This window comes from Aegilops tauschii, chromosome 1 (assembly GCF_002575655.3).
Source record: "Aegilops tauschii subsp. strangulata cultivar AL8/78 chromosome 1, Aet v6.0, whole genome shotgun sequence".
Lineage (NCBI taxonomy): Eukaryota > Viridiplantae > Streptophyta > Magnoliopsida > Poales > Poaceae > Aegilops > Aegilops tauschii.
This window is the reverse complement of record NC_053035.3, coordinates 103,072,534-103,144,622: the sequence shown is the minus strand read 5'-3', so window position 1 is coordinate 103,144,622 and position 72,089 is coordinate 103,072,534. Positions and strand designations below refer to the sequence as shown.

At 46.3% G+C, this 72,089-nt stretch overlaps 1 protein-coding gene and 1 long non-coding RNA gene across 3 annotated transcripts; both read left to right on the top strand.

The window, feature by feature from the left end:
- Positions 1-39,682: 39,682 nt before the first annotated feature.
- Positions 39,683-40,241, top strand: LOC109744345 (putative E3 ubiquitin-protein ligase SINA-like 6). The gene is made up of 2 exons (XM_020303454.1): positions 39,683-39,754; positions 39,837-40,241. The coding sequence occupies exons 1-2, from the start codon at positions 39,683-39,685 to the stop codon at positions 40,239-40,241; spliced, it is 477 nt and encodes a 158-aa protein (XP_020159043.1).
- A 6,358-nt stretch (positions 40,242-46,599) lies between these two features.
- LOC141041831 (uncharacterized) lies at positions 46,600-58,746 on the top strand. Of its 2 annotated transcripts, XR_012203547.1 has the most exons (5): positions 46,600-46,901; positions 48,632-48,703; positions 49,956-55,395; positions 57,118-57,189; positions 58,440-58,746. It is a non-coding gene; the product is annotated as an uncharacterized lncRNA (long non-coding RNA). The 2 variants fall into 2 exon arrangements; XR_012203548.1 differs by lacking the exon at positions 57,118-57,189.
- The last annotated feature ends 13,343 nt before the right edge of the window (positions 58,747-72,089 follow it).

Here is a 72,089-nt window from a genome sequence, read left to right as displayed (position 1 = left end):
CATTTCTTGAAGTAACCCAACCTAAGCTCAGGAGTTCACAGGCCACAGAACAACTCCCTTTGGTACTCCGTTTCGAACATCTTGGACATAGCATAGACAGAGTCAACTTGCCACACTCAAATGCCAGCTCCTGACACCTCTTCACAGAAAATGAAACCTTCTCATTTGCACGTTTCTACATTTGCTTAGTGTTGGCTGCGACAGACACCTTGTCGGTATTGGCTATGTCCTTCACAATCTTCACCATTGGGCTCTTGCTCTTCTTCAATGGACTGGTCAAAGTGCTTGAAGTGCTTAATGACCTCTTGCCCCTCTGGCTCCTCTGGTTGCTTGTACTTGTAGGTGTTCCTTGAAACTCCTCTTCCTCTTCTGCCCCTGCATCTTCCTCTTGATTCTGACCATAATCATCTAAAAGGATCGATATAGTTGACTAGAGGGGGGTGAATAGGCAACTACCAATTTTTAGCTTTTCTTTACCAATTTAAACTTTGCATCAAAGTAGGTTGTCTAGATATGCAACTAGGTGAGCAACCTATATGATGCAACAATAACAAGCACACAAGCAAGCAAGGGATACAACACAATATAGGCTTGCACGAGTAAAGGTAAGAGATAACCAAGAGTGGAGCCGGTGGAGACGAGGATGTGTTAACGAAGTTACTTCCCTTTGAGAGGAAGTACGTCTCTGTTGGAGCGGTGTGGAGGCACAATGCTCCCCAAGAAGCCACTAGGGCCACCGTATTCTCCTCACGCCCTCACACAATACGAGATGCCGTGATTCCACTATTGGTGCCCTTGAAGGCGGCGACCGAACCTTTACAAACAAGGTTGGGGAAATCTCCACAACTTAATTGGAGGCTCCCAACGACACCATGAAACTTCACCACAATGGAATATGGCTCTGCGGTGACCTCAACCGTCTAGTGTGCTCAAACACCCAAGAGTAACAAGATCCGCAACGGATTAGTGGGGGAATCAAATTTCTCTTGGTGGAAGTGTATATTGGGGCTTCTCAACCAATCCCTAGAAAATCAACAAGTTTGATTGGCTAGGGAGAGAGATCGGGTGAAAATGGAGCTTACAGCAACAATGGAGCTTAGGGATGGAAGAGGTAGTCAACTCGGAGAAGAAGACTCCCCTTATATAGTGATAGGACAAATCCAGCCGTTATCCACTTACCTAGTCCGCGACATGCGGTACTACCGCACCAGACATGCGGTACTACCGCAAGGGTCTGCGGTACTACCGCGGGGCACTGCGGTACTACCGCTTGTGCGGTAGGAGCTAGACCAGCCCGGTTGCGTTGAAGCAGAGAACAGTAGAACCGCCGGAGCGGTACTACCGCTCGCCCTTGCGGTACTCCGCAAGGAAGGGTTTGTTTGGGCTGGGAAGGCATGTATGAATAAAAATACATCCGTGGCTACTTCCGCTGAGTTACGATCTGTGCAAAAATCTGACACTGTACTACCGCAACCAGGGGCGTACTACCGCGAGGGCGCGGCTGTAAAAAATTACATCCGCTCCTACTTCCGCTCGTGTTGTTGTGCCCGGCACGAGGCCATGGTACTACCGCGCTAGGGGAGCGGTACTACCGCAAGGGCCTGCGGTACTACCGCGTCCCTGGCCGGTACTACCGTGGGCCTTTGCAGTACTACTGCATGCCACAGCGCAGCAAACACTAGGAGTCCTTCATTTTGCAGAGACATGGATAAACAGTGGTGGCTCCAAAGAGGCAACGGAAAGGTGGTGCAAAAGGAACATATGTGTACATGATGATTCCACCCAAACCTTTCCAAAGCGGACCCCTCTTAATAGTACGGCTTTCCTACGACTCAAGTCCACCGAAAAGAAACGTAGAGAAACGCCGTCTTCGATATGTTCCGAGGGGCACCGAATCGTCTTGTGCCTAGACATGATATATCTGAAATGCTCACGGCACACGATTAGTCCGCAAAAGCATTGTCATCAATCACCAAAACCACATAGGGAGAAATATGCCCTTACAATCTCCCCCTTTTTGGTGGATTGATGACAATACAGGATTTTCTCATAATGTTATACAATGATCATGAGCAAACCCAACATCTATAAAATATAGACGGGCTCCCCCTAGATGTGTGCACTCTGTGGATATGCTTTGGACTGCACGGCACACATTCTAGGATCACCACTCCCCCTATATCTTAGAGACGTGGCAAACCTTGCTAAAAATAAAAATGATACTAAGCATAGAAGCAAGGTCAGATAAGTGAGCAAGAAGATAAGGGCACAATATAACATGAGCTCACAAAGTACTAAACATACTAGATAATAACATAAGTTAGAGTGCATATGTCTCACACCATATGATAGTAGACTCCTGGTAGCACACGAGCACAAACACAAACCAAAGCACGAAGGTTCAACGAAACGAAAGCACAAAGTCAACAAGACTCAACACGCAGATCCTACACTCTCTCCCCCTTTGGCATCGAGACACCAAAATGGCAGAGAGGGTACCTATGACACAGGTGGTAGCTCGCATTGCAGTGATCATCCATCAACCTCCTCATCGGTGTCGGCAGCGGGAATAAACTCCTCCTCGGACTCAGACCACTTGTAGCCCTGCTTCGCCATCCAGGTAGCCTCAGGAGTGATTTCCTTCTCTGACCCGCTCGAAACCAGCTCGCCAAAAGTCCTTAAGATCCTCTTGTCGCGCCGGCGACTCTCCTTCTGAGCAATGTGAGTCCTGTACTGTCCCTTAGCCTGCATGCAGAATAGAGTCTTCATCTTGTCCTTCAGCTTGTTAGCCCAAGATGGCTCAGCAGACGGAGAAGCGAATCCCTCAGCACGGTAAGCAGGCACCTCCTCCTCAGCCTCTGCCTCATCATCCTCCCTCTGTGCAGCCTCAGCCTCAGCCCTGGTAGTGGTATTGGCCCACTTGTTCTTCTGGCATAGCCGGATGGGCTCATGACGAACCCAGTTTGGAGCAAGAAACTCTTCCTGAGGAAATAGCTTCTCCCAAGTCTGCGAGATCAAGAGCTGCAGGTATGGTCCATAGATAGGCACTTTGTGATTGAGGACCGCAAACCGAAGTTCACACCACATGATGTGAGAAACATCAAGAATGCCAGGAACTTGGACACGGGCCTTCTCACAAAGAAGCATCATATCAACAAGATAAGCATGCACCTTGTCCTTGTCACCAATGCGTGGAAAGAGAGTGTTGCGGAAGATCCGGTACATGATGTCAAGGTAGGAGTTGAGCACCCATGACTTCTTGTTATTGGCCGACTTCTTCTCCACATAGTAGGGCTGAAGCTTGTTCTTGTTTGCGGACTCCGGGTTGCCATGAGGGCGGGCACCAACAGGCACAGACAGGCCCTCATCAAGAACGTTCAGCATGTCCATGAACTCCTTCCATGTAGCAGTCAACCTCTTCCCATTGGTCATCCAAGTCATGGTCCTTGCCTCATCCGTGTGGAAGTGGACAGAGGCGAAGAATTGAGCCACGATCTCGGGGTCAAAGTCCTTGTGGAACGAGATGAAATCTTCAATGCCAAACTGCTCCACTGCATCCAATGCCTCACCAAAGTATGCCCGGTCCTTCCTCGTATGATTCAAGTCAATCCAATGAACTGGAACACAGATGTTCTGCTTGGACTTAATCACATCGAGGTAGATGACATTCAGCTGCTTGGTCCAGAAAAGATCATTGCCTTGAACATTCTCACGAGGGTGCACATAGGGGTTGATCCTCCTCCGATGGATGAACTCAGAGAGAGGCATCTCATCCATGCTGGGCTCCTTGATCTTAGGAAGTTGTGGTCTTGGCGCAGCGTTGTGGGGCATTGGAGCCCTCCGAAGCCTCTTGGTTGCACAGACGCTTGGAGCTTGTGTCACGACTGGGATTCGAGCGCCTTGCACTCGAACTGGAGCCACCACCTATGACACACACACGAGAGAAACGAGAAGGATCAATGCAAAGACCACAGCCAAAGAAAACGAAACACATAGAAATAAGATTGGGTAGTTGCCACAAGGTAGTTTCGAAGTCAACGGTGGTACCGCACCACTGAGCGGAAGTACAAGTTTACTGTTGCTCTAGCCGCGGTAGTACCACGCTTGGATGGCACGGTAGTACCACTCCTAGAGCGGAAGTAAAATTTTACTTCCGCGCCCCGGGCGGTAGTACCGCTCCAGAGGAGCGGTAGTACCGCACAAGGCGGATGCGGCCAGAGCGGTAGTACCGTACGGGAGGTGCGGTAGTACCGCTCGGAACCAAATCCAGCACGAAGCGGATCTAGGCACATCCCCAACTTTGGATCGGTACTACGGCTGATCGAAAATAATGTGTGGCAACATACCAAATAGCATTGCTACCTCTTGAGCACTACGTTGGTTTTCCCTTGAAGAGGAAAGGGTGATGCAGCAAAGTAGCGTAAGTATTTCCCTCAGTTTTTGAGAACCAAGGTATCAATCCAGTAGGAGGCTACGCGCGAGTCCCTCGTACCTACACAAAGCAAATAACTCCTCGCAACCAACGTGATAAGGGGTTGTCAATTCCTTCACGGTCACTTACGAGAGTGAGATCTGATAGATATGATAGGATAATATTTTTGGTATTTTTGTGATAGAGATGCAAAGTAAAATAAAAGAAAAGTAAAAAGCAAAGGAAATAACTAAGTGTTGGAAGATTAATATGATGAAGATAGACCCGGGGGCCATAGGTTTCACTAGTGGCTTCTCTCAAGAGCATAAGTATTTTACGGTGGGTGAACGAATTACTGTTGAGCAATTGACAGAATTGAGCATAGTTATGAGAATATCTAGGTATGATCATGTATATAGGCATCACGTCCGAGACAAGTAGACCGACTCCTGCCTGCATCTACTACTATTACTCCACGACCGCTATCCAGCATGCATCTAGAGTATTAAGTTCATGAAAACAGAGTAACGCCTTCAGCAAGATGACATGATGTAGAGGGATAAATTCATGCAATATGATAAAAACCCCATCTTGTTATCCTCGATGGCAACAATACAATACGTGCCTTGCTGCCCCTACTGTCACTAGGAAAGGACACCGCAAGATTGAACCCAAAGCTAAGCACTTCTCCCATTGCAAGAAAGATCAATCTAGTAGGCCAAACCAAACTGATAATTCGAAGAGACTTGCAAAGATAACCAATCATACATAAAAGAATTCAGAGAAGATTCAAATATTGTTCATAGATAATCTTGATCATAAACCCACAATTCATCGGTCTCAACAAACACACCGCAAAAAGAAGATTACATCGAATAGATCTCCACGAGAGAGGGGGAGAACATTGTATTGAGATCCAAAAAGAGAGAAGAAGCCATCTAGCTACTAACTATGGACCCGAAGGTCTGAAGTAAACTACTCACACTTCATCGGAGAGGCTATGGTGTTGATGTGGAAGCCCTCCGTGATGGATGCCCCCTCCGGCGGAGCTCCGGAACAGGCCCCAAGATGGGATCTCGTGGGTACAGAAGGTTGTGGTGGTGGAATTAGGTTTTTGGCTCTGTATCTGATCGTTTGGGGGTACGTAGGTATATATAGGAGGAAGGAGTACGTCGGTGGAGCAACAGGGGGCCCACGAGAGTGGAGGGCGCGCCCCCTACCTCGTGGCGCACCCGGGGGGGTGGGCGCGCCCCCCTACCTTGTGGCCTCCTCCTTTATTTCTTGACGTAGGGTCCAAGTCTCCTGGATCATAATCTTCCTAAAAATCACGTTCCCGAAGGTTTCATTCCATTTGGACTCCGTTTGATATTCCTTTTCTGCGAAACTCTGAAATAGGCAAAAAACAGCAATTCTGGGCTGGGCCTCCGGTTAATAGGTTTTGTCCCAAAAATAATATAAAAGTGAATAATAAAGCCCAATAATGTCCAAAACAGTAGATAATATAGCATGGAGCAATAAAAAATTATAGATACGTTGGAGACGTATCAGGCATCCCCAAGCTTAATTCCTGCTCTTCCTCGAGTAGGTAAATGATAAAAACAGAATTTTTGATGCGGAGTGCTACTTGGCATAATGTCAATGTAATTCTTCTCAATTGTGCTATGAATATTCAGATCCGAAAGATTCAAGACAAAAGTTTAGTATTGACATAAAAATAATAATACTTCTAGCATACTAACAAAGCAATCATGTCTTCTCGAAATAACATGGCCAAAAGAAAGTTCTCCCTACAAAATCATATAGTCTAGCTATGCTCTATCTTCACCACACAAAGAATTTAAATCATGCACAACCCCGATGACAAGCCAAGCAATTGTTTCATACTTTTAGCATTTTCAAACTTTTTCAATCTTCACGCAATACATGAGCGTGAGCCATGGACATAGCACTATATGTGGAATAGAATGGTGGTTCTGGAGAAGACAAAAGGGAGAAGATAGTCTCACATCAACTAGGAGTATCAACGGGCTATGGAGATGCCCATCAATAGATATCAATGTGAGTGAGTAGGGATTGCCATGCAACGGATGCACTAGAGCTATAAGGATATGAAAGCTCAAAAAAAAGAAACTAAGTGGGTGTGCATCCAACCCGCTTGCTCACGAAGACCTAGGGCATTTTGAGGAAGCCCATCATTGGAATATACAAGACAGGTTCTATAATGAAAAATTCCCACTAGTATATGAAAGTGAAAAAATGAGAGACTATCTATAATGAATATCATGGTGCTACTTTGAAGCACAAGTGTGGTAAAAGGATAGTAACATTGTCCCTTCTCTCTTTTTCTCTCATTTTTTTAAGGGCCTTTTCTCTTCTTTTTTTATGGCCTCTTTTTTTCGTCCGGAGTCTCATCCCGACTTGTGGGGGAATCATAGTCTCCATCATCCTTTCCTCACTTGGGACAATGCTCTAAAAATGAAGATCATCACACTTTTATTTTCTTACAACTCAACAATTACAACTCGATACTTAGAACAAAATATGACTCTATATGAATGCCTCCGACGGTGTACCGGGATATGCAATGAATCAAGAGTGACATGTATGAAAGAATTATGAACGGTGGCTTTGCCACAAATACGATGTCAACTACATGATCATGCTAAGCAATATGACAATGATGGAGCGTGTCATAATAAACGGAACGGTGGAAAGTTGCATGGCAATATATCTCGGAATGGCTATGGAAATGTCATGATAGGTAGGTATGGTGGCTGTTTTGAGGAAGGTATATGGTGGGTGTATGATACCGGCGAAAAGTGCGCGGTATTAGAGAGGCTAGCAATGGTGGAAGGAAGAAGGGTGCGTATAATCCATGGACTCAACATTGGTCATAAAGAACTCATATACTTATTGCAAAAATCTACAAGTTATCAAAGCAAAGTATTACGCGCATGCTCCTAGGGGGATAGATTGGTAGGAAAACACCATCGCTCGTCCCCGACCGCCACTCATAAGGAAGACAATCAATAAACAAATTATGCTCCGACTTCATCACATAACGGTTCACCATACGTGCATGCTACGGGAATCACAAACTTTAAAACAAGTATTTCTCAAATTCACAACTACTCAACTAGCATGACTCTAATATCACCATCTTTATATCTCAAAACAATTATCAAGCATCAAACTTCTCATAGTATTCAACACACTCATAAGAAAGTTTTACAAATCTTGAATACCAAGCATATTAAGATTATTTAAGCAAATTACCATGCTATTTAAGACTCTCAAAATAATCTAAGTGAGGCATGAGAGACCAATAGTTTCTATAAAACAAATCCACCACCGTGCTCTAAAAGATATAAGTGAAGCACTAGAGCAAAACTATATAGCTCAAAAGATATAAGCGAAGCACATAGAGTATTATAATAAATTCCAAATCATGTATGGCTCTCTCAAAAGGTGTGTACAGAAAGGATGATTGTGGTAAACTAAAAAGCAAGGACTCAAATCATACAAGACGCTCCAAGCAAAACACATATCATGTGGTGAATAAAAATATAGCTCCAAGTAAAGTTACCGATGGAAGTAGACGAAAGAGGGGATGCCTTCCGGGGAATCCCCAAGCTTTGGCTTTATGGTGTCCTTAGATTATCTTGGGGGTTCCATCGGCATCCCCAAGCTTAGGCTCTTGCCACTCCTTGTTCCATAATCCATCAAAATCTTTCACCCAAAACTTGAAAACTTCACAACACAAAACTTAACAGAAAATCTCGTGAGCTCCGTTAGCGAAAGAAAACAAAAGACCACTTCAAGGTACTGTAATGAACTCATTCTTTATTTATATTGGTGTTAAACCTACTGTATTCCAACTTCTCTATGGTTTATAAACTATTTTACTAGCCATGGATTCATCAAAATAAGCAAACAACACACGAAAAACAGAATGTGTAAAAAACAGAACAGTCTGTAGTAATCTGTAACTAACGCAAACTTCTAGAACTCCAAAACATCAGCCAAAATAGGACGACCTAGAAAATTTGTTTATTGATCAGAAGCAATTGGAATCAGTATTTTATCATATTCTGGTGATTTTTAACAATTGTTTTCGTGAACAGAAAGTTTCTGGAAATTACAGCAAGATCAAATAACTATCACCAAGAAGATCCTATAGGTTTAACTTGGTACAAACACTAATTAAAACATAAAAATACATCTAACCAGAGGCTAGAACAAATATTTATTCCTAAACAGAAGAAAAAAGCAAAAAACTAAAAATAAAGTTGGGTTGCCTCCCAACAAGCACTATCGTTTAACGCCCCTAGCTAGGCATAAAAGCAAGGATAGATATTGGTATTGCCATAATAGTGGTATGGCAAGTCATGAAAACTTTTCTAATATTCTCTACGTTCAGCAGCAAGTTTTCTTTGAGGCAAGCAAAAATAATCAAAAGGGCTAAATTTAATGGGACAGAAGTCCCCAAGATCAATCTCGGGAGGTATGGGTTCCTCCCTAGGCCCTTTGTATTGCACAACCAATTCATCACTAAGAGCATTCTTTTGGCAAAAAGTCACAAGCCTTTGTTCAAGAGGAAAACCTAATCCATTATTTTGAATAGAAAAATCATCATTAAGCTCAGAAATTCTATCAACTAGAACATCGGCGGGAACCTTTTTCCTAAGATTTTCGTTATAAGCAATATGATCCAAAGATTGTAAACGCATCATGTCTTCTTGATTAAAAAGGATAGCTTCAATGGGAGGATGACTAGCATCTACCCTATAACGCGCAAAGATTTCTTTGGCCTCTTTTATTATGAATCTAAACTCATAAGCCAAAAAGATTGTCGCGGCACGCTTAACAGAAGAATGCTCAATATTAGAGAATTCTAGGAAAATTCTTTGTATGCAAGGATGCATGTGCATAAATTGCCTTTCAAGTTCAACTATAAGCATGGCAATAGCGTCCGCAAGACTACTAGTTCTATGGAGAATAAAACCGCCCATAGAAGGCAAAGCACCGGCACAAGTAAAGAAATCTTGAATAACTCCTTTTCCAATAATATTACCACTACCAATTCGAAATCTTTTTGTATGCAAGGTAGGGGGTTCTTCAGCAGGAGCATCAGAATTTTCTATGATATTATTATTGTCCATATCTACAATAATTTCCCCAATTTCAGACATAACGACAGAGAGAGCGAGGGGCAAAAAGAAGAAGGCGAACGAAAAAGAGAGGGCGAATAAAACGGCAAGGGTGAAGTGGGGGAGAGGAAAACGAGAGGCAAATGGCAAATAATGTAATGCGGGATATAAGGGATTTGTGATGGGTACTTGGTATGTTTACTTTTGCATAGACTCCCCAGCAACGGCGCCAGAAATCCTTCTTGCTACCTCTTGAGCACTGCGTTGGTTTTCCCTTGAAGAGGAAAGCGTGATGCAGCAAAGTAGCGTAAGTATGTCCCTCAGTTTTTGAGAACCAAGGTATCAATCCAGTAGGAGGCTACGCGCGAGTCCCTCATACCTACACAAAGCAAATAACTCCTCGCAACCAACGCGATAAGGGGTTGTCAATCCCTTCACAGTCACTTACGAGAGTGAGATCTGATAGGATACTTTTTTTGGTATTTTTGTGATAGAGATGCAAAGTAAAATAAAAGCAAAGGAAATAACTAAGTGTTGGAAGATTAATATGATGAAGATAGACCCGGGGGCCATAGGTTTCACTAGTGGCTTCTCTCAAGAGCATAAGTATTTTACGGTGGGTGAACGAATTACTGTTGAGCAATTGACAGAATTGAGCATAGTTATGAGAATATCTAGGTATGATCATGTATATAGGCATCACGTCCGAGACAAGTAGACCGACTCTTGCCTGCATCTACTACTATTACTCCACTCATCGACCGCTATCCAACATGCATCTAGAGTATTAAGTTCATGAAAACAGAGTAACGCCTTAAGCAAGATGACATGATGTAGAGGGATAAATTCATGCAATATGATATAAAAACCCCCATCTTGTTATCCTCAATGGCAACAATACAATACGTGCCTTGCTGCCCCTACTGTCACTAGGAAAGGACACCGCAAGATTGAACCCAAAGCTAAGCACTTCTCCCATTGCAAGAAAGATCAATCTAGTAGGCCAAACCAAACTGATAATTCGAAGAGACTTGCAAAGATAACCAATCATACATAAAAGAATTCAGAGAAGATTCAAATATTGTTCATAGATAATCTTGATCATAAACCCACAATTCATCGGTCTCAATAAACACACCGCAAAAAGAAGATTACATCGAATAGATCTCCACGAGAGAGGGGGAGAACATTGTATTGAGATCCAAAAAGAGAGAAGAAGCCATGTAGCTACTAACTATGGACCCGAAGGTCTGAAGTAAACTACTCACACTTCATCGGAGAGGCTATGGTGTTGATGTGGAAGCCCTCCGTGATGGATGCCCCCTCCGGCGGAGCATCGGAACAGGCCCCAAGATGGGATCTCGTGGGTACAGAAGGTTGCGGTGGTGGAATTAGGTTTTTGGCTCTGTATCTGATCGTTTGGGGGTACGTAGGTATATATAGGAGGACGGAGTACGTCGGTGGAGCAACAGGGGGCCCACGAGAGTGGAGGGCGCACCCTGGGGGGGTGGGCGCGCCCCCCTACCTCGTGGCCTCCTCCTTTATTTCTTGACGTAGGGTCCAAGTCTCCTTGATCATAATCTTCCTAAAAATCACGTTCCCGAAGGTTTCATTCCGTTTGGAATCCGTTTGATATTCCTTTTCTGCGAAACTCTGAAATAGGCAAAAAACAGCAATTCTGGGCTGGGCCTCCGGTTAATAGGTTAGTCCCAAAAATAATATAGAAGTGAATAATAAAGCCCAATAATGTCCAAAACAGTAGATAATATAGCATGGAGCAATCAAAAATTATAGATACGTTGGAGACGTATCAGGCATCCCCAAGCTTAATTCCTGCTCTTCCTCGAGTAGGTAAATGATAAAAACAGAATTTTTGATGCGGAGTGCTACTTGGCATAATTTCAATGTAATTCTTCTCAATTGTGGTATGAATATTCAGATCTGAAAGATTCAAGACAAAAGTTTAGTATTGACATAAAAATAATAATACTTCAAGCATACTAACAAAGCAATCATGTCTTCTCGAAATAACATGGCCAAAAGAAAGTTATCCCTACAAAATCATATAGTCTAGCTATGCTCTATCTTCACCACACAAAGAATTTAAATCATGCACAACCCCGATGACAAGCCAAGCAATTGTTTCATACTTTTAGCATTTTCAAACTTTTTCAATCTTCACGCAATACATGAGCGTGAGCCATGGACATAACACTATATGTGGAATAGAATGGTGGTTGTGGAGAAGACAAAAGGGAGAAGATAGTCTCACATCAACTAGGCGTATCAACGGGCTATGGAGATGCCCATCAATAGATATCAATGTGAGTGAGTAGGGATTGCCATGCAACGGATGCACTAGAGCTATAAGGATATGAAAGCTTAAAAAAAGAAACTAAGTGGGTGTGCATCCAACTCGCTTGCTCACGAATACCTAGGGCATTTTGAGGAAGGCCATCATTGGAATATACAAGACAAGTTCTATAATGAAAAATTCCCACTAGTATATGAAAGTGACAAAATGAGAGACTCTCTATAATGAATATCATGGTGCTACTTTGAAGCACAAGTGTGGTAAAAGGATAGTAACATTGTCCCTTCTCTCTTTTTGGCTCCGTATCTGATCGTTTGGGGGTACGTAGGTATATATAGGAGGAAGGAGTACGTTGGTGGAGCAACAGGGGGCCCACGAGGGTGGAGGGCGCGCCCCCTACCTCGTGGCCTCCTCCTTTATTTCTTGACGTAGGGTCCAAGTCTCCTGGATCATAATCTTCCTAAAAATCACGTTCCCGAAGGTTTCATTCCGTTTGGACTCCGTTTGATATTCCTTTTCTGCGAAACTCTGAAATACGCAAAAAACAGCAATTCTGGGTTGGGCCTCCGGTTAATAGGTTAGTCCCAAAAGTAATATAAAAGTGAATAATAAAGCCCAATAATGTCCAAAACAGTAGATAATATAGCATGGAGAAATCAAAAATTATAGATACGTTGGAGACGTATAAGCATCTCTACTGCACTACGACTCTCCTACATCCTTCTCTTGCAAAGATTTGGCCTAAAATCTCAAGAACAACATGCATCTCCCCAAAAACCTAGAAGCAAGACTACGAAGCAAAGTGAGAGGGATTTGGGGAGAAACCTTGTTCCATGGCAAGAGGGCGAAGTGGGGATCGATCCCACCGGTCGGAATACGAGGAGAGCGGCCAGAGACGGAGATCCGGCGAGCTCCTCCGGCGCCGTTCTTGGGCAGGAGAGAGAGAGAGACGAAGTGGGGAAACTGAGTTGAATGGACATAGGGGAGTTGGAACTCCCCCTGCCCGCTCGCGACGGCGTGGTAGTACCGCGGGCCATCGCGGTAGTACGCCCGTGCGGAAGTACCGCTTACTAGGCGGCAGTACCGCTCTTCCAGCGGTAGTAAAAAATTACTGCCGCGATGGAAGCGGTAGTACCGTGCCTAGGATGCATCTATGCACGCATAGAGCAATCCACCTCCTGCGGTGGTACCGTGGCTTGCCACGGTAGTACCATACCGCCAAGAAAGTGCAAGTTTCACAAAAAGAGAGGAACACGGCCTTTGCAAAGAAACCTTCAAGCAACCGGACACGCAAACGCACACACACACGAGGCAACTCAAACACAAACATGGCTCAACAAGAAGGCAAAAGGCTACAAAGAACAAACACTAACCAAAACCTCTCTAGAGGAGAGGGTGGTGGCCGAAGCCACCTATGTTTGAGTCAATTGGTATGGCACCGCGAAGAATTATCCTTGGGCCCAGGACCAAAACTCGTCTTTGAAGCACAAGTACCATCAAGAATGGCTAATGTGAAAGAGTTGATCAATTTATGCATAATGGGGGAGGGAGAGTTCATTGAGATAACAACACTCCCCCTATGTCCATGCCTACACCTAAACAAGACATCAAGATGAGTATGGTGGGGTGTGCAAGGGTTCAAGCCACATTGCTCGAATCAATGATATTTAGCTCATGCCTTAACTCGCAAAATCTTGCTTCATCCAAGGGCTTCGTGAAGAATCTGCAAGGTTATCATGAGTGTTGACATAGTTGAGCTCGATCTCCCCTCGCCTAATGTGATCCCGGATGAAGTGATACCGAATCTCAATATGCTTCATCTTGAAGTGTTGAACTGGGTTGAGAGAAATCTTGATTGCACTTTCATTGTCACACCAAAAAGGCACTTTGTCACAAATGACGTCGTAATCCTTCAAAGTTTGCCTCATCCATAGAAGTTGTGCACAACAACTACCGGCCTCCACATACTCCGCTTCGGTGGACGAGAGAGACACATTTTTGCTTCTTAGAAGACCAACTCACCAAAGAGCAACCAAGGAATTGGCACCCTCCGGAAGTTGACTTCCTATCCACTTTGTCTCCCGCCCAATCCGAGTTCAAAAAGCCCACAAGGTTGAAGTTAGCTCCTCTTGGGTACCATAAGCCAAAGTTTGGGGTATGAGCCAAATATCGAAAGATCCTTACGTGCGGCTTGAAACCGTGCACGAATTCCCACACTCAACACGATATCCAATCTAGATGCACAAAGGTAAAGCAAGGAGCCAATCATGGAGCGATATACCTTTTGATCCACCGCTTTACCATTGGGATCTATGTCAAGTTGGCAGTTGACGGGCATTGGAGTGGAAGCTGGCTTGACATCACTTAGCTTGAATATCTTGAGCATGTCTTGAGTATATTTGGCTTGGTTGATGAAGGTTCCTTCTCTTCTTTGCTTGACTTCGAACCCGAGAAAGAACTTCAACTCTCCCATCATGGACATATTGAACTTTGAGGTCATGAGAGCGGCAAATTCCTCATTGAAAGCTTTGTTAGGAGAACTGTTGAGGATTGGTGGGGCCAGTGCACGGTGGATTTGAGTTCTTGAAGGGCAGCTTCGAAGGGCTCAAGGGATACGCTATGGGCCGGATGACCAAGAGTCGTCGCGGCAAGCTCTACATCAACGACGCAGACTGGGGCCCCGACGCCGGCTCAATCGAGTACGGGTACCGGGTCCCCTTCGGCGGAATCCATGTGTTCATTGGCAAGATCGGTGAGCCGGGCCCTGAGCCGAACATCGGCACCGACCTCATCGAGACGGCTCAGCGTGCGAGACCCGCCCGGGCTCTGCCCGCTTTGAAACGTGCTTTCGTGGGATGCGTCCATGGAGGACTTTCTAAGGATCTGGATCTGGCGATGAGACGGCCGCTCGCTCTGACGGCGAGTCGTCCACAGATGAGACCAACTCATTATATCAACTTCAAGATGGCAAGCTCAGGGGTTGTTCCGATGGCGACAGTATTCCGGACCCCTTTGAGCCGCCCAGCCGGGTTGGAATCTTCATGGCCGGCACACAACCTGTTCAAAACCCCGCCGCTGGGGCAGGGGGCCTGCGCACTCGCCGGCTCAGGTGCTAATGGATCTCACAGATAAGATGACGGCCCTGTTAACTTCCACGGTCGTCCCGGCGGATCAAGCTCAACATGAGGCAGAAGTGGCACAGTTAAAACTGGATATAGCACGAGCCAAGGAGGATCTAGCAGCGGAAGGGATTAGGAAGGCTGCAGAACGGGCGGCTCTAGACGCCCAGACTCAACTGATTCAGGTGCAGTCTTTCCGGCTCACGATGGATCAGAACGCATCCAATGAGATCATGAGAAGGAGGCATCAGAAGGCTCAATCTCGACTCCCTCCGGTTTACGATCCTCGAAACCTCTTCAACATGCCTGGGGCAGGGCCTAGTAACCCGCCAGGAATTATGACACCCGGGGCTGGAACGCCGGTTCAGCCGCAAGTGATGGGGCCTCCCCGTGTGAATACTGCCCCACCTCAATATGTACCAATACCACCGGGTCACTATTCCAATCCGTTGGAGAACATGATCGCTGCGGCGGTGCGACTGGCCGCTCTCCTAGTTGAGGGTGACTCTCCCACGGCGGTCGAAACCCGCCGGGTCAGAGAACTTCTTCAGATGGCTCTGGCGCAACAGGAGGCATATTCATATAGCCGGGACAGGATTCATTCGACCCCTCGCCCAAGCCGAAGCCCAAGTTATAGCAGACACATGGTTTCAGCGACCGGCTCAAGCAACCTCCGGAGCCATGACTTGCCAGCTGGCCATGGCCCGGCGCATCATGGAGCCTTTAACGCAGTAGACCGAGACAAAGCGCGTCAAGAGGCGGAGCAGGCGGCTCAGCTGACGGCTTACCAACCCCTCCCGGTTTACCCAACGGCCTCTATCGAGGCAGGCATAGCTACGAGGACCGGAGGTGTCCCCTGTCTGGTACCGGCTCTCCGTAACGAACGTCTGCCCAAGGATTTCAAAGGACCTAGAAAGGTACCTAATTACACGGCGGATTTACAGCCCGGAGCATGGATTGAGAGCTACGAGATGGCTATGGAGTTGCTGGAGGTCAGCGAAGCGGCAATGGCCAAATACTTCACCATGATGTTGGATGGGACTGCCCGCACTTGGTTGAAAGGGCTGCCACCTAATTCTATCAGGTCATGGTCAGAGCTAAAAGCCCGGTTCATCCAAAACTTCAAAGATACATGCAGGCAATCTATGTCAATTGTATTTGACTAACTGCAAGCAACAAGAGGGCGAGTCTACAACCCATTCGGTACGCCGGGTCAAAGAGATAATACATTCGTCTGATAAGATGGATGCTGGCTCTGCAGTCTTAATGTTGGAGCAGAATTGTCGTTTTGCACCCTTGAAAATGAAGCTCGGGCGGCTCAAGCGCGATTGCAATGATATGGGTACGCTGATGGTGGCTCTGGTCAAGTACGCCGACTCTGATAGTACCAAGGATCCCGCGTCTGATGATGAAAGGACAGGTAAGGGAAAGAAGAATGGCAACGGCAAGGGCCCTCAGCATAACCCGGTGAGCCAGGGAGGTAACAAACATAAGGCTGATGGCAGTATGGAGTTTGTGGCCAACACCAATGCGCAGGGTAACAACCACCGACGTAAGGGGAGACCACCTCCCCGATCCAGTGGGTCAGGCCCGATGCTTGAGCAATTGTTGAATGAGCCGTGTCCAAGGCATGGCTCTAGAGAGAAGCCGGCCACTCATCTATGGAAAGATTGCGCAATCATGAAAGCCTTCAAAAATTCCAACACTTTCAACGGCAACAATGGGCAGGGCGGCGGCTCAGGCGGCGGCGGCTTTCATGGCCCGAGCGGTGGCTCAAACTCCAATTCTCAGAATTTTCAAGGTAATCAAGGAGGTTTTAATCAGCAATCTGGCCAAGGTAATCAGCAGCAGCAGCAGGGGGGATACCAGACCAATCCAAAGCAGCTCAATAGTGGACAGTATCATGTGTTTACTACCAGTCTGTGTAAGCGAGACCAGAAGCTTCATAAGAGGGCTGTGAATGCTGTTGAGCCGGCGTTTCCACATTATTTGAGATGGTCTGAGCAGCCTATTGTCTGGAGTAGGGAAGATCACCCTCCCCGGGTTGATAATTCGGGTCACCTGGCCTTGGTGGTGGCTCCTCAGGTTGGAGGGTATAAATTCACTAAGGTGCTCATGGACGGAGGCAGTAGCATCAACATCCTCTATTATGAGACCTTCCGTCGTATGGGGTTGACTGATAAGAACCTCAACCAGTCCAACACTGTTTTCCATGGCGTGGTGCCCGGTAAGTCGGCGTATCCAGTTGGTAAGATCGAACTGGAAGTAGCCTTTGGAGATGAGTACAACTACAGGGCGGAAAAACTGACTTTCGAGGTGGTTAAAATAAGTAGCCCGTACCATGCTCTATTTGGGCGGCCGGCTTATGCCAAGTTCATGGCGCGGCCGTGTTACGTATACTTGTAGCTCAAGATGCCGGGTCACAATGGGACCATTACGGTTCACGGCAGCCGAAAGATAGCTTTGGAGTGCGAGAAAGGTGACGCTGCTTACGCTGAATCTGTTTGTGTAATAGAGGAGTTGAAGTTTTACAAGGATAATGTTGACCCGGCAGATATGACGTCTTTGAAAAAGCCAACCACGGAGCATGAGCCGGTAATGAAATTTATGTCGGCCGATGAGACTAAACTTGTTGACTTTGTTCCAGGTGACTCATCTAAGCAGTTCAGCATCAGTGCCAATCTGGATCCGAAATAGGAAGGCGCGCTCATCGAGTTCATCCGTGAGAACAGGGACATCTTTGCATGGAAACCCTCTGACATGCCGGGTGTACCAAGAGAACTTGCTGAGCACACTCTCAATATTGATCCAAAATTTAAGCCAGTCAGGCAATTCCTCCGACGGTTTAATGAGGAGAGGCGGAAGGCCATTGGTGAGGAAGTAGCCCGGCTCTTGGCGGCCGGGTTTATCGTTGAAGTCTTTCATCCAGAATGGTTAGCTAACCCGATGCTCGTGCTCAAGAAGAACGGCACCTGGCGTATGTGTGTGGACTATACGGATTTAAACAAGGCTTGTCCGGCTGATCCTTTTGCTCTCCCCCGTATTGATCAAATTATTGATGCTACGGCAGGTTGTGAGCGTTTAAGTTTTTTGGATGCTTACTCTGGATACCATTAGATCAAAATGGTAGTTAAGGACCAGGAGAAGCCGGCGTTCATCACTCCTTTTGGAGCCTTCTGTTATGTGTCCATGCCTTTTGGGCTCAAGAGTGCACAGGCGACTTACCAGCGGTGCGTGCAGAATTGTCTCCATAACCAGATTGGGCACAACATTCATGCTTATGTGGATGATATTGTGGTAAAATCCAGAGAGAAGGAAACCTTGATAGATGATCTGAAAGAGACCTTTGATAATCTCCGGGTCTACAAGATGATGCTTAATCCGGCCAAGTGTGTTTTTGGTGTTCCTGCAGGCAAGCTCTTGGGTTTTCTGGTTTCTCACAGATGCATTGAAGCTAACCCGGAGAAGATCAAGGCAATCACCTCTCTGGCTAAGCCGGCGTGCATAAATGATGTCCAGCGTCTGGCGGGTCGCATCGCTGCTTTGAGTCGGTTTATAAGCCGGTTGGGCGAGAAGGCCATGCCACTATATCAGATGATGAAGAACACAGATGACTTTGTCTGGAATGATGCTGCTAATACTGCTTTTGAGGATTTGAAAAGACAGCTAGCTGAGCCGCCAGTCCTTGCTGCTCCTATTGATAAGGAGCGCTTGTTGTTGTATGTAGCCGCTAACACACGAGCCGTCAGTGTGGCTGTGGTGGTGGAGCGTAAGGAGGCGGGTAAGGAACATCCGGTTCAGCGGCCGGTTTACTACGTCAGTGAAGTACTTATTGAGTCTAAGCAACGGTATCCACATTGGCAGAAGCTTGTTTATGGGGTGTTCATGGCAAGCCGGAAGCTTAAGCATTATTTCCAGGGCCACCCTATCACTGTGGTTAGTTCTGCTCCCCTACGAGATATCATCCAAAACAGAGAAGCCACAGGAAGAGTTGCTAAGTGGGCCATAGAACTCGGGCCTCATGGTCTAAAGTACGTGCCACGCACTGCTATCAAATCTCAAGCATTGGTGGACTTCATCAACGATTGGACAGAGCTGCAGGTGCCTGAAGAGAAATCGGATAATACGTACTGGACTATTCACTTCGATGTGTCCAGGCAATTGGAGGGCTCGGGGGCTGGAGTCGTGTTAGCTTCCCCTCAAGGTGACAAATTTTGTTACGTCCTACGGTTGATGTTTCCTTGTACTAACAATGCAGCTGAGTACAAGGCCTTGCTCCATGGTCTTCGGATGGCCAAGGAGATGATCTTAAGCCGGATAAGATGCTTTGGTGACTCAGATTTGGTGGCCCAACAAGTATCAGGCAAGTGGGATTCCAAGGACCCCCTCATGGCGGCCTATCGCCGCGAAGTTGATGCCGTTGCTGGACATTTTCAGGGTTACCAAGTAGAGCACACTGATCGCAGAAAGAACGAGGCGGCTGATGCGTTAAGCCGGCTGGGCTCTCAGCGAAAGCCGGTGCCGCCTAATACTTTCTTGGATACTCTGCATAACCCTTCTGTCAAGTTGCCTACAGAGGAAGACTTGGCTGTTCCTGACCCAGAAGCACAGTTGGTGGCGGCTCTCCATGTTATCCCAGATTGGACAGTGCCATACCTGGCTTACATGACCCAGGGAGAATTGCGTGAGGATGAAACTTTGGCCAGACAAATAACCCGGCGGTCTAAGTCAATGGTAATTGTCAATGGCGAGCTGCATCATCGCAGTGTCACAGGAGCTTTTCAGCGTTGTGTTTCCTCTGGGGAAGGTCAAGAAATTCTATGTGAGATTCACGAGGGGGATTGTGGCCATCATGCCGGCTCAAAATCCCTTGTGGCCAAAGCTTTTCGCCATGGTTTTTATTGGCTGACGGCTCATGTTGATGCAGAAGACTTGGTCAGTAAGTGTGACGGTTGTCAAAAGTTCTCAAGACGGGCTCACGTGCCAGCTCAAGAGTTGAGGATGATTCCAATCACTTGGCCGTTTGCAGATTGGGGGCTTGATATGGTTGGGCCTTTCAAAAGGTCCAAGGATAAGAAGACCCACCTCTTGGTGGCGGTTGACAAGTTCACAAAGTGGGTAGAGGCAGAGCCAGTTAGTAAGTGTGACGCAGCCATGGCAGTCCAGTTCATGAAAAAGGTGATATTTCGCTTTGGTTTTCCACACAGCATTATAACTGATAGTGGTACCAATCTGTCTAAAGGCGCCATGGAGGAATTTTGTCAACGAGAGCATATTTGGCTTGATGTTTCATCAATGGCTCACCCTCAATCCAATGGTCAAGCTGAGAGAGCCAATCAGGAAATCTTGAAGGGCATCAAGCCCCGGCTTTTGGTCCCTTTGCAGCGGACGCCGGGTTGTTGGGTGGAGGAGTTACCCTCCGTATTATGGAGCATCAATACTACTCCTAACAGGTCTACGGGTTACACGCCTTTCTTCATGGTTTACGGAGTTGAGGCGGTCCTCCCTAGCGACAACCGTCATGATTCGCCTCGAGTGGCGGCTTATGTCGAGGCGGATAATGAGCAAGCGCGTCAAGATGCTCTTGACTTGTTGGACGAACAGCGTGACATAGCAGCAGCTCGCTCGGCGATTTACCAACAAGACCTGCACCGCTATCACAGCCGCCGAGTTAAGTCCAGGGTCTTTCAGGAAGGTGATTTGGTGCTTCGGCTCATCCAGGATCAGACAGATGCACACAAGCTATCCCCACCTTGGGAAGGGCCCTTTGTGGTCAGCAAGAACTTGCACAATGGGTCATACTACCTTATCGATGTTCGGGAGCACAAAGACTCACGTAAGTCGGAGGAGGAGACCCGCCGGCCGTGGAACATAGCTCAGCTTCGGCCTTATTACACTTGAGCCACCGGCTCTCATAATGTACATATTTCTATAGCCATGTATATATTGTGATAAATAATAAAGCAGGACCTCTGTCCTTTTTTCCTCCAAAAGGTCAATGTATCATTGTTACTTTCATTGTAATATTACATGGTCACTTGGAGGTTGATCCGGCTTATGATCGTATTCGAATCTAGCCGTTAAAAATATGATCACTTGGGGGCTTCCTGTTCAAACATAGGTCATATGCGAACCAAAGAGAACATAGCTGTCGATACCCACTTGATTGGCATATTGCCGAGCTCATTGGGGAGTTTTTCTTGATCATATTTGAATCATAGCTCAACCCCCTTTGGGAACCAACGTGGATCGTATTCGAATCAGCGTCGTTAAACAACTCTCAAGGTCATTTGGGGGCTTCCTGTTCAAACATAGGTCGTATTCGAACCAAAGAGAACATAGCTATCGGTACCCTCTTGATCGGCAACGCCACAGCCATTGGGGGCTATATGATCGCATTCGAATCTTAGCTTAACCCCTTTGGAATGGTTTTCTGGTCGTATTCGAATCAGAAGCCCCTAAATTTTTGAGATCTCTTGGTTTGCAAACCAGTTCTTTTGATGATATCAAAAGTATTCAAGGGTGGTTCTTATTCCGCCGGCTTAACCTTGATTAATAATGTTGATAGCACATAATAAGCATTATATGTGCTGGTGAGCCGGAGTCGAGTTCTCAACCTCATTATTCGGGTTACATAAACCGGAAGTGTACTTGAAGGCTCGCAGGTATGCTGTTATGGTTATCTCGAAGATATAATTGAGACTTTGATTCATATTTCCGGGTTATATGTAAAGTGTATAACTCTCCATGCGGTAAGCCGCCTAGAGACTTGTGATTTGTTTTCTATGCAGGACAATTAAAGACAGCTCTTTAAACTTAAGGAAAGCAGAGGATCAAACATAACCCGGAAGAATATAAAAGGGCAGTTTAAATAGGGTTAAGCGCTACACACGTGCACGATGGCACGACAAAACTAAGTGTTCGTCCTACTCTATTACAGGACTCCCCGAGTCCAAAAGGTGAGGCATTGTTTTTAAGACATAACCATGAGCCGCCTAAGAAATCAAAGGTGCTTGTTGAGTTGAAGCTTCCGGCTCATCCCTCTCCGCTCCTCCGGCTGTTTCCATGTCCTAGAAGGTTGATGATTTCCAGTCAATGCCACTCAAGGCTTCAAATTGAGCTTCATCATCAATTAACCCGGCCGGGTCAACTTCAGGGGCGAAGGTATGCTTACGAGTCGGAGGAATCAGGCTGACTGCTTCATAACGAGGTGTTGGGATCCTCTGATTCTCCGCGTCATAGCCCGGTTGATATTTGGTAAGGTCTGTGTCATTTCCAATTAAGGTGGCCACCGGGCGTACACTCTTCACACAAGCGGCGAAGTCTTTCTGGTCAAAGGGAGTGCCGTCTTCCTTCAAGCTAGGATACCCAAGGGCGATGTCGGCCGGGTCTAGCTCTGGTAGAAATGCCTTGGCCCGGCTTAGAGCGGCTATGGCTCCGGCTCTTGCAGAAGCTCGTTTTAACTCTTGGAAGCGTTGAGGAAGCACGGCAAGCCGCCTGAGTACATCCGCCAGATGAGTGGGAACTTCGTTTGACAGAGCCACAACGGCTAAGGCACGTTGTGACCCAGTGTAAAGTTGTTCTACCAAGGTGTAAACCGCCTTCAGCTTGGTCAGCACGTTCTGGTTGAGATTGGAACTCCTGGGACCTGCATTACAAAGTCAGGTGAGCTGATGGCAATTGAGATACTTATGGGAGATGAACGATGTAAACTAGTTAGAAACTTACAGAGTAACTCACCAAAGATTGCGGAGACCATCTGAGATACATGGCGTTTTAAGCCGGATAGCTCGGCGGTTCTTTCAGTAAGAGTGGCCTCCTCTTGTTCGGCCCGACTGAGCAAAGCAGCTTTTTCATCCGCCCAGGCTTTTCTTTCTGCTTCAAACTTCTTCTTCAGTTTCTCTAGTGCAGATATGCTGGCTTCAAATTCGGAGTTGGCCTTTTGGGTCTCACTTTCCTGAGTCTTCAAGCGGTTCTTTAGATCAGAGATTTCCGATTCAAATTTCTTACAGGCGGCCTGTACAAATTCCGGGTTACAGTTAGGATGATTATAAAGCAACATTAAGTCCCAAGCACTTTGCAAGCAAAGACACTTGGCACTTGGGGGCTAATGTATGCTAAAAGGCTCTATTTACAGTGCCGGTTCATGAAAGTAAGTCCCAAGCACTTTGCAGGCAAAGGTACTTGGCACTTGGGGGCTAATGCATAAAGTTGCTCAACTACTTGATTACAATAAGGTAAGGACCGGTTCAACTATGTTGTTTAAACCGGCCCTTGAGTGTTACCAGGTGAGCCGGTTTTCTTACAGTGATTATTAAGCCGGTATTAAGTCTACAACATATTTCATCATAAGTAATAGACTTGGGGCTGGCATGGTAAGGATAACTATGGAGTAAGCAAGAGAGTCATACCTCAGACTTTTGCTGTATTTGCTTCACCATATCAATTTCCAGGTGCCGGCTGTTGTGCACTTGATTAATATAGCCAGAGACAATATCTCCAATGCTCATATTAGCATAATCAGTGATGTCCAGCCTGACCCTGCGGCGTTCCAGAAGTTCTTCCTTGGCAGAGCATCTAGCCAGCACGGTGGGTCTTCCCGGTTCAACAAACTCGGTCCGGGTGATTACAACGTTCGGGTCATCTGGATGAGCCGGGCTGGGGATCTCCAGGTTATCAGAGCCTTCCATAACTTGTTCATCAGATGGAGCAGTGGCGGTGTCAGGAGCTGGTGCAGACGGCGGCTCATTAGCAGAAGCATCAGGTTCAGTAAGGACCGGCTCTTCGGCTGGCTTATTTTTCTTCGCCCTCTTGCTGGGCTTTACTTGTACACTGAAAGTCAAAGGGTTAGTGTAAAAACATGAGTAATATAAGCACAAAATAAGCTGATCATCATTACCCGGGTGCGGTCTTGAAAGCCGGCAAGCTAGACTGCATTGAGTCGCCGGAGGAAGGAGAAGTTCCCTGGTAGTTTGAATCAGAAGAATTGAGCGGTTGACGAGTGACGCCCGCCAAAGGATGAAAAGGATATAAGTCGTAGATAACCTTAGTCCGGCGCTTTCTTGATGCTTCGGGTAAGCCGGAGGAGAGGTCTGCATCTTTGCTGGTCCGGGTCTGCCTCCGGCTCTCATAAATCTGTCGCTTCAAAAGAAATTAAGGATCTTGATAAGCTAAAGGATGTGAAAATCTTACTTTCCGGGTTACTCTTCGGACTTTCCGTCTCGGCAAAGGCTCGGAGTCGGAGGAAATTATAGTTACCTCTTCATTCACTTCATGACTCGTTCCGGTGTCCTCCTGCTGATAATCCGTGTCAATAATATGATTAAAAAAGGAGCCTAAGGAATCAAGAGCTACCTCTGACTCGGAGGTGTCTTCCAGACGAAGCAGGTCCGAGGCGCTGGGTTTACTCCCCTTCTTACGGGGAGCGGCTCTCCTGGCGGCTTTCTTGGCAGCTTCATGGTCATACTTGACCTTCCAGAATTTATCATTAGCCTGTAAAATACAACAAAGATTCTTGAAGTTAAGACGAAATCATTAAAATGGAAGGTGAAGTGTTCAGGTCAATAGTTTGCCGCTGGGGCCGGGTTAGCCTTGCAGAAAGGACTTAGGCTTGTTCTCCCGCAATCTGCCAGGCTCTCGTTCAGAAGAGACTTGGTCATGTCATCAATAACGTCCTCGGGTAAGTCGTTGGGACTGTGCCGAAGAGGATCATCTTTCCGGCCCGAATAATCTCACATTAAGCCGGGGCGGCGGCTTAAAGGAATCACCCGCCAGGCAATCCAGACCCGGACCAGATCAATGCCATTCAGGCCGTTCCCCAGAAGAGCTCTGATCTTGTTAATTGTGGGAGTAAGTGGCTGACGTTCAGCTTGAGATAGTTTATCTGGCAAGGGGTGATTTGATTCCAGACGTAGGGCGCGAAAGCCGGGCAGTGGATTCTCATCAGCCGGAGAAGTGTCTTGGCAGTAGAACCATGTCTGGTTCCAGTCTTTCGGGTGGCTTGGCGGCTCAGCATAAGAAAAGAGACAATCTCTCTGTCGTTGGATTGAGATTCCACCGAGCTCCAGGCTGGGCCCATTGGCACATTCATTTTGGCGGTTCAGATAGAATAACTCTCTAAAGGGTAGTAAGCTGGGCTCTTCTCCAAGGTAAACCTCACAGAACACTTGGAAGTTACAAATGTTTGACACGGAATTGGGTCCAATGTCTTGAGGTCGCAGGTCGAAAAAGTGCAGAACATCTCTGAAGAATTTTGAGCCGGGAGGAGCAAAGCCCCGGTTCATGTGATCAGCAAATATGACAACCTCTCCGTCCTTGGGTTGAGGTCTCTCTTCGGACGGATCAGGAGCACGATAGGACATGACCTCTTTCTTGGGCAGGTAACCCGTTTTCACGAAGTCAGCTAAGGTGCTATCAGTAACGTTGGATCTAACCCAGTTACATGTAATGGGTGCCTTGGGAGCCTTGGGCGGCATTGAGAAGGATGGAAGCCTATGACAAAATAAAATTTCCGGTTCAAATTTAAGCCGGAGGAAAATTCGGTTCAGTATTTAAGATGGCGGCTTATGAAGGGGCCTAATGATATATGGCCAATTGTGTCAGGTTATTTAAGCCGCTATGGATATCGTGAGTAATTAAGTTATTTGACTCTGTTATGGATGACCCGGAATATTCATGACGCATCGCCTTTTTTAAGCCGGTGATATGAGCCGCCATAACTAACAGATGCAATTTTTGCCTAAGTGTTGCACAAACAAGTTTCACAGGTTGCAGTAATTATTTTGGATCAAACGGTCGTCCAGAAAGGAAAATTTTCTAGACCTAAAAACTGGCACAGAGAAGTTCATAAGTTCTAGCGAGGTCTTTTTGCAAGCAAAGGGGATCTATTAGTATTGGAAATGGGTGCGAACCCACTCCCGCAGGAGTTCTGTACTGTTTTTCGAATCAAAGGAAGTCGCGGTGGAAGAACTGTGAAAGAAATGAGATGAACTATGAAGAACAGGGAGGAACGCGGAACCCTAATGCGGATCTGATGTTTGAGAAGAAGAGGACTTACAGTTGCAGATTCACTGCGGAGAGTCGCCGCCGTTCTCTGGACTAGCTCAGGTTGATGCAGCGGCCGAGGTTGAGGAAGACGAGAGACGCGGCGGCGGCGGAGCTCGGGCTCTGAGGTGTTGAGAGGAGGAAGACGATAGAAAGGGAAGAGTGAGGGAGGACCCGGTCGGGCCTATTTATAAGGGGCGGCTGTTAAGTGGGCGCGAGAAACGAGGAGGCTGAAGACATGATTATCCAGCTGCTGAGGCGCCTCGATTTTCGGGATAATTATTAAAGATAAGGATCCGTTGAGATACGTTGGGTAGAACGTGCATTAATGGCAGATGACGTCACGGCGGGTTACTAAGAATCCAGAGGATGACGTCATGGCGGGTTATAACCTTCGCGCTAACAGAAGCTGGAAGATTTTCTCTTAAGGTATTGAAGATTGACATGAACCGGATCAAATCAATCTGGGGCCTAATGTTGAGGATATAGCTATTGGTGTAACCCGCCCGAGATGGGCCGGGTTATGCTGCGATAGCTCTTCATTCAGAAGCCCAAGGACAGGTTAAGGATGGCGGTTTAGTAATAGGTCTAAGGCCCGGAGGCGATTTAAGGCCCGTAGTGGTAAACTGCCATTGTGGCATGACTTGTAGTGTAAGGCAAGAATAGTTAAGAGTCCAAGCCGGACACAGTTTATGAGCCGGCCGGGACTCTGAGAGCCGCTGGGCGTTAACCTTTCTATATAAAGGGACGAGCTGGCGGCGGCTCAGGGCAAGTAACATCAGATCGATAGCCAGGCATAGCGGTTTAGCTCCCTGGTCATCGAAACCCCAAGTAATTCCACCTCAACTGGAGTAGGCTTTTACCTTCACCGTAAGGGGCCGAACCAGTATAATCCTCGTGTCCTTTTTCCCGTTTAACCCCTTTAAGCTTCCTAGTTGCAATGGCTCCACGACTAAGTCCTTGCACGAGGACATCTGCCGTGACAATTCCACGACAAGAACCAAAGATAATATCATCAACATATAGTTGGCACATAAACAACTGCCCTTTGACCTTCTTAGTAAAAAGAGTGGGGTCGATTTTCCCAATTTCAAACCCATGATCTTGCAACAACTCGGTAAGGTGGTCATACCACGCACGTGGGGCTTGCTTAAGGCCATAGAGTGCCTTATCGAGTTGGTACACATGATCGGGAAAATAGGGATCCTCGAACCTGGGGGTTGTTTGACATATACCAACTCATTAATAGGACCATTAAGAAAAGCACTCTTCACATCCATTTGTTGCAACTTGAAGTTATGATGAGAAGCATAAGCAATCAACAAACGAATAGATTCAAGGCGAGCAACGGGAGCAAAGGTTTCACCGTAGTCGATACCCTCGACTTGGGAGTAGCCTTGTGCTACCAAACGAGCCTTGTTGCGAATGATAATTCCATGAGCATCTTGCTTGTTCTTGAATATCCACTTGGTTCCAATGACATTATGGTTCCCCGTTGGCCTTGGCGCCAATCTACACACCTTGTTGTGCTCGAAGTTGTTGAGTTCTTCATGCATGGCATTTAGCCAACCCGGATCCTCGAGCGCCTCATAGACCTTTTGGGGTTCAACACAAGAAACAAACGCGTGATGTTCACAGTGTTTGCTAATTGTCTACGAGTGCTTACCCCCTTTGTTAAGCTTCCAAGCACATTTGTCATGAGATGATCTTTGGTAGTGAGCTTGGATACAATCTTAGCACACGATGCTCCAATTCCTCCTCAGGAGTGAGTTGAGGAGCGGAAAATTGATCATCTTGAGCGTCTTCTTGAGCTGGTTCTTGATCTTGAGCTTGCCCTTGATCTTGAACTTGCTCGATGGTGAGAACTTGACCTTGGGCATCACTTGGTGGTTCACCACCATCTTGAGGTTGATCTTGCCCTTGATCTTGTTCATTTGGTTGAGGGCCTTCACTTTGTTCTTTGGAAGCGTGTGGGTCTTGGGTTGGTGATGGTTCCACTTGAGTGGAACATTGTCCTTCTCCTTCGGCCACAAGGGGTTCCTCAATGGGTAGGATATGACCAACACCCATTCTTCTTATGGCTTGGGGAGGAATTTCATCACCTACATCACAAGTACCACTTTGCTCCACTTGAGGACACGGTAAGCATGAGAGTTTGTATCATAACTAACAAATATGCCCTCATGAGCTCTAGCCTCAAATTTTAGACAAACGAACACCTTTCTTGAGAATGAAAAACTTACACCCGAACACCCGGAAGTACTTGAGGTTGGGCTTGTTACTAGTAAGTATCTCATATGGAGTCTTGTTCAAGCCTTTGCGGAGGTAGAGCCGATTGGATGCATGACACGCGGTGTTGATGGCTTCGGCCCAAAAGTTGTGTGGAGACTTGAAGTCCGCCATCATGGTCCTTGCCGCATCCATCAACCTCCGGTTCTTCCCCTTCGCAACACCATTTTGTTGAGGGGTATATGGTGTGGAATATTGATGCTTGATCCCCTCATCACTAAGAAACTCATCCAAGGTGTAGTTCTTGAATTCGGTGCTGTTGTCACTTCTTATCGTCAAGATCTTTGCATTGTGTTGGCGTTGAGCTTCATTCGCAAAGTGAATGACGGTTTGTTGGGTCTCACTCTTCCTCTTGAAGAAGTATACCCAAGTGTATCTTGAATAATCATCCACAATCACCAAGTAATACTTTCTACCCCCAAGACTATCAAAGGATGGAGGCCCAAAGAGATCCATGTGAAGGAGCTCCAAAGGCCTCTTCGAGTAAATGATAGTCGTGGGGGGATGAGCCTTCTCATGTACCTTTCCTTCGATACAAGCACTGCAAGCACGATCTTTGGCAAAACTAACATTTTTTAGTCCACGGACATGTTCCCCTTGGGAAGACTTTGCAAAGATCTCATATTGACATGGGCTAAACGGCAATGCCAAAGCCATCCCACGTCAACTTTAGCCATTAGGCATGTCACAGTCTTAGTGGGTCGCTCCGAAAAGTTAATCACATAGAGACCATTCTCGACATGCCCAACAAAGGCTACTTTAAGAGTCTTTCTCCACAAGAGGGCCACGATATCAATATCAGAGAAAGCGGCAAAGCCCATGAGTGCAAGTTGATGAACGGAAAGTAAATTGTATGCAAGGGACTCAACAAGCATGACCTTCTCGATCATGAGATCATGAGAAATGACAACCTTGCCAAGTCCCAATACCTTAGAAGACGAGGCATCACCCCACTCAACATTGGTGGGCATAGATGGAATCTTGTGCATGTCCACCACCAAGTCCTTGCTTCCGGTCATATGATTTGTGGCTCCACTATCAAGCAACCATGATCCCCCACCGGAAGCAAACACCTACAAGAGATCAATGCTTGGTTTTAGGTACCCATTTTGTAATGGGTCCTTTGATGTTAGTAACAAGGGTCTTAGGGACCCAAATAGACCATTCGATGAACTCATAAGGAGAGCCAACAAGTTTAGCATAAACATGCCCATCACTAGCACGACATAACACATAGGAAGGGTTAAAGTCGTTGGCTTTGTTGGAAGGGGTGGCATTGCCCTTCTTGACACCACCACCCTTCACATTGTTCTTCTTTTCCTTAGAAGCACCCTCTCCCTCCTTCACAAATGTTTGCTTGAGAGGAGGAGGTCGTTTGGCCTTGTCATTCTTCTTCTTGTTCTTGGACTTGGGTGCGAACCCAATTCCCTCCTTGGACACAACTTCCTTTTGATTGCTCAAAAGGTTGTTGAGGTTCTTCTCACCTTGTATGCACGACACAAGGCCTTTATCAAGTTGCTCCTTCAACTTTGCATTCTCCTCCACAAGATGCACATGCTCAGAACAAGGGTTAGTAGCATTTGCATTATGAATTAAAACCATATGAGGAAAAGTGGATTTCTCCTTGGTTAGCTTCACTTGGAGTTGATCATGAGACTCTTTAAGGCTAGCATGAGTACCCTTCAAGGCCTTGTGAGCCTTGTCAAGTATATCAAACTCCTCCTTGAGTCTAGCAAGATCAACCCCAAGTTTGGCCTTCTCGTAATTTAGCACACGAGATACAACAAGAGCATGATCAAGATCTTTCTTTAATTTAGCATGATCATCGTTGTGTGACTCCTCAAGAGCCAAACGATGACCATGCTCCTCCTCAAGCACATTAGAGAGATCCGATATCTCATCTGCATAGTCATGACTATGCCCCTCCATCTTAGAGATGGTTCCTTCGTGAGCCTCGATCATGTCATTGGCTTCACCAAGTTGTTCCAAGAGATCAACAAAGTGCTTCTTGGATTTACCCTTGAGCTTACTCATAAAAGACTCAAATTCATTTTCCTCCTCATTAGGCCCCTCACTTTCATCAATGCAATCTGTCAAAGAAGGAGTAGTAATGATGGTAGTTTTGATGTTGGGGGTTACCTTGTTGGTGGCTTTAGCCATGAGGCACTTGGCGGTGATGTTCTCATTTGGTGAGTCGAAGAGGGACACCCGTTGAGGTGTTGCAATGGCAACGGAGGCCATGGCAACCGACTCACCGTCTTCATCATCATCATCCTCATTGTACTCTTCTTGTGCCACCAACCCCTTGGGAGGAGTCTTCTTGGTGAAGTTGTTCATGTTGGGGAAGGACTTGGCCTTGCCTTTTCGGATGAGCTTGCCACCATTGTCTTCCCTCTTCTCACACGGGCACTCGCAACAAAGTGGCTCACATTGCCACAATTATAGCAAGTCCTCACACGTTGCTTGCCCTTGGCGCCACTTGAGTTGTTCTTGTTGAAGTTGGGCCTTGAGTTCTTCTTGCTCCAAAATTGCCTTGAAGCGAGAGCCATGTGCTCATGATAAGCATATTTTGTATCTTCAGGATTACTCTCCTCTTCTTCCTCTTCATCCTCTTCTTCCACACTAGCCTTGGCCTTCAAGGCGAGGTTTGGCTTCTTTGCTCTTTGAGAATGCAACACCGCATTGTCGGCGGTCTTGTCCAAGATCCTCATCGCCACAAACTCATCCAACACTTCACTTGAGGACAAGGTGTGGAAGTTCGGCCTTTTACGGATGACGGAGGACATGGACTTATGGTACAGCATCATGGCCTTGAGAAATTTGCGCTTGATCCAATTGTCATCCGTATCCTTGCTCCCATGATCTCGGAGTGAGACCGCGAGAGTGGTTAATCTTCGGTAAAGCTCATGAGGTTCTTCATCTTCATTCATAGCAAACTCATCGGATTCATCTTGCACCACTTCATAGTTGGAGTGTTGAATGCTTGCGCTTCACTTGTAAATGGAAACAACATGGTGCCATGCTTCCTTGGCCACGGTGAAAGGTCGGAGATGCGCAATGTCTTCGGATGGAATTGCATCTTGGATGATGAAGAGAGCATTCTCGTTGAATTGATGATCCGCGGTTTCTCTAGGAGTGAAGTTGCTTGGGTCATGCGGATAGAAACCTTGCTCAATGATTCTCCAAAGATTAGTATTAACATGATTTAAATGACGTTTAAAGCGATAGACCCAAGAGTCAAAATCCTCATTTTCACAATCTTAGGAGGAGGACCAACATGATTCAAGTGAGTGGAGGGAACCGGTCCTCCATAAGTAAGTGGAGGTTCAACATGGGCAAAGATGCCACATCCATTTCTACCACTAGATAAAGGAACCTTTTCACTAGTAGCTTCCCCCTTGTCGGAGTTAGCATCCGTCACCTTGTTAGCGGGATCACCCACTTTCACTGGTGCGGTGGATAATTTAAGGCCTTCTAAAAACTTATTGAACATGCCTTCGACCTCGGTCGTCATGGATGTTTTCAGTGTGTCCAAAGCCGCATTGAACTCCTCACGAGAGACCGAGGATCCCCCATCGGCCGTCGACGAGGACGGATTCACACCGGAGTGCTCCTCCCCACCGTCTACGGTGTCAACCATACTCTTCGGACGGCAAAGTCCTTAATAAAGAGACGAGGCTCTGATACCAATTGAAAGGATCGATATAGTTGACTAGAGGGGGGTGAATAGGCAACTAACAATTTTTAGCTTTTCTTTACCAATTTAAACTTTGCATCAAAGTAGGTTGTCTAGATATGCAACTAGGTGAGCAACCTATATGATGCAGCAACAAGCACACATGCAAGCAAGGGATACAACACAATATAGGCTTGCACGAGTAAAGGTAAGAGATAACCAAGAGTGGAGCCGGTGGAGACGAGGATGTGTTACCGAAGTTCCTTCCCTTTGAGAAGAAGTACGCCTCCGTTGGAGCGGTGTGGAGGCACAATGCTCCCCAAGAAGCCACTAGGGCCACCGTATTCTCCTCACGCCCTCACACAAAGCGAGATGCCGTGATTCCACTATTGGTGTCCTTGAAGGCGGCGATCGAACCTTTACAAACAAGGTTGGGGCAATCTCCACAACTTAATTGGAGGCTCCCAACGACACCACGAAGCTTCACCACAATGGAATATGGCTCCGCGGTGACCTCAACCGTCTAGGGAGCTCAAACACCCAAGAGTAACAAGATCCGCAAGGGATTAGTGGGGGGAATCAAATTTCTCTTGGTGGAATTGTAGACCTGGCCTTCTCAACCAATCCCTAGAAAATCAACAAATTTGATTGGCTAGGGAGAGAGATTGGCGAAAATGGATCTGAGAGCAACAATGGAGCTTGGGGATGGAAGAGGTAGTCAACTCGGAGAAGAAGACTTCCCTTAGATAGTGATAGGACAAATTCAACCATTATCCACTTACCCAGCCCGCGACATGCGGTACTACCGCACCAGACATGCGGTACTACCGCAAGGGTCTGCGGTACTACCGCGGGGCACTGTGGTACTACCGCTTGCGTAGCAGGAGCTAGACCAGCCCTGTTGCATTGAAGCAGAGAACGGTAGAACCGCCGGAGCGGTACTAGCGCTCGCCCTTGCGGTACTACCGCAAGGCAGGGTTTTTCTGGGATGGGAAGGCACGGACGAATAAAAATACATCCGTGGCTACTTTCGCTGAGTTGCGATCTGTGCAAAAATCTGACACGGTACTACCGCAACCAGGGGCGGTACTACCGCGAGGACGCGGCTGTAAAAAATTACATCCGCTCCTACTTCTGCTCGTGCTGTTGTGCCCGGCCCGAGGCCAAGGTACTACCGCGCTAGGGGAGCGGTACTACCGCAAGGGCCTCCGGTACTACCGCGTCCCTGGCCGGTACTACCGTGGGCCTTTGCAGTACTACTGCATGCCACAACACAACAAACACTAGGAGTCCTTCATTTTGCAGAGACATGGATAAACAGTGGTGGCTCCAAAGAGGCAACGGAAAGGTGGTGCAAAAGGAACATATGTGTACATGATGATTCCACCCAAACCTTTCCAAAGCGGACCCCTCTTAATAGTACGGCTTTCCTACGACTCAAGTCCACCGAAAAGAAACGTAGAGAAACGCCGTCTTCGATATGTTCCGAGGGGCACCGAATCGTCTTGTGCCTAGACATGATATATCTGAAATGCTCACGGCACACGATTAGTCCGCAAAAGCATTGTCATCAATCACCAAAACCACATAGGGAGAAATATGCCCTTACATCATCTCCAGGCACAAAGGTTGTGCTTCCATCCACAGTGTAACCTCTGAACAGTTGATCAAGCAACTCCTTGTTTGCTGGAGGACCCCACTGCAACTTCCTTAGGTATGGTTTCTTCTGCAGGATAGTGAAAAAGTAAAACTAGTTAAGATATGAGAGCACACTTCAGAATTCAAGTAAACTAGCCTTAGTGAAAAGTGTACCTCTGTGTGTGTTATCCAGAACTCAGAGTCGGCATCAATGGTTCCATCTGGTTTCCTCCCCAACCCTGTGTGCACTTGCATGTATCGCCAAAAAGGTGGGTGTTTTGAGTATGAGTATCTGGTTGTTCACCTGCAAACGGGGATACACCAACCCCCTTCTAGCAAGTAAGTCGTCGACAATAGCTTGGTACCCTTCAACACTCATTTGTGTACCATTATATGTTCCTGTTGCACGTTGCTCAATGCACAATTCTAACAAGCAAGCATTATTAGCATCATTCCATTGGGCTCGATTGCTTTGGCGCACCGGGGGACCTCCGGAGCTCGCTAACTCCTCCACATCCTCCTCCAATTATTCATCACCATTGTCGAAGGGAGCGCCGTAGCTGGATGCTTGCCCACCGACAGCACTCCTCAGTGCCCGACGGAGGGGTACGCGCTGGCAGCCGCCACCGCCACTGAACGACATGTTGGTGCGCTGGTTACGGTGGCTGGGTGCCGCGGCGGCCAAGTTGGCGCGCTGCCGAACGTCGCCGCCTGCCCCCGACGACGACCCGCCGAGGAACACGCCACCGTTTCCTCCTCCGTGACCGGTTGCCGCCGGCGAGGAGCCGCCGAAGTTCAGTCGTCGGGCGTAGGGTGGGCGATAGGGAGGGAGCCCGGAGCCCCTGACGCGCCCAGGGAGGAGCTCGTCATCGTCACTCTGGAGGAAAGCTCCGTAGAGCCAAGCCCCGGGAACCCCTCCGATGTTGGCGCTTGCTAGTTGAGGTGGAGACCGATGTGGGTAGCGGAGCCGCTTGCCGATGGCTGCGAACCCCACATGTCGAAGCCGTCTCCGTCCATCGTGGGTGCTCTGCTCCAAGCTATACTCACGGTACTTCGGCAGAGAGGAGAAGAGGAATTATGGCTTCAAATCACCTGCACCAGAAGAGAAGAATCATTAGCGCATCCGCACACGCAGCCGTGCTTGTGCTCATGCATGCACCAGCCACATGCACACAGCCGCCGCCCAACCCTCAATCACCGGCCATGCACGCCACCTCAAGCCCCAGCTGCCGGCCTCTGACTGATCCAGCCACGCCGCCAGTTCAGATTCCCGCCACGCGCACAGCTAGGAGGATGAGCGAACGAACTCACCTCTCGCGACCTCCCTGGTAGATGTGCCGCCGCCGCGCACGAGAGAGAGAGAGAGAGAGAGAGAGAGAGAGAGAGAGACGGGTGACGGGGAGCAGGGCGAGCTTCGAAGGCCGGAGGGCGAGCGGCGGCCGGAGGAGGGCGCGCCTGGTGTGCCCGTGGCGCGGCGCTACGGTCGGCAGCGCAATGGGGAACGAGAGAGGAGTCGCGCGAGGGCTGCGGGAGAGGAGTCACGCGAGGGGGTGCGAGAGGAAGGGGTCTGGTGCGGGGATAGAGAGAATTTTTAGTGATTTTTTAGTGGGCCCCAGAAGAACTAGCCCCAATTAGCACCTCTTGGGTGGGATAGTTTTTTTTAGGTGGGTTAGATGCAACTAGCTCACACTATCCCTCATGTTTGAATACTTTAGGACTATCTAAGCCCAAACTAAATCAAACTAACTCTAACCCATGAATCCAAATAAGGCCACATATTACTCGGCTGCGTATGTTGATGCCAGTAGCTAGCTAGCTCAGTTGCATGTTGATACGTAGGTAGCTAGCTCGTCTGCATGCTACTAGCTAGACTGCATGTCGATGCGTACTACTCCCTCCGTTCTAAAATGAATAACTCAACTTTATACTAACTTTAATACAAAGTTAGTATAAAATTGGGTCATCTATATTTGAACGTAGGGAGTAGCTAGCTCGCTCTAGGGCTGCATGTTGATGAGTAGCTAGCTCGTGTGCATGCTATGCTATGGAGAGGCGCATGTACAGTAGGGCAGTGCATTGCGCATGCGGGGGTACACCGTGCGATGCGGTTCCCTGTCGCCAAAAATCATGGCGGTAGGTTATAATAGATTACTGTCAAAATCTTTGATGATAGGGTATTTTTTATATCGAACGGTCGTGACGGCGTAGTTAAATTCTACCATTAAGATCGTGGCGGTAGACAGTTATACCCTACCGCCAAATACTATGGCGATTGCAAAAATGATCATATCCTGATTTTTTTGGCAACCTGTGTCAGATCCGATTAAATTTTTGTAAAAAGGTCAAAACACGAAATTTGGCCACTGTGGGCATGGGCATGGACGTGCGTGAGTTATCGTCTCATGTATGTTTGTGGGTGGCTCTACGGAGTCTAGGATCTGCCATGGCAACCCTCAACAACCATTGTAACTGATTCTCTTTTCTAAATAAATCGGCGCATAATTCTCTTGTGCGTTCCAAAAATAAGGATATTTACTAACAATCTCTTCATTCACATATCTAATTTGTGTGTCATTAGTCAAATATTGATCTTAACTAATTAGAATATAGCCTCTATACAGGTACCTATACGTGTCATGTGTGGTGGGTAGTAAGGATGAAAATGAAACGGAAACTATCTCTCTCTCTCTCTATATATATATATATATATATATATATATATATATATATATATATATAACCAAAATGTAATATTGCGAAACAAAAATAAAAACATGATTTCTTATGTGGAAAGGAACGAAAAAACACATGAAAACGGAAACTTCCTGATAGCTATTAGGGCATCTCCATGGCGGACCCGCAACCGTCCGGGCTGGGGTGTCCAAACCGCGGAAGCCATCCAACGCCAACCTATATCGGTCCTCAGAGCGGTCCGGACGCGATTTCTACCCCAAACCGGAGACAAACGTTGTGGAGGTTTGCGGGAGTCCGGACCGATCCCAAGCCCGTTTTCTGACTGCCCTGGCACACCAACCCACCCTCCCGCACGCGCTCCCGCCCGGTGCCAGCTGCCCGCATTCATGTCGCTGTAGAGCGCGCCGCTCAACATTGAAGACAGCTCAGGGAGGACGCGACCTTTCGCTGCCTCCACCATTGAAGCGACACCCCTGCCGAGGGCGCCACCCGCGACGCGTCTCCGGTGTCGGCGCCTGTTCAATGCCGGAGACGTGTGACTCGACGGAACATGACGGATATCTACGGCGCCCGTTCAATGCCGCTGTCCGTCTGTCTGCCGCCATTAAGCAGGCTCGCCGGCAACCCACTCCGGTGCCGCGCATTGACGCACCGGGATGCCTGGCCTCACCGGAATCCACTATATAAAGGAAGACACCGGCTAACTCCAGACCACAACACCAGCCCCTCCACATCCTCCTCCCTTGCACTGCATCCGCCATGACCATCAGCGGGAAAGCACTATGGGACAGTCTATCGCCAGAGATAAAGTACGCAGTGGCCGCCCTTGCCCTTGCCTGGCATAGCCGTCATGCCAGGCGAATCGAGGTCGGCTTGCCGGACAGCTCGCCTGAGGTCTCCAACGACGAGGACGACAACATGATGGAGACGGGCTCCAACGACTCCGCCCCGGCTCCCGCGCCTCCTGTGCACGCCGGCTTCACCATGGAGTAGGCGCAGGCACAGTTCAACGCCGCCATGGCAGAGGTGCAGCCTGCATCGGCGCCTTTGTCGGTGTTCCAGCAGGCACATGAGGAATAGTGGTACAACATGTTCCTTCTGGAGCAGCACCGGTTGGCGGAGCGCCAGATCTACGGCGAGCGCGCGAGCGAGGAGGCCGTGGCGGCCATGGCCGAGGCTAACCCAAATTTCGTCGCGGAGCAGCGTGACATCTACGATGTCATCCGCGCTCATGCCACCGCTAGGCAGGAAGCGACAGCCACGGAGGCGCAGCTGTAGGCGATCGCGGAGGAGAACATAGCTAGCGCCTCCTACACGCCGCCGGCGAACCATTAGCCGGCCCGATGGAACGACGATAGCCAAGGCGCCATCATTTCCCTTGTGGACCTCACGTCCACCGGCGACGGACAAGGCACAGACTCCTCCGAGGATGAGTAGGCCATGGGAGGCAGCGGGGCCTGGTATCCTATGCGGTCTGGTCCGTCTCCCGTGTTCTACTCTTCATCGCCGGAGACCGCACCTTAACTTCATCGGTCCTATCGCCGGTGCTCATGGAGACGGCGGAAGGAGGACAACACGGGCTTGGATGCCGGACGCCGCTGTCGTAGGATAGGTTTAGGGCGGGTTTTTTTAAATGTTTGAAATATAGTTAATCCGCCGTGTTTCTATGAAATCCGTCATGTTTGTACGTAATCCGCCGGTGTTTGCATGAATTTCATCCGGTTTGTTGAAAAATAATTTAAAATGTATGTGGCTAGCGTTGGATGGCTGTATTCCGCATTCATGTCCGGAGACTGATCCCCTGTCCGCGGATGGATGCATGAGCTTTTTTACGTGTGGTCGTTGGAGATGGCTCAGTTCAACACTCAATAACTCGTGTTATGACTAAAAAGAACTAATACCTAACATAATCCCCAATCAGGGGCGGAGCCAGGATTTGGGTATAGGGAGGGCAAGCAAAGTAGAAAAAAAAATCCAGTGCAAAAGATAATTACAGAGAGCAAGGTTGATAACTTGCACAACAGCCTCCTTAACAATTTTAGTAAGTTGAGAATTCGAAGTAACCAGCTTAGAAAATAATTGATCTTAAAGGTGTTTGGCAGCAGGTTATTTTCTCTTCATAGTTGAGGAATTTCAATTTCAGAAGGAACCAGCTTGGAAACCAAATTAATTTTAATGGTGTTTGGCAGGGCTTTTTCTCTTCATAATTGAGCAATTTCAGTTTCATAATTAGCTATACTGTATACGGTTGACATAGAAATTTTTCGCATCACAAATAGGAACCGATACAAGATAATTTGGATCACGATAATTTGTGGGATACTTACACAATATGAATTCTTGGTAGCATCTCAAATCTAAAAAGAAACTAAAATCTATGTATAGTTTCAAATTTCAACACTGATACGAGATGAGAGTTGAGAGAGATTAGTAGTGTGATATGTTAACCTGCTAATTCGTCGTATGAATCAGATAGTGAGTAGTAGGGCAAGGAGATCAGAGGCAGACGGTGGCAAGGGCACACGGCAGCCGCAGCCGCAGCCGCTTCTAATCCCATCAACTACACACCAATCACGGATGAAAGAGGCATCTCAGGAGATTAGTTTTTTTAAGCAGTATCTCAGGAGATTAGATCGGAGGCTACATTGCCCATATGGCCGCTAGTGGGCTCTTTTACTATGGGCTTTTTCCTCCTTTACCCAAATACACGTACAGAACCTGAGATAGGGGGCCCAAGTATGCTTGTACGTGCGATCGTATCGCTGATTGCCTATGCATCTTTCACGCATCGCTCGATCGTTAGGGGGGGGGGGGGGGGGGGGGGGGGGCAGGCCCCTGCTCGCCCCCCCCCCCCCCCCCCCCCCCCCTGCCTCCGCCACTGTCCCCAATCATCCTTGATGAGTGTACATGACCCTCCATTTGGTGGCTCGTCGACTTGCCTCGCCATAGAGCCACTGATTTCTCAGCCATTTGGTGGCTTTTTTTCTCTTGTTGTTGGGCATGTGTGTTGTTACTCCACCATGAGAAATATTACTCCATCATACTTTTTATTACTTTCTCTAAGCTTGATTTTATTGTATAGACGTGATGGTTGCTTTATCTATAAAGCAGGTGGAACTCATGTTTGGAGGGTACTATCAACTTAGCGTTTCTTTAGAGAGTTCGCCTTCGCCTTTGGCTTCTTCTCTTTCCATCTAGTTCTTCCCACTGTTGTTCATCCGGAGAAATATTCCGCTCGTGAGAAATATTCCCGTCTTTTAGCAACTAGGTCTATTCCTTTCATGAGCTATAGTTCATCTGGAGTTTATGGCTTCGTCACCGCCGTCGACGCGCACCGTGATTGAGAACATGTCGGTAGTGGATGGCGGCGCACTTGACTGCAGCGCGTGCTACTCCCCACTGAAGCCGCCAGTCTTCCAGGTAAACAAAGCACGCAAATCTCGCAGAGTTCACAACGTTAACGTATCCTCCCCTAACCATATCGCTGGCGTGTTCACCGCAGTGTGACGTGGGACACCTGCTGTGCTCATCGTGCAGCGAGAAGATGGCCGGAGCGCGGAGGTGCCATGCGTGCCGGCGCGTCCTCGACGGCGCTGGATACCGCCCGTGCTACAGCGTGGACCGTATCTTGGGGTGCCTGCAGGTGTCATGCCCCAACGCCGGCTACGGCTGCTCCGCCAGGCTGGCCCGCCACGACCAGCGCGCGCACCTCCTCCAGGCGTGCCGGCACGGGCCATGCCACTGCCCGGCAGAGGCCTGCGCCTTCATCCGCCCGGTGACGGCGCTCTGGGACCATTTCTCCGCGGCGCACGGGTGGCCGTGCACCACCGCCGTTCTGACCGGGGGCGAGAACAGCGTCCACCTCCGCGACGGCTTCAGTGTCGTCAACCTTGTCTTCTCCTGCTGAGGGGGTTCCCTGATCAGTGGGCCGTCTCCGCTATCTGCTTCCACAGAAGCATGCACTGACTGATTGATGATCCCTTGTCTCTCGACGACAATCAAAATGCGACTTATATTTGGACGGCGTAGTAGTAATTAGCATCGGGAAGATAGATGCAGTATATCATTACTGGTCTCATGCATATCTTTGTTAGTTCGAAATATTCCAAGGATCAATGGTTCGTCCTGGGTTATGCATTTTGTTAGTATTGATGAGTTTACGCAATGTGGTACAGCAACTGATGTAGGCGAGACTACTCGTTTGATGCTGCTGACTGTTGTCATGTGCTAATGATTATTGGCGTGGTTCCTGACACCTGTAATACTCTGTGTTAGCGCTGCAAATAAACACTTTTGCTATTTCATAGGAGTAGTTGCCTACTGTAGTAATATTTCGTGAATCTCAGAAATTAAAGCTGCACATGAAACTTTAAATTACTCTCATGCAGTGGCAAAAAATGTCTTACATGATAAGACGGAAGGGGTATAACATAAAAAGTGTACAAATATTTGGAGGAAACACCAGGTCCCACCCATGGCATCCAAGACTATACTATCAGAATTTTGGAGGAAACCAAACATGAGATCATACCTTATGTCCTCATCAATTCGCGTCTACGAGGCTGATTGGTTGGATACCAATATTTAAGGACAACACTAACGCCCACATGTGTGGTGTGAGCCAAACCCGCTCACACGCCCTATAACACACAGACTACGCCACGTCATCACATGCATGCATGTGGGAATCATTTTGGACTTTCAATTTTTAAAATGCTTTATCTCTTAAATGAAAAATTCGATTGAAGATCCGTTTTCATCATTAAATCTCTCCCGATGAGATCTTCGAAACTAGATCTCATATCAATATATTGCGACGAATTTTTTTGAGTTAAAAGTTGCCATGTCTGTTCTGACGCGGAAGTTATGGTCATGTGCAAAATTTTTTTTGGGTTAAAAGTTATCAATATATTTCTTTGTGGCAGACGGCTTAGTAATGGTCATGTGCAAATCTGTTCTGTCGCAGCGCGGAGCTAAGGCCAACTCCACCGCACGACCTTAAACGGACGTCCGGTTTGACCGGATTTCGTCCGTTTGGGACGGCAATGGGTTCGTCCACGTCCGCTTCTGTCCGTTGGGTCGTGGGTGCGCCTAACGCGCAGCCTCAACCCAAATCATGTCCGAAGTGGACGTGATTAAAAAAAACAGAAAAACTAACATGAAATGCCTAAAAAGTAAATAAACGCAAATATAAAAACATAAAACATAAGTTAATCACGGCCACAAAACGGCTAGGTTTGACGGTTCACATTGCCATAATTAACATAAAAAACAAAATAAAAAACACCGCCCGCACGCTCTTGTCGTGCCCGTCGCCGTCTTCAGTGGCCGCCGTTGTCGTCGTCGTCGCTGACGAGGTCGACGTAGTCCGGCGGCGTCCAGAGGTGGGACGGCGGTCCGTTGGTACACGGGCGGGCTGGTACACGGGAGCCTGCACCACCTCGCGGTCGTACTTCCCCTTGCGGCCGGTGTTCCAGAAAACCATGGCTGCGAGGCGGCCGGCCGACGAGATCGAGGACGGGGAGAGGTCGAGCTAGGGTTTGGGGCGTGTCGGACATCGAGGAGGCAGCATAGGCTGGAGTTGGGAGTGTGGACGACGACCGGTCCACAGCTTCCCCATTTAAGAAGGACGGCGACCGTTCGCCTGGGCGGATGACAGGTGGGGCCGACCACGCGTGCGCATTAATGTCGGGCGGTGGGAGGTAGGTGGTCGCCTACCAAACGGCCCTGGCGCGAACTAGCGACGCGTCCGTTCGCTGTCCGCCGCGACCCAAACCCGACGCATGTTTGCACTCGAAATGGTCGGTCCGGACACAAAACGGAACAGATAGGTCTAGGCCGTGGCACGCTAGGCCGTCTAGTTTGTCTTTTTTACGCCAAACGGATAGGACCAGATGAGATGGGGTCGTGCGGTGGAGTTGACCTAACCGTGGCGACCAAGGCACACTAATGAACAACGTGAGAGGACGGTCCTCTGACCGAAGTGTTGTCTGTAGACCGTAGTAGGCAGTAGGCACGACCGTCACCATGGCTGCTCGCAGGACATTTCTGCAGGATTTCCACTATGCACGCAAGCCAGGCTCTCTTGCGCATGGGTAGGTCCCCAACCATTATGGCAGAGAAAGAGAACAAGAGATGACATATCGGTGAGATTTAGGCCCTGTTCGGCAGCTCTCCAGCTTCATATAATATGGAAGCGGAAGGAGCGCCAGTTTTACAACTCTAGGAAAATGTACTACGGACCGCTCCGCTCTGGCCGCTCCAGGAGCAGAGCCGCGGAGCGGAGGGCTGCCGAACACGGCCTTAGTGTGACAGTCTTTTTGTGAAGTTACATCCCATTGGGTACACTGTAGTTTAGGCTCACGACTGCGACAACTGAGGGTGCACATAGCAGCAGGTCATATGCCCGTAGGCTCTTGTACTACAGTTTTCCCTCATAGTGGAGTACTCCTACAGCTGTAGGTTTCTGCTTCTCCCTGCATTCTGTAGAAACCAAAGATCCGAGCTGCACCATGGTAGGATTGTTTGGACATTTGTAGAGTCTACGCTATAAAAAAAACGGATGTGTTATTTTCTTAGGAAAAAAAATCCCACATATTGTACTCCCTCCCTCTCAAAATAAATGTTTTAACCTTTGTATAACTTTGTACTAAAGTTAGTGCAAAGTTGAGACATTTATTTTGAAACGGAGGGAGTATGTTATAAAGGTTCGTTCGAAGCACAAAATACACTAAACATAATACAAATTACATCCAAACCCCCACAAGTACCACACGACCATTATTACCATCAAATGGTACCATCGATGCATCGTTGTCAGTGCTTGATTGGACGGAAATTAAGTGCATGTGACCTAAGGACTAGGTCCACAGAGCCGTATGCGGCGACATAGACAAGGGTATAACTTGTCGACGCCTGTTGTGTTATTTGCTTGGTTATAACTTGTCAATGACATTTTAAGAACTCCGATTTATTTTCCTGTGAATATTTGCCAACTCTTCGACAAGCAAAGATTTCACCGAAATTTGGGTAGCCAAATAGTTGGCAAGGTAAACTTTACGATAAACATATAAGCTTCCAATTGATACAAACTCTTTACGGATGTTGAGATCTACCACAACAATTATGCTTACTCTTTTTCTTAACTCGTCGAGGCCTTGTCTCCATCCTGGCTACATCATCTGCAGCTTCGGTTAAGTAATGCATAAGAAAAATGATGCGTCGAAGGAGCGAGAAGAGTGGAACTGATGGCAAAATGGTTTGTTCGGTTTGGTGGGGATGGGGTGGGGTGGTGGGGGGGGGGGTTAAATCTCATGCAAGTGAAAAGTGCAGTTCCTCTCAGCCCCCCCCCCCCCCCCAACTCCCCAAAATTTGTTAGGGAGGAATCAACCAAATAAGCCCTAAAAGGGATTGTTCAATTTGACCGAGTAACAAAAGGAAATTTATTCTCGGCAAACCTAGCCTCCATTTTCGTCTGAATAAAAAAGGGTAGTTTAAGTTGTATTATAGTTGAAAAAGAATTGTTTATTACAAATTTGCTCGACCAGGGAAATTTTGGTTTAAAAGACATGCTATAATGTTAGCAAAACTAGAGTTGGCTAGGCCATTTGGTTCAAAATACATGTTTTCATTATGTTAACTAAATTTTGGCCTTTGCCCATTATGCAAACATGTGCCATAGAAATCGGCCCATCTCCTTTATCAATGTGGTTTCACGGTCAGAGTTTGGGGTGAAGTCGAGGCATGGCCAGGTCTCCAAGACATCTCTCCTTCCGAGTGGGGCGCGACAGTTTTGGTCAAAGAGTGGTGGATCGAGACCCTTCACAAGCGGGCTCAATCTAGAAAAGCCCTCTTATCCATATGATGCTTATTGCTTGGGAGATTTGGAAGAAGTATAATGTGAGGTTTTTCACAACCTCTCCGTCACCACGGGCGTCATCGTCCCCAAGATCTTGGAGGAAATATCACCATGGGGCCTTGCAAAGCATTTAACTAATGTAATGTCACGAGTAATTGCTTTGTTTCCTTGCTTTATTGGGCTTTGTCTAAAAGAACTTCTCTCTTAATCTATTTAAATGATAAGTCTTGTTTAAAAAAATACTAGGTCATGTGAGACCAAACCAATCAATTGATAATATAACTATAAAGAGGTTTTCAAGACTTATAAAATAACACAGTGCAATAATAAACACGATACAATAGATACTTTTGTAGGGTGCGGTACAAAGAAAACGCCGGAGTGGGTCAAAATGGGAGCAGGCAAGGAAGCCATTGCTGGCTAACGGATTCTAAAATTATTTTGGACTATTTTGGAAGAGTTGTGACATCGCCAGATCAATTTATGCTTATCTTATCAGAGAGATCAAGCTGATGATGAGTCTTAGGGAGACTAGTATTACTCACATTCATAGACCCCAAAATAATGTTAGTGGTTGTTTGGCTTCCTTTGCTAGAGAGGAAGGTAGAACTATGACTAGGTAGGATCTGGTCCTCCCAAAGCTGTGGAACTTGCTGTATGATCGAGATTGTAACACTCGTGGGGTTTGAGTAATACAAGTTTCAGTTTACAAAAAAAGGAAAATCTGACGCTAATAGGGAACATTCGCTCTAGGAGATACTCGATGCGATGCATGTATTTATGCATTCAAGGATGATGCGGTCAATGACATCGACACTTCAAATGATAATTTTCAAACTTTAATATTTTCTGCTCTTACACCATGTATCTAATTTATGATCGATCTTCACTGCCAGCTTTGTCTCAATGAGAGCTTTGATACTATATCTCATGTGTGTTCGTTCCAACAGAAAAATCATCTTTCCCACCAAAGCATTAACAAATTTGCCATGATATTGATAAATTTGTCATCCAGTAACTTTAATGCAAACATTGTGATAACATTGACACGAATACAATGACAACTTTGTTTTTTGTTAGGTGGCAACAAATCCATTTAAAAATTTACCACCTAGTAAGTAATGAAGTTGTAATTTTCTTGATACCAAATCGTCACCTCCATAACTTTTTTATTTTGAACTACCCCTCCCCACCCATATATTGATTAAGAATAATGTTCTTACTATCATCCATTACAAAAATTAGCCATGCAGCGTGGAACACTACTCCCCAGATGACCACCAGAGCACGCATCAAAGCAAAACTTCACAATGTCATGAGCCACTCTATTAGAGCATCTACAATAAGGAAGTACCAAATGTGAGCCCCTATACGCTCGTGGACGCATCCGCGGATAGCGCCGGACAGGACCCCATATGTCTGCATCCACAACCACACTCGCCGTATCTCAATACCCAAATCGATGCAAAGTCATCATACATTCAACCATACAAAAATAGTGTAGCCTGAATAAATTTAGTACAAGCTAAAATAAAATTCAATAGTTCATACATAGATAAGCAATACATGAATGAATCAAGGACTTCAATCGCCGCGTTCATTGATCCTCTTCTTCATGCGGAGCAACCACTTATTATCTTCTTCATACAAGAGATTGATGTCATGCATCATCGACTACTACGCCTCTCTCGCAAGCCACAACTTTCATTACTTCAAGCCGCAACTTCTATTGTCACCGTTTCTTCAAGATCCCATCTTGCAACCTTCTTTTGTCTCTCCATTTCAACTTTGTTATTCACCAAGATCAACCTCTTTCGGTTGAACCCCATCATCTCCCTTTGCATATAGATGAACATCTTGTACCTTTGTGACGCCCGGGTAATTAAGCTACAGTGAACCTCTGCTAACGATGCCACGTCACCTCGGTTACTGTCGATAAACTCGCGCTAGTTTAAAACCGATTGAAATTCAGATTCGAAATAAAGTCAAAGCGGAAAGTTTTCAAATGTGAGAACTAAAATCCTTGAGTTGTTGCAAATAATCTTCTGATAATATTAGTGGTGAACCAACATTTTTTTGCAACTTGTTTAATTGACCTGAAGTAAATAAAACCGTGGCCTAATTAATAATTTAATTGCATTTTAAATTGTAGAAATTCTAAACTACTTTATTTTGATGTCAAATTAATTATAGCAGTGGCCTAAATTAGAACGATATTTTAGATGCAAGCTTTGTATTTTATAAAACTAATTTTCTTTTGAAAAACAAAAAAATGCCGAATAAAAATAAGGGGAAAACCCCCTTTCCCTGTTCCAGTGGGCCTCAGCCCACCCGAGCCAACCCACACAGCTGAGAGGATAAGACCAAGCCCCCCCCCCCCCCCCCCCCCCCCCCCCATCTCGCGGCCTCGTCAGCACCCCAGATCTTTTCCCTCCCCCTCGCTCGCCCCTTTCTTTTCTTCTTCGTCCGAGCGCGTGGTCGCCGCCACCTCGTCGATCCCGCGGCCACCGGACTCCCCTCGTCGCTGCAACAAGTCCAGGAGCTTCGCAGTGTTCGACTACGTCCTCTACGCACCACCGTTCGAGCTGGAGGGGACGACATTGCCGGGATCGATTTCATCTACTTCCTTCGGTCGTCGGCATTCATCGCCAAATCCGGCTACCCTCTGCTGCTCCTAAGCTGCTCACCGAGCCTCCTTGTGCTCCCTAGGTGAGCTCCGCGTCAACCCCCTCTCTTCGCCGCTCATTTTCGTCGCTCCGTCGCTGTCCCGTCGTGACCGAGCACTCCTCGCCGCCGGGCTTGGCGTAGCCGTGACCACAACAACAACGGCTCGCCTCTGAGCACACTGACGTACTCAACGCATCGCCGCGGAGCCCCCGTGCCTGCAGTCCCTCTTGCCGTGCTCCGTAGCACCGCGCACGAGCTTGCCCGAACTCCGGCAGCCGCCCCAGTCGTTGCTGCCGTCGATTTAGATCGCCTCCGCCTTCGTCGTATGCTCTGTTGGATGTGCGCGAGACTCAACCTTCGAACGCAACAAACTGCACACAATTTGGCCACCGGAGCGCCGTTACCGAGCCCGCCGCCTAGCGCCACTCCCCGCCGGTCGGCGCGCTCGCCGCGGGCCGCTCGCGCCCTGGTTTCGCATGCTCTCTGTCGCCCCACTGCTTCCTGCTCGCCGGCGGCCCTCGTCCGGCCGGCCGTGCCCGCCCCTGCTCTTGCCCGCTGCTGCCGATTTCGCCTGTGTCCGACGCCTGCTGCAACGGCCGCGGCCGCCGGTGCTCCCCCACGCGCCGCTCGCCGCGGGAGCCCCTCCTCCACCCGCCTTCGCGCCTCCTGCTTCGCTGGCGCTGCCACCACCCCCTCCCGCCGTTGCCGTTTTGCTCCGCTATGGCTGCGGTGCTGCTCCTTCCTCCGCCCCGCGCCCCCTGCCTCCTCTTGCTGCTCGCGCCGTCCCCACACCAGGCTGCGCCCGCCTCCGCCGCGCTCCCCTGCCGCACCCCCGACCTGCTGCGTGCTGACTGAAGCCGCTCGTTGCGCTGCCCCCGTTGCTCGCTCTTCCGGTGCTTGCTGTCGCTTGCCCGGCGCCCCCGTCATCCCCTGTCGATAGCGCCCGCCGCGCCCCTGGCCTCGTCGTCGTTCGCTCCCCTGCAACCGCCTCGCGCGCGCCCCTCCTCCCGAGTCCTTCACCGAGGCTTCGCCCCGCGCACCTATCGGAGCTCCGCTCCGGCGCCGCTCGCCGTGGTCGGGGCCGAGCCCCCTGGACGAAGCCACCACACGCGCATGCGTGTCCAGGAAGGGGACTGCCCCTTTTTAGATTAGGTACTAAGCCCCTATTTATCCTACCCCCCCACAAACAAGTGTATGACAGTGGGACCCGCATGCTAATTAAACATGTTTCTTTAACCAAGTCACTATTCACCGAGCCCCACCTGTCAAGGTTGACCAGTCAGCAGTCAACCCAGTTGACTGCTGACTGGGCTGTTGACTGTAGTCAACTAGGCCCCTGGCCCGACCAGTCAGTGGCTAGGGCTAGCTCTGGCTGTGTGTTAAAAGTTGTTGCACTGCTTATTATTCAAATTAAAATAATTCCTGGAATTTTTGAAAATTATTAAAACTTTGAAAATTAATATAAAATAAACCGTAATGCGGATGAAAATACTTTATACATGAAAGTTGCTCAGAACGACGAGACGAATCCGAATACGCAGCCCGTTCGTCCGCCACACATCCCTAGCATAGCAAACATGCAACTTTTCCCCTCCGGTTCATCTGTCCGAAAACGCGAAACACCGGGGATACTTTTCCGGATATCCCCCCTTCGCCGATATCACCTCCTACTGCGTTAGGTCACCTCTAGCACCGCATATTGCCTTGTTATATTTTGTGATGCTTGTTTGCTCCGTATTTACTGTTTCTTCCCCCCTCTTCCTCTCCGGTAGACCCCGAGACCGGCGTTGATGCGACTAAGTACGACTTCGGTGTTGACGACCCCTCCTTGCCAGAACAACCAGGCAAGCCCCCCCCCCTTGATCACCAGATATCGCCTATTCTTCTCTATACTGCTTGCATTAGAGTAGTGTAGCATGTTACTGCTTTCGGTTAATCCTATTCTGCTGCATAGCCTGTCATTGTTGCTACAGTTGTTACCCTTACCTGCAATCCTAAATGCTTAATATAGGTTGCTAGTATTCCATCTGTGGCCATACATTCTTGTCCGTCTGCCTTGCTATACTATCGGGCCGTGATCACTCGGGAGGTGATCACGGGTCTATACTTATATACTTTACATGATACCTGTGGTGACTAAAGTCGGGTCGGCTCGCAGGAGTACCCGCGAGTGGATCTTGTGGCGGACCGACAGGGCAGGTTGAGACCACCTAGGAGAGAGGTGGGCCTGGCCCTGGTCGGTGTCCGCGGTTACATCAATTAACACGCTTAACGAGATCTTGGTATTTGATCTGAGTCTGGCCATTGGGTCTATAAGCACTAACCAACTACGCGGGAACAGTTATGGGCACTCGACGTTGTGGTATCAGCCGAAGCCTTCGTGACGTCAGTGACTGAGCGGCGCGCGCCGGATTGGACTGGAACGCCTGCTAGGCTAGGTCTGCTTCTGGCCGCCCACGCAACGTGCAGGTGTGCAATGGGCGATGGGCCCAGACCCCTGTGCCATACGATTTAGACCGGCGTGCTGACCTCTCTGTTGTGCCTAGGTGGGGCTGCGACGTGTTGATCTTCCGAGGCCGGGCATGACCCAGGAAAGTGTGTCCGGCCAAATGGGATCAAGCGTGTTGGGTTATGTGGTGCACCCCTGCAGGGAAGTTTATCTATTCGAATAGCCGTATCCCTCGGTAACAGGACGACCTGGAGTTGTACCTTGACCTTATGACAACTAGAACCGGATACTTAATAAAACACACCCTTCCAATTGCCAGATATAACCCGGTGATCGCTCTCTAACAGGGCGACGAGGAGAGGATCGCCGGGTAGGATTATGCTATGCGTTGATACTTGGTGAACTTACCATCTACTCTCTTCTACATGCTGCAAGATGGAGGCTGCCAGAAGCGTAGTCTTCGACAGGACTAGCTATCCCCCTCTTATTCTGGCATTCTGCAGTTCAGTCCACCGATATTGCCCATTTACACAGATACCCATGCATATGTAGTGTAGATCCTTGCTTGCGAGTACTTTGGATGAGTACTCACGGTTGCTTTTATCCCTCTTCCCCCCCTTTCCTTTTTACCTGGTTGTCGCAACCAGATGTTGGAGCCCCGGAGCCAGACGCCACCATCGACGATGACCCCTACTACACCGGAGGTGCCTACTACTACGTGCAGGCCGCTGACGACGACCAGGAGTAGTTTAGGAGGATCCCAGGCAGGAGGCTTGCGCCTCTTTCGATCTGTATCCCAGTTTGTGCTAGCCTTCTTAAGGCAAACTTGTTTAACTTACATCTGTACTCAGATATTGTTGCTTCCGTTGACTCGTCTATGATCGAGCACTTGTATTCGAGCCCTCGAGGCCCCTGGCTTGTATTATGATGCTTGTATGACTTATTTATGTTTTTAGAGTTGTGTTGTGATATCTTCCCGTGAGTCCCTGATCTTGATCGTACACGTTTGCGTGCATGATTAGTGTACGATTGAATCGGGGGCGTCACAAGTTGGTATCAGAGCCGACTGCCTGTACGAATCCCCCTTCCACACTCCTTGGCCGAAGTCGAGTCTAGACATTGCAAAAACTTTTACTAACATGGCTGTGTGTCTTACGGGCCCACGTCGCCTTTTGGGTGGTATTAGGATCTTTTACTCCTCGATCCTTACTCTGAGACTCTGAACTCTCTTCTATTCGGGTTAAAATGAATTTACTAACTCTGACTCTAGGTTCTCGTAATTACTTTCTCCCGGAGAGCCCGTCACTCCAGATGATCGCTTGCTGCACTAGAAGATTCCGAAGATACTCTCCGAGGTTTTCCCGAGACCCTTGTGCTCACCGACTTTACAATCCCCTACCACCGATATACCCTTATGGATAACTACCTACAATTGTCGTTCATACCTTCATCCTCAGTTGCTCTTGTTATTACAAGATGCCCTAAATTGCTCTCCGTTGTTCCGAAAATCTTTTAAGCTAACTGCCTTGCAGTTCTTTACCACATGAATACCCCTATTGAAAATTCCTCACACTTATTGAGTATTCGTTCATCCCCAGTTGTTCGTATCCTTCATAAGATACTCTGAAATACTGTCCGACCTTCTGAGCATCCTCTTCAAACTATTGCTCTGCAAATACTTGTATGCTTACATTATGGATGCTCCCATATCACTAGCAATATTCACTAGTATCTTTTGACACCGTCATTTTGATCCTATTGATTAAACATGTGTGCGAATGCACACAATCATCAATCGTCCCTTCTAAATTATCTTTCCGGCTCAGACGTCATTTTGAACATGAGCTGGTTCTCGACCAAACTATTTGTCGTCAATTGCGCCTCTGGTCTATCCAACTTATCCATCCTTGATCAGAGCGTCTGCTTCTGATCCTTTGTTTTGGAAATCATAATTCCTTTGTTATCTAAGCATCGAATTATTCAGATGTTCTATAATCTGATGCTCGTGCATTCTTTCTTCCTCTGATTAAGTACCGATACTCACATCAGCTCCGTTGTGGGATTTCATCCGACATCGTCCTTCATATTCAATAACCTTGTGAGCCTTTCCACGGGTATATAATGCCTTTGGTAAATTGTATCCTATGCTTTGTCAACCATGCTCTACTTTTGAGCTTGTGTTATTTACTCCTGAAGTTCGTGGTATATGTTCTAAGAAGCCCCGATGGCTTGAACCTATGCCTTCCTTAATATGTGTGAACTCGAAAGTTTTCACGAGTCATACTCTTCTGGTATTTTGCTAGATAAAATTTCAACACTACAACTTCATCGAACACGAGAAGTAAATGAAAGGTTATGCATTGGAGAAGTGGGAGTCGACCTTGAACTTTGTGTTCATGCCCATGGACACCATGTAGATCTTCTCATCGAAGCTTCTTTTAAAATTAATTATGCCCTTGGTATAAGTTCATCTTATATCTGGGATCTGACCTTTTTCAATCGTGGTTCCGACCATGTTCTCCTTTAAATACCATTTCCTGTGCAAGTTTAAGCACTTGTCTTCTGTAGAGCAATACCCCGGTCCAACCTCTACTTTGATCTGTCGTCGAGTATTACCCCCTGGTATCTCGAGATTATCACGGAACTGCATAACTTCTTATGAGTTCTTCATCAAGTACTACATTCTCATTGATTCCATTTTTTTTCACGGGCTCTGAGTTATTAGACACTCAAAGACACCGATAACTGAATCGAGATCGCACCACGATTAAACAACTCTTGGTAACCTTCATTACTTACGAATTTGAACTCGATCACGTAAGTCCTAGCCTGCTCGGCTATATCATTATCATGCTAAACTTTAACTGTGCTACCTGGTCCTTAATCCCGGAGCACAACTTTCGATGATGAGCTAAGCTTACGTCAATCTTCCTCGTCATATCAGTTCGCCTTGAACAACAAGCTTGATTTCAAGTTTGTGTCCTACCCATGGTCCCAATAACCTTCCGCTTCATCATTCCTTTGACTTGATGTCGTCGCTGATTGATTACATCTTCATGAAATCTCTCGACAAATGTGTCGTGATCATCATCAACCTTATGAGCTCTTCCAGGATATCAATTGAGTTCATGATGAGAAATACCATCCTTGCCCCCGATGATTTGTGTTATCTTTGACCACTTTATTGCCTTCCGTTCAACACAAACTTGTTCGTGTTTTGTGTTATACCTTGAGATCCTTGCTATCCAGCATTTGTTCGTCTTTACCTTGGGGTATTACCATCTCTTATGTCAAGAATGTCGTGAGAATTTCACCACCTCTTAAGAATTCTTGATACAGGTGATACCTTTTGCCATATCCGTTCATTCCTTGGTCTCCGTGTTATTTCTAACCGGAAAACCGACAATCGAACTATGATGTGCGACTTCAAAACTTCTAGCAACCCTACTGCTTCGAAGTTAATGGTCGATATTTCATTCTTAGACCATTGGTTATCGAACCACCATTCTAACATTGATCATGCTACTTAAGCCTATTTCGGGTGCACCTTCAACCAATGTTTAACTGTGTATGTTTTCCTCGAGCATACATCATTATATCATTTGATCTGACTAATGTTATCTCCTTGTTCACATAATTATGGAAACCCATCTTTTGGAAGTCTTGATGAATTGTCGCTGAGTTCATTAGCTACCACCTCATCCTCCCCTTGGTTTAATGACGAACTCTTGCTTCGGAACTTGCTTCCATAGTTCATTGCCCGAGAATCTTATAATGCCATCTCGTCAATTGCGTTGCACCTTTTCTCCTCAGGCATCATGAGTCTGAGGTATCCTGACACCAATCAGATCTTAATCTCGGTCAGATATGATGGTTGGAACATTTTCCAAGAGTCACAACATTGATCTTTATATGACCCGGTAAGGTGATGTCATGCCTAGCACACCTGGCCAGAGGATCTATTGTTATAGTTTTATTTTTAGTAAGGTTATCCATTCTCCCATGAGGAAATTGTAAGACTTATTCTACAAGTTGTTCCTGATGGATCCTTTGTGTATCCAAAGTCTGACCTTCGCTTGAAGACCATGTCAATGCTATCTCGAAGCATGTCTGTGGTAATCCGATTTTCAATAAGAGCATTTGAAGCACAATGCTAAATTTTCTTTATCATTTATCCTAACACCGTTGTATGGGTAATATCATGAGATTCCTCCCCCCTTACCTAAATGGTTCCCTACTTTCTATCCTGTCATGGATATCATGCTCCGCTTGTCCTTGGGAAGGACATACCCCCGAAATATGTGTGTATACACATTTTCCTTTCCATTGTTCTATTTAAACCTGATAATCACTTTTCCTTTCCATTGTTTTGTTTAACATTTCTGGTGATCTATATGATCTAAGCAGTAATATTCTTCTGCTTATGTAAACACCTCGGTGTACAATTCTGTCAGAAAGACCCTGTTACTTTTGTTGATGACATTCCGGTAACCACCGATGGACGAGAACTTTGCCTATTGGTCCGCCTCGTTCAACGAGCAGGAAAATGGTTAACTTCGTCCCTCGCCCTTGGTACCGATGTTGTTGCCGACATAACCGACAGACTATCATCTCACATGCCTTGCTTACATGATCGTGTAGGATGTCACCACGCTTCCTACTTTTAACCCACATGGTGGGCCCATAACCCATAGTTCCGCAGGATCAAAACCTGACTCTCCTGTACACCTTGTTGACAAAGTTATCCCTTGCTCTTGGTTTCGTAGGTAATTCGCGAGCCACCTTCCTAGTGATCTATTCTGGTATCAGACACAATACTTCTTCTCGTTGCTCTGAACCCCTTTTCACACTCCGTTTCAGGCAACGAGCGATTGCATGCCCGCTCGGAAATTCTCATGCGACCTTCATATTTTGATCTCGATATATTATTAAGTTTCAATTTGAGAGTTACTTTCCGCCACCTCCCCCGATGTTATCTACCAGATAGACAACCTTGCAGAGGTCCGTTCTCCCGGAATACCCCCTTATCCTTTTCGTAAGTTCGATGGAGTTCTCGATGAAAGGATGCCGACTTCATCATGATGACCTGAAGCAGAAAAATGAAGATATCAACGTAATGGATCGGCCTCCTTGAGAAGAGCAACCAGGCCCGAGAAGATTCGTTAGAATTTCGTAACCAGAATTTTCTCCCTTAATCCACCTCTTAAATCTCGGGACGAGATTTCTTGTAGTGGAGGTGAATTGTGACACCCGGGTAATTAAGCTACAGTGAACCTCTGCTAACGATGCCACGTCACCTCGGTTACTGTCGATAAACTTGCGCTAGTTTAAAACTGATTCAAATTCAGATTCGAAATAAAGTCAAAGCGGAAAGTTTTCAAATATGAGAACTAAAATCTTTGAGTTGTTGCAAATAATCTTTTGATAATATTAGTGGTGAACCAACATTTTTTTGCAACTTGTTTAATTGACCTAAAGTAAATAAAACCGTGGCCTAATTAATAATTTAATTGCATTTTAAATTGTAGAAATTCTAAACTACTTTATTTTGATGTCAAATTAATTATAGCAGTGGCCTAAGTTAGAACGATATTTTAGATGCAAGCTTTGTATTTTACAAAACTAATTTTCTTATAAAAAAAAAGAAATGCCAAATAAAAATAAGGGGAAAACCCCCTTTCCCTATTCTTCCCGTGGGTCTCGGCCCACCCGAGCCAACCGACACAGCTGAGAGGATGAGACCAAGCCCCCCCCCCGGGTCTCTCGGCCTCGTCAGCACCCCAGATCCTTTCCCTCCCCCCTCGCTCGGTCCCCTCTCGCTCGCCCCTTTCTTTTCTTCTTCGTCTGAGCGCGTGGTCGCCGCTACCTCGTCGATCCCGCGGCCACCGGACTCCCCTCGTCGCTGCAACAAGTCCAGGAGCTTCGCAGTGTTCGACTACGTCCTCTACGCACCACCGTTCGAGCTGGAGGGGACGACATCGCCGGGATCGATTTCATCTACTTCCTTCGGTCGTCGGGGTTCATCGCCAAATCCGGCTACCCTCTGCTGCTCCTAAGCTACTTACCAAGCCTCCTTGTGCTCCCTAGGTGAGCTCCGCGTCAACCCCCTCTCTTCGCCGCTCATTTTCGTCGCTCCGTCGCTGTCCCGTCGTGACCGAGCGCTCCTCGCCGCCGGGCTTGGCGTAGCCGTGACCACAACAACAACGGCTTGCCTCTGAGCACACTGACATACTCAACGCATCGCCGCGAAGCCCCCGTGCCTGCAGTCCCTCTTGCCGTGCTCCGTAGCACCGCGCACGAGCTTGCCCGAACTCCGGCAGCCGCCCCAGTCGTTGCTGCCGTCGATTTAGATCGCCTCCGCCTTCGTCGTATGCTCTGTTGGATGTGCGCGAGACTCAACCTTCGAACGCAACAAACTGCACACAATTTGGCCACCGGAGCGCCGTTACCGAGCCCGCCGCCTAGCGCCACTTCCCGCTGGTCGGCGCGCTCGCCGCGGGCCGCTCACGCCCTGGTTTCGCATGCTCTCTGTCACCCCGCTGCTTCCTGCTCGCCGGCGCCCCTCCTCCGGCCGGCCGCGCCCACCCCTGCTCCTGCCCGCTGCTGCCGATTTCGCCTGTGTCCGACGCCTGCTGCAACCGCCGCGGCCGCCAGTGCTCCCCCACGCGCTGCTCGCCGCGGGAGCCCCGCCTCCACCCGCCTTCGCGCCTCCCGCTTCGCCCGGCGCTGCCACCACCCCCAGCCGCCGTTGCCGTTTTGCTCCGCTACGGCTGTGGTGCTGCTCCTTCCTCCGCCCCGCGCCCCCTGCCTCCTCTAGCTACTCGCGCCGTCCCCACACCAGGTTGCGCCCGCCTCCGTCGCGCTCCCCTGCCGCACCACGACCTGCTGCACGCTAACTGCAGCCGCTCGCTGCGCTTCCCCCGTTGCTCGCTCTTCTGCTGCTTGCTGTCGCTTGCCCGGCGCACCCGTCATCCCCTGTCGATAGCGCCCGCCGCGCCCCTGGCCTCGCCGCCGTTCGCTCCCCTGCAACCGCCTCGCGCGCGCCCCTCCTCCCGAGTCCTTCGCCGAGGCTTCGCCCCGCGCATCCATCGGAGCTCCGCTCCGGTGCCGCTCGCCGTGGTTGGGGCCGAAGCCACCACACGCGCATGCGTGTCCAGGAAGGGGACTGCCCCTTTTTAGATTAGGTACTAAGGCCCTAATTTATCCTAACCCCCCCACTAACAAGTGTATGACAGTGGGACCCGCATGCTAATTAAACATGTTTCTTTAACCAAGTCACTATTCACCGGGCCCCACCTATCAAGGTTGACCAGTCAGTAGTCAACCCAGTTGACTGCTGACTGGGCTGTTGACTGTAGTCAACTGGGCCCCTGGCCCCACCAGTCAGTGGCTAGGGCTAGCTCTGGCTGTGTGTTAAAAGTTGTTGCACTGTTTATTTATTCGAATTAAAATAATTCCAGGAATTTTTAAAAATTATTAAAACTTTGAAAATTAATATAAAATAAACCGTAACTCGGATGAAAATATTTTATACATGAAAGTTGCTCAGAACGACGAGACAAATCCGAATACGCAGCCCGTTCGTCCGCCACACATCCCTAGCATAGCAAACATGCAACTTTTCCCCTCCGGTTCATCTGTCCAAAAACGCGAAACACCGGGGATACTTTCCCGGATGTTTCGCCCCTTCGCCGATATCACCTCCTACTGCGTTAGGTCACCTCTAGCACCGCATATTGCCTTGTTATATTTTGTGATGCTTGTTTGCTCCGTATTTACTGTTTCTTCCCCCCTCTTCCTCTCCGGTAGACCCCGAGACCGGCGTTGATGCGACTGAGTACGACTTCGGTGTTGACGACCCCTCCTTGCCAGAACAACCAGGCAAGCCCCCCCCTTGATCATCAGATATCGCCTATTCTTCTCTATACTGCTTGCATTAGAGTAGTGTAGCATGTTACTGCTTGCGGTTAATCCTATTCTGCTGCATAGCCTGTCATTGTTGCTACAGTTGTTACCCTTACCTGCAATCCTAAATGCTTAGTATAGGATGCTAGTATTCCATCTGTGGCCCTACATTCTTGTCCGTCTGCCTTGCTATACTATCGGGCCGTGATCACTCGGGAGGTGATCACGGGTATATACTTATATACTTTACATGATACCTGTGGTGACTAAAGTCGGGTCGGCTCGTAGGAGTACCCGCGAGTGGATCTTGTGGCGGGGCGACAGGGCAGGTTGAGACCACCTAGGAGAGAGGTGGGCCTGGCCTTGGTCGGTGTCCGCGGTTACATCATTTAACACGCTTAACGAGATCTTGGTATTTGATCTGAGTCTGGCCATTTGGTCTATACGCACTAACCAACTACGCGGCAACAGTTATGGGCACTCGACGTCGTGGTATCAGCCGAAGCCTTCGTGACGTCAGCGACTGAGCGGCGTGCGCCGGATTGGACTGGAACGCCTGCTAGGCTAGGTCTGCTTCCGGCCGCCCACGCAACGTGTAGGTGTGCAATGGGCGATGGGCCCAGACCCCTGTGGCATAGGATTTAGACCGGCGTGCTGACCTCTCTGTTGTGCCTAGGTGGGGCTGCGACATGTTGATCTTCCGAGTCCGGGCATGACCCAGGAAAGTGTGTCCGGCCAAATGGGATCAAGCATGTTGGGTTATGTGGTGCACCCCTGCAGGGAAGTTTATCTATTCGAATAGCAGTGTCCCTCGGTAATAGGACGACCCGGAGTTGTACCTTGACCTTACGACAACTAGAACTGGATACTTAATAAAACACACCCTTCCAAGTGCCAGATATAACCCGGTGATCGCTCTCTAACAGGGCGACGAGGAGAGGATCGCCGGGTAGGATTATGCTATGCGTTGATACTTGGTGAACTTACCATCTACTCTCTTCTACATGCTGCAAGATGGAGGCTGCCAGAAGCGTAGTCTTCGACAGGACTAGCTATCCCCCTCTTATTCTGGCATTCTGCAGTTCAGTCCACCGATATTGCCCATTTACACAGATACCCATGCATATGTAGTGTAGATCCTTGCTTGCGAGTACTTTGGATGAGTACTCACGGTTGCTTTTATCCCTCTTTCCCCCCTTTCCTTTTTACCTGGTTGTCGCAACCAGATGTTGGAGCCCCGGAGCCAGACGCCACCATCGACGATGACCCCTACTACACCAGAGGTGCCTACTACTACGTGCAGGCCGCTGATGACGACCATGAGTAGTTTAGGAGGATCCCAGGCAGGAGGTCTGGGCCTCTTTCGATCCGTATCCCAGTTTGTGCTAGCCTTCTTAAGGCAAACTTGTTTAACTTATGTCTGTACTCAGATATTGTTGCTTTCGCTGACTCGTCTATGATCGAGCACTTGTATTCGAGCCCTCGAGGCCCCTAGCTTGTATTATGATGCTTGTATGACTTATTTATGTTTTTAGAGTTGTGTTGTGATATCTTTCCGTGAGTCCCTGATCTTGATCGTACATGTTTGCGTGCATGATTAGTGTACGATTGAATCGGGGGCGTCACAACCTTTCCTCCCTGTTTACCTCCTTCGCGGAAAAATGCCCGTCCAAGTAGTGGCAATTTTGCATACCGCTCCTTCATGCGCCACCCTATCGTTCTCCCACTTGTTCCACATCACTTGCCAGTTTCTCTTAGGCATGGTTGCTTGCATGTCCGCCCTCATTTTCTTCTTCTTCCTCATCTAATCCAATTGATTGAGCGGAGTTAGACCCATCATTTTTCTTCATCTTCTTCGTGGCATTTTAAATATCCTTGAGCACGGTTTGCCATTTGAGTTTCCCATTATTTTCATCCAATAATGTGAAAAGGTGAATGTCTTTCTTCTCCACTTGATGGTACAATGCCGCCGACAAAGTTGCATGGGCTTGAACTTCGATGCCGCGTTGGTTCTGGCTAACAACTTCTTTGAGATAACCAATAAATTTGCTCACGACCTCTTGTATGAGTGACCATCTATGTTGAAGAGAGCATGGGACACGGTTCGTACCGATTGGATGTGGCTTCACATAGTGTTTTTGCTAATGGAAAAGTTTGTGATTTCCCCCCGATATTTCTCATATTTTTGCTCGGTTCCACATATTGGGTCCATGACCGTCTTACATCGACTTTCAAACAACAAAACATCTTCAAATTGTGTGAATGTCGGACCTCTAGGCTTCACTACTTTCGTACCAACCCGCTTCTTCCTTTTAGTGCGTGAAGTTTTCCCAAATTCAAACACCGAGGAATTGCTATCCTCCGTGGTAAATTGCAAAGACTGTTGACCATCATTTATCAGCAGCAGACGGGAAGGGCATCTTAGGACTGGCCGCCTCCACCGCTGCCTTCGCCGCCGCCTCGCGCTGCCTCCGGCGGCGCTCCTTCCGGTCAAGGTTCTCCACCTTGCAAGGAGCCGCCAGGCCGGTGACCCCAACTGATTCCACCGAGGCATCATCCATAGCCGTGGCAGCGGACTGGGTTGTCGGTGAGGACGGTCGAGGACGGCGAGTAAGGGAGAAGGTCAGCGGCTACGCGGAGGCGGGAAATAGAGAATGATGAAGGGATGGTTTTGGTCGAAGAGGATGATGTCTACTAGACCGATGTTTTGATCAGTCAGTCTAGAGGGCAGTATAAATTCAAAAAATTTCAAAAAAATATAAAACCTTGGAAACCTAGCTTTGTTTGTGCAAGAGATCACGTGTGCCAAAATTGAGGTGATTTGGAGGTGGTCGAAAAAATCACCGCATTCCGGAGGGACCATTTGGTCTAACTTAAGCCATTTTTTGAACAAAGGTGATTTTTTCCACCACCTCCAAATCACCCAATTTCTCAATGACACGGTGACCCACGTGTGCCAAACATGTCCAAGAAAGAAAATTTGGAAAAAAATATTTTACAATGCCCCCTTGAGGTATAGACAGATGTTTTGATCAGTGAGTCTACAGGGCAGTATAAATTCAAAAAAATTTAAAAAAATATAAAACCTTGGAAACCTAGCTTTGTTTGTGCAAGAGATCATGTGTGCCCAAATTGAGGTGACTTGGAGGTGGTCGAAAAAATCACCGCATTCCGGAGGGACCATTTGGTCTAACTTAAGCCATTTTTTGAACAAAGGTGAGTTTTTCCACCACCTCCAAATCACACAATTTCTCTATGACATGGTGACCCACGTGTGCCAAACATGTCCATGAAAGAACATTTGGGAAAAAAATTACAATGCCCCCTTGAGGTATAGACCGATGTTTTGATCAGTCAGTCTAGAGGGCAGTATAAATTCAAAAAAATTCAAAAAAATATAAAACCTTGGAAACCTAGCTTTGTTTGTGCAAGGGATCATGTGTGCCCAAATTGAGGTGATTTGGAGGTGGTCAAAAAAATCGCCGCATTCCGGAGGCACCATTTGGTCTTAACTTAACCCATTTTTTGAACAAAGGTGATTTTTTCCACCACCTCCAAATCACCCAATTTCTCTATGACACGGTGACCCACGTGTGCCAAACATGTCCATGAAAGAAAATTTGGAAAAATATATTTTACAATGCCCCCTTGAGGTATAGACCGATGTTTTGATCAGTGAGTCTACAGGGCAGTACAAATTCAAAAAAATTCAAAAAAATATAAAACCTTGGAAACCTAGCTTTGTTTGTGCAAGAGATCATGTGTGCCCAAATTGATGTGATTTGGAGGTGGTCAAAAAATCACCGCATTCCGGAGGCACCATTTGGTCTTAACTTAAGCCATTTTTTGAACAAAGGTGATTTTTTCCCCCACCTCCAAATCACCCAATTTCTCTATGACACGGTGACCCACGTGTGCCAAACATGTCCATGAAAGAAAATTTGGAAAAATATATTTTACAATGCCCCCTTGAGGTATAGACCGATGTTTTGATCAGTCAGTCTACAGGCAGTATAAATTCAAAAAATTTCAAAAAAAATATAAAACCTTGGAAACCTAGCTTTGTTTGTGCAAGAGATCATGTGTGCCCAAATTGAGGTGATTTGGAGGTGGTCGAAAAAATCACCGCATTCCGGAGGGACCATTTGGTCTAACTTAAGCCATTTTTTGAACAAAGGTGATTTTTTCCACCACCTCCAAATCACACAATTTCTCTATGACACGGTGACCCACGTGTGCCAAACATGTCCATGAAAGAACATTTGGAAAAAAATTTACAATGCCCCCTTGAGGTATAGACCGATGTTTTGATCAGTCAGTCTAGAGGGCAGTATAAATTCAAAAAAATTCAAAAAAATATAAAACCTTGGAAACCTAGCTTTGTTTGTGCAAGAGATCATGTGTGCCCAAATTGAGGTGATTTGGAGGTGGTCAAAAAATCACCGCATTCCGGAGGCACCATTTGGTCTTAACTTAAGCCATTTTTTGAACAAAGGTGATTTTTTCCACCACCTCCAAATCACCCAATTTCTCTATGACACGGTGACCCACGTGTGCCAAACATGTCCATGAAAGAAAATTTGGAAAAAAATATTTTACAATGCCCCCTTGAGGTATAGACCGATGTTTTGATCAGTGAGTCTACAGGGCAGTATAAATTCAAAAAATTTCAAAAAAATATAAAACCTTGGAAACCTAGCTTTGTTTGTGCAAGAGATTATGTGTGCCCAAATTGAGGTGATTTGGAGGTGGTCGAAAAAATCACCGCATTCCGGAGGGACCATTTGGTCTAACTTAAGCCATTTTTTGAACAAAGGTGATTTTTTCCACCACCTCCAAATCACACAATTTCTCTATGACACGGTGACCCCGTGTGCCAAACATGTCCATGAAAGAACATTTGGAAAAAAAATTACAATGCCCCCTTGAGGTATAGACCGATGTTTTGATTAGTCAGTCTAGAGGGCAGTATAAATTCAAAAAAATTCAAAAAAATATAAAACCTTGGAAACCTAGCTTTGTTTGTGCAAGAGATCATGTGTGCCCAAATTGAGGTGATTTGGAGGTGGTCAAAAAAATCACCGCATTCCGGAGGCACCATTTGGTCTTAACTTAAGCCATTTTTTGAACAAAGGTGATTTTTTCCACCACCTCAAAATCACCCAATTTCTCTATGACACGGTGACCCACGTGTGCCAAACATGTCCATGAAAGAACATTTGGAAAAAAATATTTTACAATGCCCCCTTGAGGTATATACCGATGTTTTGATCAGTCAGTCTACATGGCAGTATAAATTCAAAAAATTACATAAAATATAAAACCTTGTAAACCTAGCTTTTTTTGTGCAAGAGATCATGTGTGCCCAAATTGAGGTGATTTGGAGGTGGTCGAAAAAATCACCGCATTCCGGAGGGACCATTACTTAAGCCATTTTTTGAACAAAGGTGATTTGTTCCACCACCTCCAAATCACCCAATTTCTCTATGACACGGTGACCCACATGTGCCAAACATGTCCATGAAATAAAATTTGGAAGAAATATATTTTACAATGCCCCCTTGAGGTATAGACCGATATTTTGATTAGTCTGTCTAGAGGGCAGTATAAATTCAATTTTTTATATAAATTATAAGAAACTTAGCTTTGTTTGTGCAAGAGATCATGTGTGCCAAAACTGAGGTGATTTGGAGGTGGTCGAAAAAATCACCGCATTCCGGAGGGACCATTTGGTCCAACTTAAGCCATTTTTTGAACAAAGGTGATTTTTCCACCACCTCCAAATCACCCAATTTCTCTATGACACGGTGACCCACATGTGCCAAGCATGTCCATGAAATAAAATTTGGAAAAAATATATTTTACAATGCCCCCTTGAGGTATAGACCGATGTTTTGATCAGTCAGTCTAGAGGGCAGTATAAATTCAAAAAAATTCAAAAAAATATAAAACCTTGGAAACTTAGCTTTGTTTGTGCAAGAGATCATGTGTGCCAAAATTGACGTGATTTGGAGGTGGTCGAAAAAATCACCGCATTCCGGAGGGACCATTTGGTCTAAATTAAGCCATTTTTTGAACAAAGGTGATTTTTTCCACCACCTCCAAATCACCCAATTTCTCCATGACACGGTGACCCACATGTGCCAAACATGTCGATCAAAGAAAATTTGGAAAAAAATATATTTTACAATGCCCCCTTGAGGTATAGACCGATGTTTTGATCAGTCAGTCTAGAGGGCAGTATAAATTCAAAAAATTGCAACAAAAATATAAAACCTTGGAAACCTAGCTTTGTTTGTGCAAGAGATCATGTGTGCCAAAATTGAGGTGATTTGGAGGTGGTCGATAAAATCACCGCATTCCGAAGGGTCCATTTGGTAACTTAAGCCATTTTTTGAACAAAGATGATTTTTTCCACCACCTCCAAATCACCCAATTTCTCTATGACACGGTGACCCACATGTGCCAAACATGTCCATGAAAGAAAATTTGGAAAAAATATATTTTACAATGCCCCCTTGAGGTATAGACCGATGTTTTGATCAGTCAGTCTAGAGGGCAGTATAAATTCAAAAAATTTCAAAAAAAATATAAAACCTTGGAAACCTAGCTTTGTTTGTGCAAGAGATCATGTGTGCCAAAATTGAGGTGATTTGGAGGTGGTCGAGAAAATCACCGCATTCCGGTGGGACCATTTGGTCTAACTTAAGCCATTTTTTGAACAAAGGTGATTTTTTCAACCACCTCCAAATCACCCAATTTCTCTATGACACGGTGACCCACATGTGCCAAACATGTCCATGAAAGAAAATTTGGAAAAAATATATTTTACAATGCCCCCTTGAGGTATAGACTGATGTTTTGATCAGTGAGTCTACAGGGCAGTATAAATTCAAAAAAATTCAAAACAAATATAAAACCTTGGAAACCTAGCTTTGTTTGTGCAAGAGATCATGTGTGCCAATATTGAGGTGATTTGGAGGTGGTCGAAAAAATCACCGCATTCCGGAGGGACGATTTGGTCTAACTTAAGTCATTTTTTGAACAAAGGTGATTTTTTCCACCACCTCCAAATCACCCAATTTCTCTATGACACGGTGACCCACGTGTGGCAAACATGTCCATGAAAGAACATTTGGAAAAAATATTTTACAATGCCCCCTTGAGGTATAGACCGATGTTTTGATCAGTAAGTCTACAGGGCAGTATAAAATCAAACATTTAAAAAAAATACAAAACCTTGGAAACCAAGCTTAGTTTGTGCAAGAGATCATGTGTGCCAAAATTGAGGTGATTTGGAGGTGGTCGAAAACATCACCGCATTCCGGAGGCACCATTTGGTCTAACTTAAGCCATTTTTTGAACAAAGGTGATTTTTTCCACCACCTCCAAATCACCTAATTTCTCTATGACACGGTGACCCATGTGTGCCAAACATGTCCATGAAAGAACATTTGGAAAAAAATATTTTACAATGCCTCCTTGAGGTATAGACCGATGTTTTGATCAGTCAGTCTACAGTGCAGTATAAATTCAAAAAAATTCAAAAAAAATATAAAACCTTGGAAACCTAGCTTTGTTTGTGCAAGAGATCATGTGTGCCAAAATTGAGGTGATTTGGAGGTGGTCGAAAAAATCACCGCATTCCGGAGGGACGATTTGGTCTAACTTAAGCCATTTTTTGAACAAAGGTGATTTTTTCCACCACCTCCAAATCACCCAATTTCTCTATGACACGGTGAGCCACATGTGCCAAACATGTCCATGAAAGAAAATTTGGAAAAAATATATTTTACAATGCCCCCTTGAGGTATAGACCGATGTTTTAATGAGTCAGTCTAGAGGCAGTATAAATTCAAAAAATTTCAAAAAATTATAAAACCTTGGAAACCTATCTTTGTTTGTGCAAGAGATCATGTGTGCCAAAATTGAGGTGATTTGGAGGTGGTCGAAAAAATCACCGCATTCCGGAGGGACCATTTGGTCTAACTTAAGCCATTTTTTGAACAAAGGTGATTTTTTCCACCACCTCCAAATCACCCAATTTCTCTATGACACGGTGAGCCACATGTGCCAAACATGTCCATGAAAGAAAATTTGGAAAAAATATATTTTACAATGCCCCCTTGAGGTATAGGCCGATGTTTCGATGAGTCAGTCTAGAGGCAGCATAAATTCAAAAAAATTCAAAAAAAAAAATATAAAACCTTGGAAACCTAGCTTTGTTTGTGCAAGAGATCATGTGTGCCAAAATTGAGGTGATTTGGAGGTGGTCGAAAAAATCACCGCATTCCGGAGGGACCATTTGGTCTTAACTTAAGCCATTTTTTGAACAAAGGTGATTTTTTCCACCACCTCCAAATCACCCAATTTCTCTTTGACACGGTGACCCACGTGTGCCAAACATGTCCAAGAAAGAACATTTGGAAAAATATATTTTACAATGCCCCCTAGATGTATAGACCGTTGTTTTGATCAGTCAGTCTACAGGGGAGTATAAATTCAAAAAAAATATAAAACCTTGGAAACCTAGCTTTGTTTGTGCAAGAGATCATGTGTGCCAAAATTGAGGTGATTTGGAGGTGGTCGAAAAAATCTCCGCATTCCGGAGGGACGATTTGGTCTAACTTAAGCCATTTTTTGAACAAAGGTGATTTTTCCACCAGCTCCAAATCACCCAATTTCTCTATGACACGGTGACCCACATGTGCCAAACATGTCCATGAAAGAAAATTAGGAAAAAATATATTTTACAATGCCCCCTTGAGGTATAGACCGATGTTTTGATGAGTCAGTCTAGAGGGCAGTATAGATTCGAAAAAATTCAAAATAATAATAAAACCTTGGAAACCTAGCTTTGTTTGTGCAAGAGATCATGTGTGCCAAAATTGAGGTGATTTGGAGGTGGTTGAAAAAATCTCCGCATTCCGGAGGGACGATTTGGTCTAACTTAAGCCATTTTTTGAACAAAGGTGATTTTTTCCACCACCTCCAAATCACCCAATTTCTCTATGACACGGTGACCCACATGTGCCAAACATGTCCATGAAAGAAAATTCGGAAAAAATATATTTTACAATGCCCCCTTGAGGTATAGACCGATGTTTTGATGAGTCAGTCTAGAGGGCAGTATAGATTCAAAAAATTTCAAAAAAATATACTCCAAATCACCCAATTTCTCTATGACACGGTGACCCACATGTGCCAAACATGTCCATGAAAGAAAATTAGGAAAAAATATATTTTACAATGCCCCCTTGAGGTATAGACCGATGTTTTGATGAGTCAGTCTAGAGGGCAGTATAGATTCAAAAAATTTCAAAAAAATATAAAACCTTGGAAACCTAGTTTTGTTTGTGCAAGAGATCATGTGTGCCAAAATTGAGGTGATTTGGATGTGGTCAAAAAAATCTCCGCATTCCGGAGGGACGATTTGGTCTTAACTTAAGCCATTTTTTGAACATAGGTGATTTTTTCCACCACCTCCAAATCACCCAATTTCTCTATGACACGGTGACCCACGTGTGCCAAACATGTCCATGAAAGAAAATTTGGAAAAAATATATTTTCCAATGCCCCCTTGAGGTATAGACCGATGTTTTGATGAGTCAGTCTAGAGGGCAGTATAGATTCTAAAAAATTCAAAAAAATATAAAACCTTGGAAACCTAGCTTTGTTTGTGCAAGAGATCATGTCTGCCAAAATTGAGGTGATTTGGAGGTGGTCGAAAAAATTACCGCATTCCGGAGGGACCATTTGGTCTAACATAAGCCATTTTTTGAACAAAGGTGATTTTTTCCACCACCTCCAAATCACCCAATTTCTCTATGACACGGTGACCCACGTGTGCCAAACATGTCCATGAAAGAAAATTTGGAAAAAATATATTTTACAATGCCCCCTTGAGGTATAGACCGATATTTTGATGAGTCAGTCTAGAGGGCAGTATAGATTCAAAAAATTTCAAAAAAAATAAAACCTTGGAAACCTAGCTTTGTTTGTGCAAGAGATCATGTGTGCCAAAATTGAGGTGATTCGGAGGTGGTCGAAAAAATCACCGCATTCCGGAGGGACCATTTGGTCTAACATAAGCCATTTTTTGAACAAAGGTGATTTTTCCCCCCACCTCCAAATCACCCAATTTCTCTATGACACGGTGAGCCATGTGTCCCAAACATGTCCATGAAAGAAAATTTGGAAAAAATATATTTTACAATGCCCCTTGAGGTATAGGCCGATGTTTCGATGAGTCAGTCTAGAGGCAGTATAAATTCAAAAAAATTCAAAAAAATATAAAACCTTGGAAACCTAGCTTTGTTTGTGCAAGAGATCATGTGTGCCAAAATTGAGGTGATTTGGAGGTGGTCGAAAAAATCACCGCATTCCGGAGGGACCATTTGGTCTTTAACTTAAGCCATTTTTTGAACAAAGGTGATTTTTTTCCACCACCTCCAAACACCCAATTTCTCTATGACACGGTGACCCACGTGTGCCAAACATGTCCATGAAAGAACATTTGGAAAAATATATTTTACAATGCCCCCTTGACGTATAGACCGATGTTTAGATCAGTCAGTCTACAGGGCAGTATAAATTCAAAAAAGTTCAAAAAAAATATAAAACCTCGGAAACCTAGCTTTGTTTGTGCAAGAGATCATGTGTGCCAAAATTGAGGTGATTTGGAGGTGGTCGAAAAAATCTCCGCATTCCGGAGGGACCATTTGGTCTAACTTAAGCCATTTTTTGAACAAAGGTGATTTTTTCCACCACCTCCAAATCACCCAATTTCTCGATGACACGGTGACCCACATGTGCCAAACATGTCCATGAGAGAAAATTAGGAAAAAATATATTTTACAATGGCCCCTTGAGGTATAGACCGATGTTTTGATGAGTCAGTCTAGAGGGCAGTATAGATTCAAAAAAATTCAAAAAAAATATAAAACCTTGGAAACCTAGCTTTGTTTGTGCAAGAGATCATGTGTGCCAAAATTGAGGTGATTTGGAGGTGGTCGAAAAAATCTCCGCATTCCGGAGGGACGATTTGGTCTAACTTAAGCCATTTTTTGAACATAGGTGATTTTTTCCACCACCTCCAAATCACCCAATTTCTCTATGACACGGTGACCCACGTGTGCCAAACTTGTCCATGAAAGAAAATTTGGAAAAAATATATTTTACAATGCCCCCTTGAGGTATAGACCGATATTTTGATCAGTCAGTCTAGAGGGCAGTATAAATTCAAAAAAATTCAAAAAAATATAAAACCTTGGAAACCTATCTTTGTTTGTGCAAGAGATCATGTGTGCCAAAATTGAGGTGATTTGGAGGTGGTCGAAAAAATCACCGCATTCCGGAGGGACCATTTGGTCTTACTTAAGCCATTTTTTGAACAAAGGTGATTTTTTCCCCCACCTCCAAATCACCCAATTTCTCTATGACACGGTGACCCACATGTGCCAAACATGTCCATGAAAGAAAATTAGGAAAAAATATATTTTACAATGCCCCCTTGAGGTATAGACCGATGTTTTGATGAGTCAGTCTAGAGGGCAGTATAGATTCAAAAAATTTCAAAAAAATATAAAACCTTGGAAATCTAGTTTTGTTTGTGCAAGAGATCATGTGTGCCAAAATTGAGGTGATTTGGATGTGGTCGAAAAAATCTCCGCATTCCGGAGGGACGATTTGGTCTTAACTTAAGCCATTTTTTGAACATAGGTGATTTTTTCCACCACCTCCAAATCACCCAATTTCTCTATGACACGGTGACCCACGTGTGCCAAACATGTCCATGAAAGAAAATTTGGAAAAAATATATTTTACAATGCCCCCTTGAGGTATAGACCGATGTTTTGATGAGTCAGTCTAGAGGGCAGTATAGATTCAAAAAAATTCAAAAAAATATAAAACCTTGGAAACCTAGCTTTGTTTGTGCAAGAGATCATGTCTGCCAAAATTGAGGTGATTTGGAGGTGGTCGAAAAAATTACCGCATTCCGGAGGGACCATTTGGTCTAACATAAGCCATTTTTTGAACAAAGGTGATTTTTTCCACCACCTCCAAATCACCCAATTTCTCTATGACACGGTGACCCACGTGTGCCAAACATGTCCATGAAAGAAAATTTGGAAAAAATATATTTTACAATGCCCCCTTGAGGTATAGACCGATGTTTTGATGAGTCAGTCTAGAGGGCAGTATAGATTCAAAAAATTTCAAAAAAAATAAAACCTTGGAAACCTAGCTTTGTTTGTGCAAGAGATCATGTGTGCCAAAATTGAGGTGATTTGGAGGTGGTCGACAAAATCACCGCATTCCGGAGGGACCATTTGGTCTAACATAAGCCATTTTTTGAACAAAGGTGATTTTATCCCCCACCTCCAAATCACCCAATTTCTCTATGACACGGTGAGCCATGTGTTCCAAACATGTCCATGAAAGAAAATTTGGAAAAAATATATTTTACAATGCCCCTTGAGGTATAGGCCGATGTTTCGATGAGTCAGTCTAGAGGCAGTATAAATTCAAAAAAATTCAAAAAAATATAAAACCTTGGAAACCTAGCTTTGTTTGTGCAAGAGATCATGTGTGCCAAAATTGAGGTGATTTGGAGGTGGTCGAAAAAATCACCGCATTCCGGAGGGACCATTTGGTCTTAACTTAAGCCATTTTTTGAACAAAGGTGATTTTTTCCACCACCTCCAAACACCCAATTTCTCTATGACACGGTGACCCACGTGTGCCAAACATGTCCATGAAAGAACATTTGGAAAAATATATTTTACAATGCCCCCTTGAGGTATAGACCGATGTTTTGATCAGTCAGTCTACAGGGCAGTATAAATTCGAAAAAGTTCAAAAAAAATGTAAAACCTCGGAAACCTAGCTTTGTTTGTGCAAGAGATCATGTGTGCCAAAATTGAGGTGATTTGGAGGTGGTCGAAAAAATCTCCGCATTCCGGAGGGACCATTTGGTCTAACTTAAGCCATTTTTTGAACAAAGGTGATTTTTTCCACCACCTCCAAATCACCCAATTTCTCTATGACACGGTGACCCACATGTGCCAAACATGTCCATGAGAGAAAATTAGGAAAAAATATATTTTACAATGCCCCCTTGAGGTATAGACCGATGTTTTGATGAGTCAGTCTAGAGGGCAGTATAGATTCAAAAAATTTCAAAAAAATATAAAACCTTGGAAACCTAGCTTTGTTTGTGCAAGAGATCATGTGTGCCAAAATTGAGGTGATTTGGAGGTGGTCGAAAAAATCTCCGCATTCCGGAGGGACGATTTGGTCTAACTTAAGCCATTTTTTGAACATAGGTGATTTTTTCCACCACCTCCAAATCACCCAATTTCTCTATGACACGGTGACCCACGTGTGCCAAACTTGTCCATGAAAGAAAATTTGGAAAAAATATATTTTACAATGCCCCCTTGAGGTATAGACCGATGTTTTGATCAGTCAGTCTAGAGGGCAGTATAAATTCAAAAAAATTCAAAAAAATATAAAACCTTGGAAACCTATCTTTGTTTGTGCAAGAGATCATGTGTGCCAAAATTGAGGTGATTTGGAGGTGGTCGAAAAAATCACCGCATTCCGGAGGGACCATTTGGTCTAACTTAAGCCATTTTTTGAACAAAGGTGATTTTTTCCCCCACCTCCAAATCACCCAATTTCTCTATGACACGGTGAGCCACGTGTCCCAAACATGTCCATGAAAGAAAATTTGGAAAAAAATATATTTTACAATGCCCCTTGAGGTATAGGCCGATGTTTCGATGAGTCAGTCTAGAGGCAGTATAAATTCAAAAAAATTAAAAAAAATAAAACCTTGGAAACCTAGCTTTGTTTGTGCAAGAGATCATGTGTGCCAAAATTGAGGTGATTTGGAGGTGGTCGAAAAAATCACCGCATTCCGGAGGGACCATTTGGTCTTAACTTAAGCCATTTTTTGAACAAAGGTGATTTTTTCACCACCTCCAAACACCCAATTTCTCTATGACACGGTGACCCACGTGTGCCAAACATGTCCATCAAAGAACATTTGGAAAAATATATTTTACAATGCCCCCTTGAGGTATAGACCGATGTTTTGATGAGTCAGTCTACAGGGCAGTATAGATTCAAAAAATTTCAAAAAAATATAAAACCTTGGAAACCTAGCTTTGTTTGTGCAAGAGATCATGTGTGCCAAAATTGAGGTGATTTGGAGGTGGTCGACAAAATCTCCGCATTCCGGAGGGACCATTTGGTCTAACATAAGCCATTTTTTGAACAAAGGTGATTTTTTCCACCACCTCCAAATCACCCAATTTCTCTATGACACGGTGACCCACATGTGCCAAACATGTCCATGAGAGAAAATTAGGAAAAAATATATTTTACAATGCCCCCTTGAGGTATAGACCGATGTTTTGATGAGTCAGTCTAGAGGGCAGTATAGATTCAAAAAATTTCAAAAAAAAATAAAACCTTGGAAACCTAGCTTTGTTTGTGCAAGAGATCATGTGTGCCAAAATTGAGGTGATTTGGAGGTGGTCGAAAAAATCTCCGCATTCCGGAGGGACGATTTGGTCTAACTTAAGCCATTTTTTGAACATAGGTGATTTTTTCCACCACCTCCAAATCACCCAATTTCTCTATGACACGGTGACCCACGTGTGCCAAACATGTCCATGAAAGAAAATTTGGAAAAAATATATTTTACAATGCCCCCTTGAGGTATAGACCGATGTTTTGATGAGTCAGTCTAGAGGGCAGTATAGATTCAAAAAATTTCAAAAAAAATAAAACCTTGGAAACCTAGCTTTGTTTGTGCAAGAGATCATGTGTGCCAAAATTGAGGTGATTTGGAGGTGGTCGAAAAA

Coding starts and splice junctions, on each gene's coding strand:
- LOC109744345 (XM_020303454.1), top strand. CDS start 39,683: ATGTCGGTAGTGGATGGCGGCGCACTTGACTGCAGCGCGTGCTACTCC. Junction 39,755..39,836: donor TGAAGCCGCCAGTCTTCCAG/GTAAACAAAGCA, acceptor TGTTCACCGCAG/TGTGACGTGGGACACCTGCT.